Source organism: Ceratotherium simum, chromosome 34 (genome assembly GCF_057802395.1).
Source record: "Ceratotherium simum simum isolate JZ-2026a chromosome 34, ASM5780239v1, whole genome shotgun sequence".
Taxonomy (NCBI): Eukaryota; Metazoa; Chordata; class Mammalia; order Perissodactyla; family Rhinocerotidae; genus Ceratotherium; species Ceratotherium simum.
This window is the reverse complement of record NC_141933.1, coordinates 19,464,004-19,527,558: the sequence shown is the minus strand read 5'-3', so window position 1 is coordinate 19,527,558 and position 63,555 is coordinate 19,464,004. Positions and strand designations below refer to the sequence as shown.

General features: G+C 35.6%; 2 protein-coding genes and 3 pseudogenes across 3 annotated transcripts; 2 read left to right on the top strand and 3 right to left on the bottom strand.

Moving 5' to 3' along the window:
- Positions 1 to 3,088: 3,088 nt before the first annotated feature.
- LOC147912635 (olfactory receptor 8J3-like) lies at positions 3,089 to 30,586 on the top strand (annotated as a pseudogene). The gene is made up of 3 exons (XR_015549790.1): positions 3,089 to 3,188; positions 5,911 to 6,000; positions 29,098 to 30,586. The product of XR_015549790.1 is annotated as an olfactory receptor 8J3-like (transcript).
- Positions 7,962 to 11,823, bottom strand: LOC101393527 (olfactory receptor 5T7-like). The gene is made up of 2 exons (XM_087423196.1): positions 10,916 to 11,823; positions 7,962 to 8,037 (listed from the first exon to the last, which is right to left on the bottom strand). Exons 1-2 carry the CDS (start codon positions 11,821 to 11,823, stop codon positions 7,962 to 7,964), a joined length of 984 nt encoding a protein of 327 aa, XP_087279322.1.
- A 9,043-nt stretch (positions 30,587 to 39,629) lies between the features above and the next one.
- On the bottom strand, positions 39,630 to 40,600 carry LOC101393786 (olfactory receptor 8K1-like; annotated as a pseudogene).
- Positions 40,601 to 44,886: 4,286 nt separating this feature from the next.
- Positions 44,887 to 46,062, bottom strand: LOC147912634 (olfactory receptor 8K5-like). The gene has a single exon (XM_087423294.1). The coding sequence runs from the start codon at positions 45,862 to 45,864 to the stop codon at positions 44,923 to 44,925; it is 942 nt and encodes a 313-aa protein (XP_087279420.1). The 5' UTR covers positions 45,865 to 46,062; the 3' UTR covers positions 44,887 to 44,922.
- A 10,615-nt stretch (positions 46,063 to 56,677) lies between these two features.
- On the top strand, positions 56,678 to 57,656 carry LOC101394041 (olfactory receptor 5J3-like; annotated as a pseudogene).
- Positions 57,657 to 63,555: the final 5,899 nt, after the last annotated feature.

Sequence of the window (63,555 nt, the reverse complement as noted above, 5' to 3'; positions counted from 1 at the left end):
CTATTTCATTTATTTCTGCTCTGATTTTTATTATTTCCCTTCTACTACTGATTTGGGGCTTCGCTTGTTCTTCTTTTTCCAGTTCCTTTAGGTGCATTGTTAGATTGTTTATTTGAGATTTTTCTTGGTTGTTGAGACAGGCCTGTATTGCTATAAACTTCCCTCTTAGAACCGTTTTTGCTGTATCCTATAAATTATGGCATGTTGTATTTTGATTTTCATTTGTCTCCAGGTATTTTTTCATTTCTTTGTTGACCCAGTCGTTGTTCAGTAGCATTTTGTTTAATCTCCACATATTTGTGGCTTTTCTGATTTTCTTCCTATAGTTGATTTCTAGTTTCATACCGTTGTGGTCAGAAAAGATGCTTGGTATTATTTCAATCTTCTTAAATTTATGGAGACTTGTTTTGTGACCTAATATGTGATCAATCCTGGAGAATCTTCCACGTGCCTTTGAAAAGAACGCGTATTCTTTGGTTTTTGGATGGAATGCTCTGTATATATCGACTAGGTCCATCTGTTCTAATGTGTCATTTAAGGCCAATGTTTCCTTATTGATCTTCTGTTTGGATGATCTATCCTTTTGTGTATGTGGAGTGTTAAATTCCCCTATAATTATTGTGTTACTGTCTATTTCTGTTTTTATGTCTGTTAATAATTGCTTTATCTATTTAGGTGCACCTACATTGGGTGCATAGATATTTACAAGTGTTATATCCTCTTGTTGGATTGTTCCCTTGATCATTATGTAATTACCTTGTCTCTTTTACAGTTTTTGTTTTAAGGTCTATTTTGTCTGACATGAGTATTACTACCCCAGCTTTCTTTTCATTGCCATTTGTGTGGAGTATCTTTTTCCATCCCTTCACTCTTAGTTGTGAGTGTCTTTAGGTCTAAAGTGTGTCTCTTGTAGGCAGAATATATATGAGTCTTGTTTTTTTATCCAGTCAGCCACCCTATGCCTTTTAATTGGAGCATTTAGTCCACTGACATTTAAAGTAGCTATTGATAAGTATGTACTTACTGCCATTTTTTCACTTTTTCTTTCTCAGTGTTTTAGTAGTCCTTCTCTGTTCCTTTCTCCTTCTATACAGAATTGATAGTCTCTTTAGTTTAACCTCTGTCTGAAAGCTCTACTCTTTAAGTCCCCTCCTCCCTCATTTTATGTTTTTGATATCATATCTAACCTCTTTTTTGTGCATTTGTGTCCATTACCCTCTTATCATGGAAATAGATAATTTTTCCTGTTGCAATCTTCTTTTTTCCCCTTAAATCAGTCCCTTTAACATTTCTTGTAGCACTGGTTTCTTGGTGACAAACTCCTTTAATTTTTGCTTGTCTGGAAAAGTTTTGATCTCTCCTTCCATTTTGAATGATAACCTTGCCGGATAGAGTATTCTTGACTTTAATTTTATTCCTTTTAGCAGTTTAAATATATCGTGCGACTCTCTTCTAGCCTGTAAGGTTTCCGCTGAGAAGTCAGCTGATAGCCTTATGGGGTTTCCTTTTTATATAACTTGTTCTTCTCTTGTGGCTTTTAGGATTCTCTCTTTATCTTTAGTTCTGGACATTTTGATTATGATGTGTCTTGGTGTGGGCCTCTTTGGGTTTATCTTGTTTGGTGCTCTCTGTGCTTCCTGTAACTGCATGTCTGTTTCATTCCTTAGGTTAGGGAAGTTTTCATCTATTATTTCTTCAAATAGATTCTCTGCCCCTTTGTCTCTCTCTTGTCTTTCTGGGACACATACAACAGGGATGTTAGTGCACTTGATGTTGTCCCTGATGTCCCTTAGATTGTCCTCACTCTTTTTAATTCTTTTCTCTTTTACCTGTTCAGCTTGGGTAATTTCTTCTAGTCTTTCATCCAGCTCACAGATCCATTCTTCTGTATCCTCTACTCTGCTTTTGAGTCCCTTTAGTGAATTTTTCATTTCCAGTTTTGTATTCTTCATTTCTGATTGGTTCTTTTTTATATCTTCCATTTCTTTGTTGACATTCTCACTGAGTTCATCTATTCTTCTCCCCAGATCAGTGAGCATCCCTAACACTCTTAGTTTGAACTCTCTGTCAGGTAGGTTGCTCATTTCTGTTTCACCTAGTTCCTTTCCTGGGGTTTTGTCCTGTTCCCTTACTTGGAATGTATTACTTTGCCTCCTCATTTTGCCTCTTTCACTGTGCTTGTGTTTACGTATTAGGTAGGTCAACTATGTCACCTGTTCTTGGACTTGTGACCTTATATAAGTGAAGCCTTAGGAGGCTTGCAGTGTGCTTCCCTCAGTTCTCAACATTCCAGGGGTGACCCCTATGTGGGCTACGTGTGTCCTTCTGTTGTGGCCTGTTTGCTGTCCCTGTAGGTGCCTAGGGAGGCCTAGTTATGCTCTTGGCCAGCTGTTGTAATGCTCAGCTGCTTGTAGTTGTTGTGGGCCCTTAATTCTCTTTATCAGGCCTGGAAAGCCCCAGGACAGTTGGCTGCAAGTTATAATAGCACATTTGTGTTGCAGTATTTCTTTTAAGTGAGTAGGCCCCCAGCGTGGTAGGTTGTTAGGCTCAGGAGCTTACAATTGCTATAAGCCTCCAGCCTTTAGGACTCTTGTCAGCTCTCTGAGGATTGCAGCTGCGTGGGGCTGGCCTCAGGCACGGGAGCACCCAATTGTTACAGGCTTTGGAAAGTGGGGCAAACCCCCTATGTGGGTCTTTGAGAAGCACAAGTCTTCTGCAGCTAACAAGCCCCACCGCCTACAGGTCCACACACACAGTCAACACAGTCCTGACCTGTGTGCGCGCCCCGACCTCCTGATGTGGACCCAGTCTCTCCACGGCAGGAGCCCCACACACTCCACCACCGCCCCACACTCTCCATCTGCTCCTAATGCACACCCTGCCCCGCTCAAGTTGGCTCAGTTGCCAGGCTGCAGAGAATCCAGTCACCAATCTATGCAGGCCCACAGTTGCCTGAGAGCTTGTTGCTGGGTGGGGCCAGTCTCTAGGGTGGGCTGCCTGCCCTGGCTAAACTGGATTAAATCAGTGCTCTAGTGGGTGGGGCAGACCCTGGGCTAGCAGACCCCAGGGAGAACTCCAATGGTGTCTGTGTCAGCACGCCCACACCAGGCCTCAACAATGGCTGCCGCCAATGTCCCAGTCCCTCAAGAGGTCTCACCTCTCACTGCAGAGCACTCAGAGCGTATCAGGTGAGTCTCTTTTCACCAAAGCACGGTGCATTTTTCTTTCTGGTGATTTTTGGTTGCTTTCTAAATGGGTGAGTTTGTGTGTGGGCCCTTTAAGAGCCAGTTTTAATTTCTTTGTGAACCAGCTTTTCTGGGGGTACTCCCCAATGTTATAGTAGCAGGCAAAGTCAGATATTCTGCCACTCGTCTCGATTGTGCTGGGTCCACAGAATGCCCGCAGCGGGGGTGCTCCCGGCTCAGGGCCCCGCTCCTCCAGGGAGGCTGCATACCTGTGGGCTGCTCCCAGGCGGCCGTGAGGTGCTGTGGTTGTGAAGGCGACATTTTTCCTCTCCAGAAGGGAATTTCTGCCTCTTCCACCTCAATTAGGATTGTTATTTGTTGCACGGGTTCCTCTTATCCAGTTTTCAGTTCTGTCTAAAGGCTAATTTTTCCATGAGTAGGTGTAAATTGGCTGTGTCTGCGGGAGGAGGTGAGTTCAGAGTCTGCTTACACCGCCATCTTGACTTCTCTTTCTATAGTATATTTAGAAAAGGCAAATTAAAAAGAATAAGCAAGATACCTTTGAAAAGACCTGAGGTACCAGGTATTAAAACTTATAAAGCTGGAGTTATTGAGACAATGTGGCATTGGCACAAGGATGGGCAAATACATCATGGAACAGAATAGAGAACTTTAGAAAAAGACCCACGACTGTACAGAACTGCAGTGTATGACAGAGGTGGCATGTTAGGACAGTACGGCAAAAATGTCTATTCAATAAATGTAGCTGGAGAAAATGATTATCCCTGTAGAAGATGATGAAATTAAATGTTTAGCTCATCCGTGTAAAAATCAATCCTAGACAGGTCAAGAACTTAATGCTAAAAGAAAGTACTTAAGCTCTTACAGCCTTGAAAACTAAAACCTCTGGATATCTCTAAAGAAGCAGAAATTTCAAGAAAATCAGAAGAGAAATTCAAGATTAATTAGGCAGATTAAATCTACCTCACAAAATTACTCTATCCAAAAATCTATTCACGATATTAAAATATTAACCAAAAAAAAATTAAAAATAAGTATTCATTAGCAGCAACCAAAGAAAGAAAACGGCAAGGGGTGGCACTTTAAGCTACAAAAAGCTATACACAAAATAATAAATATTTCACAGTAGTTTGTACAGTTTGGCCAACCTCTTCATCTCAATGTCACAGTGTTCTAATTTTACACATCCCTGGAGATCTTCTGAAACACAACTGAGTTGATAATGTATGTGCTCCTCCCACCACCACCCCTACCCAAGCACTGAAAGGAAAGAAACAGGGAAACTGAGCAACAAGCCTTTTATCTGATGGAAGCTCAAACTCCAGAACCGCTCTAGGACTTGGGGAATTTATCTGAACCTTAAGGATGTCCTCCTATGCAAGGGCAAATACCCAATCTCAACTAAGTATTCTGTAAGGTTGTGCAAATGGCCTCAAAGGAGATAAATGGGTTGGGAAAATTGAGAACATTGCCCTCCCATTCAAAGGAGGGAGAGAAAGAAAGAGGGAGAACAAAAGAAGGAAGAATCTTGAATGGCTCTAAAAATGGGTCAGGCTCATTAGTCTTTGGGTGAGTTAGCATCAGCAGACATATGTACACTATTATTTTAAAATTATAAAAGAGGACAAACACTCATACTTCTCCCATCCAACACTGCTAGTAAGGCCATAAGTGCTTATATATGTTTCCACTCCTTATTGTGTAAAACACACTGCATTATCTCCATAAGGGGACACTAACTCTGCAATAAAGTGGCATTAGTGAAGGATATGAAATCAATATAAATCTTTTCTAATTACAACTTTGAAATGTGACAAAATGTGCTGCTTGGCCAATCCTACTAAGTGAATACCAAAATTTTGTAACTTAAGATGTGCAGAATTATACTCACTAGATGTGGTAGGCGATGCCAATCCCCAAACGATTATTATGTGGCTTGTCACGATCACTGAAAACTTTTAAAAAGTGTACTTGATTATAATTACATCCTGTTATGCTAGATTCCCAAACATGTGGGCAAAATTCTGTGTGCTGAGTGACATGGTTTGTGTTGTACCTGTGCCATATAACTGGGACCTGTGCTGAGGGATGGGAAGGTCTCCTACCCTCCTCTTCCCATCCTTCAAAAATAATTTTTGTTATTCACTTGTGACATGTGCAATTTATAACACGAAGGACAACAGATCAAGAAGAAAAGTTCCCCTAATACATTTAGGTATATTATGAGAGAGGGAAGGGAATACACAAGCCTTGGGTGATGAAGTGTTTAAGGTGGCAAGTTTGCCAATACTGAAAACAGAACACATGTAGCCAATTAATAATTCTTCCAAGGATTGATCTTCCTTGATTCTTTAATCGTGCTGATTTTAAACTTGGTTTTGCTCCTACTATAAATATGTAAGGAAATACTTCAAAATCTGTAGCCTCACTATCCAAATGAAAACAAATTTAACACAAAGATAGTAGGGACAAAGGCGTCTTAGTATTGTTGTGCCAGGGACACATTAGCCTAGGTCAAAAAGTTTATTGTATATTATTTTGGCTTTGCCATCATCTTACTATTGCTAATGTCACTGTATCAGACACATCGGTCTCCCCCTACCTTGTCATTTTGGTCCACCCCTGATTTGGCCTATAGCCATGGTAGACTTTTTCTGGCATGCTGGCAGCTTCCCACCTCAAGTGTTTTACTTCTTTTCCCTAGGGCAAAGTGTCTTGAAGGCTTGCTCAGACCATATGCAAGGCAGTTTGGAAGTGCCTGAGATTTAATGTGTCAAGGAGGAGTACTCAACTGGTAAGGGACAGGTTGATAAACACCCAAGCTTTCCTAGCCTTCTTTTGGACAATTCCTAGAAGAGCTCTGAAGGATACTTCAAAGCATCTTGAGTAATGGAACTGTAGCTGCTTACAGCGGTCATCTATACTTTACTGCATACTTTATTATTTTTCTCCCTTCTCGGTCTCACATTTCCTATTCCCTCATTTTTGATTTCTGAAATCCTCTACCAAATAAGCGTCATATGCCAAATAGACATCTACCAAATAAACATCAGGTCTTTGCCTCAGAGTCTGCTCTTGGGGGAATTTACACTCTGACAATCTCAGTCTCTTGTATGGTGTTAGCAAAATGAGGCCACACATCTGTAGCACAAATGACACTTTATGGATGCATGATAATAAGAGATAATCATAATATATCATATTACTGGATAATCAGAAACCCTATCAGAAACTATCACTCTCTGAGGCATAGATGCTCATGAGGCATCAATAACCCTGACCTGATGAACAACATTTTTACTTAGACAACATTCTTGGTGGAGCTTTCAAAAAATACTTAGTCCCCCTTCAGAATGTTTATTGTCTAGAATCCCAGTGTAAGTATAGAAATAATAATGAATAGAAACAAGGTCCCTTACTACCCTCAAGCAACATAATGATAGTGGTAAAAACATATCATAACTACAGGAAGTATAGTTATGAAAAGAGATTATTAATATGTAGTATATAATGTATTGAGTCTGGCACTGGTGACTATACTTATATCTACAATTTAAATTGAAGACAAGTGTCAATAAAAGTCATTTAGTAATCTGCTCACCTAAAATGAGGATGAGTCTGGTTCCCTCAAGTGATTAACAGCTGAACTGCAGCAGAAGAATTTATGAGCGTCTCTTCCCTTTGGACACTACTTTGGGGGCTTGACTGTCCCTTGAGAGCCTGAATGTAATTTCTTGCTTATTCCCAAAGCCTGTGAGAACAAGAAACAGCTCTTTCACCTCTTAGGTTAAGTTTATTCCTAGGTATTTTATTCTTTTTGTTGCAATTGTAAATGGGATGGTATTCTTTATTTCTCTTTCTGCTACTTCGTTGTTAGTGTATAGAAATGCAACTCATTTTTGTATGTTGATTTTGTATCCTGCAACTTTACCATATTTTTTTATTACTTCTAAAAGTTTTCTGGTGGATTCTTTAGGGTTTTCTATATATAAAATCATGTCATCTGTAAATAGGGAGAGTTTCACTTCTTCCTTTCCAATTTGGATCCCTTTTATTTCTTTCTCTTGCCTGATTGCTCTGGCTAGGACTTCCAGTACTATGTTAAATAGCAGTGGTGACAATGGGCATCCTTGTCTGGTCCCTGTTCTTAGAGGGATAGCTTTCAGTTTTTCACCATTGAGGATGATATTAGCTATGGGTTTCTCATATACGGTCTTTATTACGTTGAGGTACTTTCTTTCTATACCCATTTTATTCAGAGTTTTTATCATAAATGGATGCTGTATCTTGTCAAATGCTTTCTCTGCATCTATTGAGATGATCATGTGATTTTTATTCTTCATTTTATTAATGTGGTGTATCACGTTGATTGATTTGCGAATGTTGAACCATCCCTGAATACCTGGAATAAATCCCACTTGATCATGGTGTATAATCTTTTTAACGTATTGTTCTATGCGATTTGCTAGTATTTTGTTGAGGATTTTTGCATCCATGTTCATCAGTGATATTGGCCTGTAATTTTCTTTTTTTGTATTATCCTTGTCTGGTTTTGGTATCAGGGTAATGTTGGCTTCATAGAATGAGTTAGGGAGCTTCCCCACCTCCTCAATTTTTTGGAAGAGTTTGAGAAGGATAGGTATTAAGTCTTCTTTGAATGTTTGGTAGAATTCACCAGGGAAGCCGTCTGGTCCCGGACTTTTATTTTTGGGGAGGTTTGTGATTACTGTTTCGATCTCCTTACTGGTGATTGGTCTATTCAAATTCTCTACTTCTTCTTGATCCAGTTTTGGAAGGTTGTATGATTCTAAAAATGTATCCATTTCTTCCAGATTGTCAAATTGGTTGGCATATAGCTTTTCATAGTATTCTCTTATAATTTTTTGTATTTCTGAGGTGTCTGTTGTAATTTCTCCTCTTTCATTTCTGATTTTACTTATTTGTGCCTTCTCTCTTTTTTTCTTGGTGAGTCTAGCTAAAGGTTGGTCAATATTGTTTATCTTTTCTAAGAACCAGCTCTTGGTTTTATTAATTTTTTCTTAATTTTTAAATAGTTTATGAAATAATTTTGAGAGTATGTTCCACTAGTCTGTAACTGTAGAATTTGTCTGAAAGTTATTTAAACGTGGATTGTGTTAGGGACAAACTGTATCTCGATATGAGTTCTCAGTGTCTGCCAGCAATATAGAGACAGACAGTTGACACCAGGAATCCTTCTATCTGAGGATCTATCACCCTGGGCAAAATAAATACTTGCTTTTATTGATGTTAAGTCATTGATTAGGTCTTGGGGACAGTAAATCTTATATTTTAAAGAACCTTAGGAAGCTTCTTATCTGGCCTAAAACATCCATCAATTCTTCCAGTTTGAAGGCAGGAAACATTCCTTTCTGTACTAAGATGAAATATACTCCCTGTACTGACACCTCATTATTCTATATAAATGCTGAAGCAGTCTAATTTATCCATAGGGATGCTGGACACAATTGTTTAACTCATGTCAGCATCATTTCTTCTTTACCAGAAGTAAACCCTGTCTACGATTTCTCATTCATGTTTAAGTTGTAGTCAGTTAACTATATATTTATGCACTCATTAATAAAGCATTATAATTTTGCAGATATTTTAATCAATTTATATTATATACTGAATATTTTATTCTGTAAAGTTTTTTTTTAATTCAGATGCCTGGTTTTGGTCTCACCCATGTTAACTTGTTTAGCTATACATTGTTCCCTGATTTTGCTGGGGATGTGAACTTATTAGACATTTAAAAATTGTTTCCCAATGGTTGTAACTTTTACATTCCCACCAGAAGATTAGGAGTATTTCCTTTACTCCATCTATTCATCATCACTTGGTTGTCCCAGACTTTTCAATTTTTGTCAGTGTTATGAGTATTAAAGAGTGTTTTATATCATTTTACATTCACATTTTCCAGATCGTTATTAAAGCAGAGTGCATGCATTGGCCTAAACAGGTTTCTTCTTTTGCGAATATTCTGTGTGTATTCTTTGTCCATAGTTCTATATAATTTTACCATATTATTTATTGTTTCAAAAGATGTGTAATTATATCAATTTTCTCTAGTCTAAGGCTATTTCTTCTACTACATTAGGAATTATTTTTTTCATTCAAAGCCTTAAAATTTTAGAGCATAAAATTTATCTATCTTTGTGATTTTAAGTTGTGTTTAAGGATCTCTTCAATGCTGAATCATACACACAGACACACACACAGACACACACACACACACACAGGTTCAGTCCTCGTTTGCATGGTTTGGTATGCAAGGATAGTGAATCAGTGACCAGGGTTTCATTTTGAGATTTGAAGGAAGGAATCATTTGAACAGTAGTGGGAAGAACCTTTTAAATTGGAGAAAATAAAGGCAGAGAAATTGTGGTAGGAATATATGATGGTAAGAAATGTTCTGAATAAGAACTCTTGAGTTATTATTTAAATTTAATAATCCCAAATTAGGGAAATATCCTTAGGTTGGATCTAATTTTGAGGAGATTGTCTCATTGGAATTAAATAATGATACCCCTTGAGGAAGAGAATGAGTTTTCACTAATAAGCAATAAAAATTAATAAATAAAAATGAAGGAGGGAAGGGTGAACACTACAACTTAAAATTTTCTTTGAGGGAGACATCTTTGCAATGAACATGAGGTCTGATGGATGCGAGGCTTAAACATGCACATAGGAGAGAGTCTCCTCTCTGTCTTGGTTCTTGGCTGGGGCACCGATGACTGTGGGATCCGCAAGGGCATCAGAGATGGGTAGGGATCAAAGGAAAAGAGAGCTAAAAGCTGAGTCAGGGCTGGATCTTAAGGAACCCCATAAAGATGGGCCAGGGCTTAGTTGTGGGAAGACCTCAATCTGCCTGACAATTACGGCTTTTTCTCTGAATTGTGCTTTACTTTTGTTATACTTGAGTTTAAGTATGATATTCATAAATGCTAATGCCTACACTTTGTTTTCCACGAGAAACTAAAGATGGGTTTATTGCCTATGCTCTGGATGAAATAACAAAATGAGGAGAAATGCACCCTCACAAATCAGCATGGTAGTGACGCCAGGAATTTGAACACATTCTCTGTGATCCGCAAACCACTGTCTGTGATTAGATGGGTGTCAAAGTATAAATCTAAGGATGGAGGCAGAGTGCTTTGAAGTGGAGTCAGAGAGCAATGACTCCATGGAAAGTGGTCTTAGATTATGTGAGCTGTGATTTTCCTATTGATTAGGTGGTATTTGATCAAGCTGGTCAGATATAATTATAATGCTATTTATAATTGCAACTACGGGAGCATATATATTTGAATTATCTGGAGATGAAAGAAAGTAACACACAACACTCTAAAGTAAAGATTACATACATATATGCCTGGGTGTGCGTATTTGTGTTATCTACATCAGTATAGCTTCTCATACATATATGTGTGTATACATATATCAGTAGAAACATATTAAGAAGCAAATGGATGACACAGTTTTTTCTGCATATAAAAACGGCATAGGTAGACTGTTAACTCTGATCTTTGTTTTAAAATATCCAGGGAAACAGAAAGACATGAATAAATTAAAACAAAAGATGTTCATCACATCCTCTTGATATTGAGACACAGAATATCACTCTCAATTTTTTTAAGTTCAATTTTTACTGTGAACATTTACTTTCTTGATAAACTATTATTTTCCTAAACAACTTTTGCATTGCCTCTTTTACATCTTTGTTCCTCAAACTATAGATGATGGGATTCAGCATGGGAATCACAATGGTGTAAAATATTGACACTATCATGTCATGATCAAAAGTGTAGCTGGAACTTGGTCTCACATACATGAAGATAAGTGTGCCATGAAAAATTGACACTCCAGTTAGGTGAGAGCCACAGGTAGAAAAGACTTTTTGTCTCCCTTCAGCAGAATGCATCCTCAGAATCACCACCAGAATTAAGCCATAGGAGATGAGGACGATCAGGATAGTGACTATCTCAATAAAGCCCGCAAAGTAAAAGAGTAGAAGCTGGTTTGTGTGAGTGTCAGAACAAGAAATAGCTAGGAGCGGAGCAGTGTCACAAAAGACATGTTTAATTTCATTGGATGCACAGAAGGATAGACTAAAAGTAGCCACTGTGTGTAAAGTAGCATGCAAGATGCCACCAACATAGGAAGCAATGATGAGTGGCACATAGACTCTGGGCGACATGCTAAGTAAATACAGGAGAGGGTTGTAGATTGCCACATAGCGATCATAAGCCATTGCAGCCAAGAGAAAGCATTCTGTGGTCCCAAAAGTAATAGCAAGAAACATCTGTGTTGCACATCCAAGGAATGAAATGACTTTACTCTTTGACATAAAATCTACTAACATATTCGGAGTAACTACTGAGGAAAAGCAGGCATCCACAGATGATAACACACTCAGAAAGTAGTACATGGGGTTGTGGAGCCGAGAATCCCCGATAACCAGTACAATCAGTCCCAAATTTCCCATTAGAGTAAACAAGTAGATGGCTAGAAACAGGAAGAATAAGATGATCTGCAGTTCAAGATTGTCTGTGAAGCCTTTCAGTACAAATATAGTAACTTCAGTGCCATTCTTCATGTTGACACCTCATGGAACAAATTGAAAATATTCATAAAATTAAAATGTATTTCCTACAAAAAGAATAAACAATATTGTGACTCAAGAGATGGTGAGCTATGTCTTCATGTTTATTTTACAGCAATGTGTAATTTCCTGGTTGCAGATCAGGAAACAGTGACAAGACAGTGGGTCAAGTGTTCATGCCACTCATTGCAGAATCAAAAGGAAAATATGGGTGTTCACTTCCTGGCTGATTTCATGTAATTTTTAAAACCATCAGGTCAACTGGTTAATTTACCACTCTATTCTGTTAGCTGTTTTCATATTAAATCACATTAAAATACCAAGTGATTGGCTAAAATATAATTTCCTTCTGACATCCAAACGTTTGAGATAGTATATCAGTGTACAGAGCATTGGAATAGACTATAAGCAGTCTAGACCTCTCACTAATTGTGTAAAATGATTTGTGATAATCTCCTCACCTGTAGAATTTGAACATTAATATTTATTGTAGAATATTGGAGTAAATTATGAAAGACAAAATGTTCTAATTAAATTGAATTTTTACAAATACATTAAATATAAAATGGTCTGAATTAAGTTAGTTCTACAGAGCAGCAGCCTCTTGGATTGTAATATTTTATGAGCTAATCTCTAAACATTTTCTAACTCTGATAGGTCTTCTTGGGTGTATCTGAAAGAACTAATCAAGATTTTTTCAGGACGATGGGCCATGATTGAGTTAAGCAATTTTTTGACAACTTATATTTCATTCAAATTTATTTCTCAAATACTAAGAATTACATTATCCTTTTGTTGACTAAATAATTGGTCATATTAATTACTTTTGGATATCTAAATTCTATATGCTTTTCAACTCCCTTAAAAACTGTGGTTAAAAAGGGAAAAATTATTCTGAAAAATATGTGATTTTTTCAAGGCATTATACTTGTTTAGGTATTTTTTATTATGGATTCAATGAAATAAATATATAATTATTATTTGAGGCACAAAGTCATTCATAAAAAACAGTAATTAAAATATAACAACAAAAGTAAACAGTGCTTACATCAAGACATAAAACTTAATATTGAAGAGCAAAAGAGTAAACAGAAATAAAAGAAGAAATAGCATAAATATTTCCTGGATAATCTCATTGTTAAACAAATTAGGAGTCAAACTTATACTTGAATCCAAATTCTCAATTATTAGCCCATAATATAGCACAAGGTGAAGAATAGATTTTATTCAAGTTATTATTATTTTTTATATTTTTTTATATAACCACCACAGGAAATTTAAGTCAGTCTTGAGGGCACACAATCTGCTGCAAATAATATTGTACACATTATTTAAATTCATAATAGAAGTCAGGCTCCAGCTTCAACACGTTGACGTGGATCCCATCAGTAGGAGAAAGAGTCATTTGGATTAGAAATAATGACGGAAGGAGAAGAAAGCACAGACCAACAATCTTCTGGGAAAGACAAAGTCAGGATTCCCTAGAAGAATTGTCAACATAAGGAGAAATTATTTTCATAGAATTACTGGAAAGAAAAAAGGCAGGGAACACAGGAAATACTCACATGCGACATCAGAGAAGGCAGAATTTAGGTTGAATCCTATGCATTGGAAATAAATTTACAGCAAAAGAAATTAGGGCACTCAAACCACCTACTATAAGTAACTGAATAATTTGCATAACGGTAATACTATAAGATGCTTTTAAATATACCATTTAATTAAAAATGTGTTAATAATTTGATTGGAAACCTCCAAATATGTGTTTTTGCTTATTTTAAAGAGCCATGGGAAGAGTGACATGAATATTAACTGAACAGAGGTGAGACTAGTGTTTATACAGGGGCAAAAATGTTTATGGACATGAGGTAAAAGCAGACACAAAAGAAGTAAAATACTAAATTTGATGGGTATGATGAAATCTGTCTTTTTATAATGTGACTGGGAGTCACAAAAAAACGGTCAGCCCCAACTCAATTCTTGACATCAGTTCAATGATATGCCTTGTTCAAGACAAATAGCATAGGATTTAGCATCTGAAAGTATGTGTTTACCAGCCCAGTTCATGTTTAAAATCTATGTGTGATGTTAGAGTTTGTCTTCAAAGGTTAATCCTCTTTAAATAGTAATATATTTGAATGACCAAGCAGAAAAAATAATATACAGCCACATAGACTAAATAAATGTATAAAGCTATTTCCTTTAAATATGCCCATTTCCAGTTACAAATTTAAGATGACCATATAATTGAACTTTTGTCGTTTGATGTACATACTTTTAAAACATTAGCAGCTATTGGGTCACAAAGTTAATATTATAACTAACCATTGAAAAACATTTGTGACCAGAGCCTTGAGCCAGATATTTCATTCTTTAGCTACATGTAATATATCTGTTTTGAAATTATTAATACACACAAAAAACAATGAATTAAATAAGGATTAAATTCAATAAATCATATTTTAGGATTTTTTTCCTATATTCAGTCTTTATGTTTCTGGACTATGCTTTAGAGAAGAAAGAAGTTTTGTGAGCTGTGTGATCTGTTGATACCAAAAATACTCACAGGTCACCACAATTTCATTTGTTACATTACAGTGAGCTTAAATTGACTTGGGTAAATAAGATAGTGAAAGATGACATGTTCTACTTTTGCTAAATTTCTCTTGAAACAGGCATTTCTACTAGAAGCCAAATAAATCTTATACAGGGTATAACGAAGTCAATATTAGAGTATATTGAAAAGACTCAGAGGTATAAAGAGAAAATGACTATGATTCTTGAAGTATTTAATAGTATAGCATCAACTTTTTAAAATAATGTAAAGCCACTTCTAAAAATAAAATTTTAATAGAAGGTAGAAAATTCCAAATATCTTTGACTCAGCATTAAAACAGTGTTTGCAAAGGAGAAAAATAATTACAGCCATATATTGAGCACAGGCAGCAGGACTGGACTTTTATGCACATTACTTTATTTCACGTTTATAGCAACCCTCACAGCTAATATGGACCAGAGCCAAGATACAATCCCAGGTCCCCCTCACAAGGATGCACTTTCACCATCTTACACTGCCTCCTATAATACCACAACTTCATTCTGTAAATGACTTCCCCACTTGTCACCCCCAGTAAAATAAAAGATGATTCTTGATATATATTAAAATATTTTTTTAAACATTGAGACTAGAGAAACATTATGAAATAGTAGTAATCTGAAGTGGCGTCTACATTGCAAAATGAGCAAAATAAAAAGATAATTATAGTCATTATCATTATAGCAAAATTATAGCAAAATATAAGCCCCCAGATAGTTGAAGAATCAAATATTTCTTGCCCTCCATTGAGAAGTTTTTCTTATTGTTCTTGCTTTACTCTGATCTGCCCTCTTCCATCAGGAAATGAAAGCACACACTCAATCTGGAGCACTCTCACTTAACTCTACAGACATAAAGCCCATAGTTTCTATTTTCTCTGTTATATTTATTGACCTGCAATAAGCACCAACTAAAGGGTTTAGTACTGAGGATTTCATAACATATTTGACGTTGATATTTTAGGATCTGTCTCCTAAAATATTCTGCTAATGATCTGAAATTTTCTCTTACCTGTGAAACAGCAAAAGTAGGTTTAGATAAACTATGAATATGATTAATTTAAATTGTTTATATCTACTTACTCAACTGTTGATGAAACCCACAGGAGATGCCCCAAGGGGAATATGCCCCAATTATCTTCTGATTCAAAACTGCAATATGATAATTTACACAATAATAAAAAAGAAAATGGTTCTGGAATGATTCACTACATGTTGATACTTATTGAATAAATAGAGCCTTTTATTTATTCAATTTATTCATATTTTATGTCCTCTGATTTATAATGATGCTTCAGATTTGCATTTTCCTAATGATTCATGATGTTAAGTGGTTTTTTTCATATTGACATGTTGGCCATTTGTCTGTCTTCTTTGGAGAAATGTCTATCCAAGTGGTTTGGATTTTCTTCCGCTCCATAGGTTGCATTTTCACTTGTTTGATTTTGCCTTTGCTTACAGTGTCATACTCATGATCATTGCCAAACTCAATGTCATAAAGCTTTTCCCTTATGTTTTCTTCTAGGAGTTTTACAGTTTCAGGTGTTATGTTTAATTCTTTGAGTTGAATTTTGTACATAGCATAAGAAGAGAATTGAATTTTATTCTTTTGCATGTGAATATCCAGTTTTCCAAACACAATTTGTTGATGTGACTATCCCTTCTCCATTGTGTATTATGGACACCCTTGTTGAAGACTAATTGACCATAAATGTGTGGGTTTATTTCTGGGCTCTTCGTTTTGTTCTATTGATCTATATGTCTCTTTTTTTTTTTATTGCAATACCATACTCTTCAATTACTATAGCTTTGTAATATACTTTGAAATTAGGAAGTGCGTTGACTCCAGCTTTGTTCTTCTTGCTCAAGATTTGTTTGGACATTTGAAGTCTTTTGTGGTATCACATGAATTTTCTACTTCTGTAAATAAAATAAAATACCATTGGCTTTTTTATAAAGATTGCATTGATCATTTGGGTAATAAGGACACTTTAACAAATAGAAATTAACCAGTATCAGACATCACTTCTCACCTGTTACGATGGCTATTATTAAAAAAATAAGATCACAAGTGTTGGTGAGTATATGGAGGAGTTGGAACCCTTGTGCACTGTTGCTGGGAGTGTAAAATGTGGCATTAATGTTTGAAAACAGTATGGAGATTCCCCAAAAAATTTAATAACTATTTAATCCATCAATCCCATTTCTAGGTACCCTTCCAAAAGAACTGAAATAGGGATCTCAAAGAAAGACATATATTCAGTCCCATGATTATTGCAGCATTATTCACAATAATCAAGATATGGAAACCAACTAAATGTCCTTTGAAAGATGAATAGATAAAGAAAATATTATATATATATATATATATACACACACACACATATATATAATGGAATATTATTCAGCCTTAAAAAAGAAGAAAATCTTACCATATGTTGCAAGATGGATGAACCTGTAGAATATTATGCTAAATAAAATAAGCCAATCACAGAAGGACAATTACTGCAGAAGTCCACTTATATAAGGTATCGACCTTACATGTAAATTATATACCTCAATCAAGTGGTTTTACATATATATATATATATATATATATATATATATATATATATATCAACACTAGCTAAGAACTTTTCTTTTTAATTACCATCCATCACCATACACAAGTGTCTTATCATCCCTTTTGCCATACTCCCTCCACCCTTCCCTTTTGGTAACCACCAATCTAACATTTGTATTTATGTATTTGTTTGTTATTGTTGTTTTTATCTTCCACTTATGAGTGAAATCTTATGGTATTCGACTTTCTCCCTCTGACTTATTTTGCTTAGCATAATACCCTCAATGTACATCCATGTTGTTGCAAAAGGCAAGATTTCATCTCTTTTATGGCTGAGTAGTATTCCATTGTGTATACATTGTTCTTTTTCCATTCATCCATTGATGGGCAATTAGGTTGTTTCCAAGTCTTGGCTACTGTGAATAATGCTGCAGTGAACATAGGGGTGCAAATATCTTTTCACATTCATGTTTTTGTGTACTTTGGATAAATACCCAGAAGTGGAATAACTGGATCATATAGTAGTTCTATTCTTAATTTTTTTGAGGACTCTCTATATTGCTTTCCATACTGGCTGCACCAGTTTTCATTGCTATCAACAGGGTGTGAGTCTTCTCTTTTCTCCACATCCTCTCCACACTTGTTATTTCTTTTTTCCTTAATTATAGCCATTCTGCTTGGCATGAGGTGACATCTCATTGTAGTTTTGTTTTGTGTTTTCCTGATAGTTAGTGATGTTGAACATCTTTTCATGTTCCTGTTGGCCATCTGTATATCTTTTTTGGAAAAATATATTTTCAGATCCTCTGCCCATTTTTCAATTGGGCTGCTTTTTTGTTGTTGAGTTCTTTATATATTTTGGATATTAGCCCATTATCATACAAATGACTGGCAAATATTTTCTCTGAATTGTTAGCTTGTCTTGTCTTTTTGTTCGTGGTTTACTTTGCCTAGCAGAAGCTTTTTAGTTTGATGTAGTTCCATTTGTTTATTTTTTCTTTTGTTTCCCTTGCCTGGTGAGACATGGTATTCGAAAATATCCTGCTAAGACTGATGTTGAAGACCATGCAACTTGTGTTTTCTTTTAGGAATTTTATGGTTTCAGGTCTCACTTTCAAGTCAAATCCATTTTGAGTTAATTTTTGTGTATGGTGTAGGATAATTGCCTACTTCCATTCTTTGCACATGGCTGTCCAGTTTTCCCAACACCACTGACTGGAGAGACTTTCATTTCTCCATTGTATGTTATTGGATCCTGTGTTGAAAGTTAGCTCTACACATATGTGTGGGTTTATTTCTGGGTTCTCAACTCTGTTTTACTGATCTGCGTGTCTGTTTTTGTGCCAGTGCCATGCTGTTTTGATTACTATAGCTTTGTAGTATATTTTGAAATGAGGGATTGTGATGCCTCAAGCTATGTTCTTTTTTCTCAATATTGCTTTGTCTATGGTGGTCTTTTGTTGTTCCATATATATTTTAGGATTCTTTGTTCTGTATCCGTGAAAAATATTGTTTGGACTTGGATAAGGATTGCATTGAATATGTAGATTACTTTAGGAAGCATAAACATTTTGACTATGTTAATTCTTTCAATCCACGAGCATGGAATATCTTTCCATTTTCTTGTGTCTTCTTCGATTTCTAACAACATTTTTTTTTTTTGGTGTTCAGTGTACAAGTCTTTCACGTTCTTGCTTAAAGAAGTTTATTTAAGTGGAAAACAAAATGCCACAAATAAGAATAAGAAAATTATCAAAGAAAACAATCACTGGTAAAGGCAAATATACAGTAAAGAGAGTGAATAAAACCCCTAGAAAGCTGGTATGAAGGTCAAATGACAAAAGTACTAAAAACATTTAATTTCATGATAAATGGTTAAGGAATGCACACACATACACACAAAAAGGCTAAATATGATATCAAAAACATAATATGTGGGAGGAAAGGAGTAAAAGTATAGGCTTTTAGTAAAATGTGAAACTGAAGAGACCACCAACTTAATACAGATTGCTATTTACATAGGTTATTATATAAGAACCTCATGGTAACCACAAACCAGAAACCTATAATAAACACACACAAAAAATATAGCAATTGGAATTCAAACATAATACCAAAGAAATCCACCAAATCACAAGGGAATAGAGTAAGAGAAGAATTAAGGAACCCAGAAGAACTACTAAAACACCCAGAAAAAAAGTAACAAAATGGCAAGAAGTACCTACTTATCATCTGCTACTTTAGATGTCAACAGACTAAATGCTCCAATCAAGACATATAGAGTGGCTGAATGGATTAAAAATAAGACCCATATGTATGCTGCATCCAAGAGACACACTTCAGACCTAAAGACACTCACAAATTGGAAGTGAAGGGATGGAAAAAAATACTCCATGCAAATGGCAATGAAAAGAAAGCTGGTGCAGCAATACTTATATCAAAGTAGACTTAAAACAGAAACTGTACCAAGAGACAAAGAAAGGCATTACATAAGGATAAGGAAACATTCCAACAGGAGGATATAACACAAGTAAATAACTATGGACCCAACATAAGAGACCTAAATATATATAGCAATTAATGACAGACATAAAAGAAGAATTTGACAGCAACACAATAAGAGTAGGGGACTATAACATTCTACTTAACATAAATGGATAGTTCATCCAAACAGAAGATCAATAAGGAAACATTGGCCCTAAATGATACATGAGAACCGATGCACTTAGCAGATGTATACAGAACATTCCATTCAAAAACTACAGAATACACATTCTTTTCAAATGCTCATAGAGCATTCCTCAGGATAGATCACATATTAGGCCACAAAACAAGTCTCAATAAATTTAAGAAGTTTAAAATAATACCAAGAATCTTTTCTGACTACAACAGTATGAAACTAGAAATCAACTATAAGAAGAAAAAGGGAAAAGCCACAAATGTGTGAGAATAAACAAAATACTACTGAAAACTATTGTGTCAAAGAAGAAATGAAAAGGAAAATTAAAAAATACCTGGAAACAAATAAAAATGAAAATATGACATGCCAAAATTTATGGGATACAGGAACAGAGCTATTAAGAGGGAAATTTATAGCAATACTGGCCTACCTCAAGAAACAAGAAAAAATCTTAAATAAACAATCTAACAATACACCTAAAGGAACTAGAAAAAGAAGAACAAAGAAAACTCAAAATCAGTAGAAAGAAGGAAATCATAAAAATCACAGTGGAAATAAATGAAATAGAGACTAAAAAAAGCAATAGATGAATTATTGAATAGATGAAATTGATGAAACTGGCTCTTTGGAAAGATAAACAAAATTGACAAACCTCTAGCTAGACTCACCAATTATAAAAGAGAAAAGACTCAGATAAAATCAGAAATGAAAGACGAGAAATTACAATGGACACCACAAAAATACAAAGGTCTATAAGAGAATACTACAAAAAGCTATATGTCAACACATTGGATAACCAAGAAGAAATGGATAAATTCTTAGAATCATGCAACCTTCCAAAACTGAATCAAGAAGAAATAGAGAATTTGAATAGATCAATTACTAGTAAGAAGACCGAAACAGCAATCAAAAAATTCCAAAAAAAAAAAAAAAAAAAAAGTCCAGGACCAGATGGCCATTTAAAGAAGATTTAATACCTATCCATCTCAAACTCTTCCAAAAAATTGAAGAGGAGGAGCCAATTCCTAACTCATTCCAAGAGGCCAACGTTACCTTGATACCAAAATCAGACAAGGAAAGCACAATAAGAGAAAATTACAGGCCAATATCACTGATGAACGTAGACACAAAAATCCTCAACAAAATATTATCAAATCGAATACAATAATACATTAAAAAGATCATACATCATGATCAAGTGGGACTTATTCCAGGGATGCAGGGATGGTTCAACATATACAAATCAATCTACATGATATGCAACATTAACAAAATGAAGAATAAAAATCATAAGTTTATCTCAATAGATGCAGAGAAAACATTTGGCAAGATACAGCGTCCATTTATGACAAAAACTCTGAATAAAATAGGTATAGAAGGAAAGTATCTCAACATACTAATGGCCATATATGGCAAACCCACAGCTAATATCATTCTCACTGGTGAAAAACTGAAAGCTATCTCTCTAAGAACAGGAACCAGACAAGGATGCCCACTTTCACCACTCTTATTTAACATAGTTTTAGAAGCCCTAGCCAGAGATATCAGGCAAGAAAAAGAAATAAAAAGGATCCACATTGGAAAGGAAGAAGTGAAACTGTCACTATTTGCAGATGACATGATTTTATATAGAGAAAACCCTAAAGATACATCAAAAAACTTTTAAAAATAATAAATGAATATGGTAAAGTTGCAGGATACAAAATCAACATACAAAAACCAGTCGTGTTTCTATACACTAATAACAAAAGTAGCAGAAAGAGAAATTAAGAATACAATCCCATTTACAATTGCAACAAAAAGAATAAAATACCTAAGAATAAACTTAACCAATAGGTGAAAGATCTGTACGCTGAAAACTATAAAACGTTGCTGAAAGAAATTGACAAAGACAGGAAGAAATGGAAAAACACACAGATCAACGGAACAGAATTGAGTGGACAGAAATGAACCCACACATCTATGCACAGCTAATCCTCCACAAGGGAGCCAAGAACATACAATGGAGAAAGGAAAGTCTCTTCAACAGATAATGTTGGGAAAACTGGACAGCCACATGAAAAAGAATGAAAGTAGACCATTATCTTACACCATACACAAAAATTAACTTAAAATGGATTAAAGTCTTGAATGTAAGACCTGAAACCATAAAACTTCTAGAAGAAAACATAAGCAGTATACTCTTCAACATCAGTCTTAGCAACATACTTTCAAATACCGTGCCTGACTGGGCAAGTGAAATAATAGAAAAAATAAACAAAAAGAACTATATCGTACTAAAAATCTTCTGCACAGCAAAGGAAACCATCAACAAAATGAAAAGACAACCTAACAATTAGGAGAAGATATTTTCAAACCGTATATCTGCTAAGTGCTTAATATCCAAAATGTGGAAAGAACTCATACATCTCAACAACAGCAAAACTAGCAACCCAATTAAAGTGAGCAAAAGACCTGAACAGACATTTCTCCAAAGATATACAGATGGCCAACAGGCACATGAAAAGATGTTCAACATCATTAACTATCAGGGAAATGCAAATCAAAACTACAATGAGATATCACCTCACTCTCTTCAGAACAGCTGTAATTAAGAAGACAGGAAACAGCAAGTGTTGGAGAGGATGTGGAGAGAAGGGAACTCTCATACATTGCTTGTGAGAGTGCAAACTAGTGCAGCCACTATGGAAAACAGTATGGAGATTCTTCAAAAAATGAAGACTAGAACTACCATACAATCTAGTTATTCCACTGCTGGGTATTTATTCAAAGAATGTGAAAATATAAAGGCATGCAGATACATGCACCCCTATTGTCATTGCAGCGTTATTCACAATAGCCAAGACTTGGAAGCAACCTGGGTGCCCATCAAGGGACGAACGGATAAAGAAGATGTGGTATAAATACACAATGGAATACTACTCAGCCATAAGAAACAATGAAATCCAGCCATTTGTGACAACACTGATGGACCTTGAGGGTATTATGCTAAGCGGAATAAGTCAGAGGGAGAAAGTCAAATATCATATGCTCTCACTCATAAGCCCAAGATAAAAACAACAGCAAACAATCACATAGAGACAGAGATTGGTTTGCTGGTTACCAGAGGGGAAGGGGAGAGGGAGGAGAGTGAAAGGTATAATTAGGCATGTGTGTGTGGTGACAGATTATAATTAGTCTTTGGGTGGTGAACATGATATAACCTATACAGAAATCGTAATATAATGCTGTACACCTGAAATTTATATAATGTTTTAAACCAATGTTACCACAATAAAAAATAATAAAAATAAAAAATAAACCAGTGAACAATGAAAAAAAAAAAAAATTTTGTTGCAAAGAAGACTTAGGCCCCAAAAAAGAGAATTGTCCCAAGGCAATTTGCTTTTTGCACAGTTCTGTTAGTCATAGGTTTTCTTTAGCAACACATATACTAAAATTGGAATAATATAAAATTGTATTCATCATTACACTCATAAAATATATATATCTAAAATATTCAATATTTAAAAATGCATATGCGGGGGCCGGCCGGTGACACAAGTGGTTAACGGTGCGCACTCCGCTGCAGCCCCGGGGTTCGCCGGTTTGGTTCCCGGGCGCGCACAAACACACCGCTTGGCAAGCCATGCTGTGGCGGCGTCCCTTATAAAGTGGGAGAAGGTGGGCACGGATGTTAGCCCAGGGCCAGTCTTCCTCAGCAAAAAAAGAGGAGGATTGGCAGATGTTAGCACAGGGCTGATCTTCCTCACGAAAAATAAATAAATAAAAAAAAATAAAAATGCATTTGTGTGACAGGGAATTTATACGCATGTTCAAATATAGCAGAAGGGCTTCCTTTTAAATATTCTGTTTGGCTCCTCTCTCGTAGGTATATTCTACCTATCTCACCTGAAATATAATCATAAAAAAAAGAGTAAAAAAAATAATTTTATTACCCAGAGAATGGTTTTTTGAGAACACAACCTCCTTTTAACATCCACTTTACCCCATTCCTTGAGATAATGATTATGCTAATTGTACAGTAAAAGTGGAAAGTGAAAGGGAAAAAACAAGAGAGTAGCATGATAAATATACTATTTATAGATAGAGTTTGTCCTAATTTCACTGCTAGACCATTGGTTTCCAGCCCTTCAATATTACACTTTTGCAATAATTAATTTCTTAATGCAAATGAGTTAATTTAAGAGACACACTTTAATCACCGTGCCCCTTAGCTGTCATGGAGTTGAACTCACTTCGATAATGTAGGCCCAAATTACAACAAAGAATCCTGGGGTATCTGGTTGAACTTCTAAAGGAAGACCTTGTTGAGGAACCAACCCCAGGTGGCATCTTCCCCAAGGAAGTAAAAGTCAATTTGTGGATCCTTGACTCTCCTGTGCTTCAGAGTTTGGGTCTCAAATGTTTATAAAGCCCCATAAACTCTCACGCCACAGCCACGTAGAGATTCTTGCTAAGAACCTGAAGCAGATTCTCCAGTACAGGTGTGTATAAAATATTTATCTCATTTTTGTATAATGGCCCATAAAAGATCCAAAACTCTACCTTTAAATAAACCACTTCACTTTTACTTTAGAAGGCATTGGGTATTATATATAGGCAAATAATACAATGTTTCCACTAAGGTTTGTTTCCAAGATTTATAAGTGTTTTGGGGAACACAGGGTGTCAAATATGATCCAGTTTTTATGTTTCCAAATTAGAACTGCTATCATTGTGTCCTATGTAATTAAATAAATTACATCACTGCTGAAACAACGGGTTTTTGCTCACTGAGATTGTTCATATCCTAGTTTTCTTTCCACGATATTACCTAAAATGGGAAACAGTAACTCATAGAATATCTTGTGAAAGAAACCTGGATACATAACCACCCAAACTCCAAATGATGCTCCTTTTTAGAGAATATAACTCTAGATCACAAGTTTTCTCAGAAAAAAATTTTCTATTAACTCTGAAAACATACAGACAAGTGTATATAGAAGCGTGATAAGTAATCAACGCAATAATGAAACACGTTTAGATAAACCATCTATCTAATGGTAAAATAATCTGCCAACATTTTAGGTGAGAAGATCTCAAAAAGAAGGACTTCTCCTTGAGGAAAGTCAGTGCATAAGCATGAGTAAGGCTTTAAGAAATGCAGACCTGTAGATTCCTGATTTGATAGAACAGAATCTCTATAACGTTCTCTAGAAGGAAATAAAACCCAGAAGAAAATGCTCATTTCCTGCATTGTTCTTCGTTCCGCTGAACTAAAATAGGATGTTCAAAAATACATTTATTTTCTTTATATTCTGCCTTATCATTTTATAGTAAAAATAATTGTAAGTACATAGAAACTATTTCTACAAGCACTTTTTAATGCTACAATTATTCCTCATTAGACAGAAAACATTGGTGCTAATTAAAAAGCAACTCATTTATCACTTTACCCTCCCTTTACCCATTAGTATTCAAAAAGAGATTGTAAATGCCTAGAGAATGATCAGGAATGACATTCTTAAATATGCCAAAATCAAGTTTGTTAGCCTCCTTTGACACTATGTTCATTTCCAGTTTCTGATTGCATGGGGCCACTGCTGCAAATGGTGAGTAGACTCCTTTGAGATAATATGCCACCTCTCACAACAAAGTGGAGAAATCTCAGAGGAATTAATATGAGTAAGGACGTGGAGGGTCAAGGTGAAAATATATGTTCAATATGTGCCTGAAAGTGTAGTATGACTAGAAAGGGATTTGGACATGATATGTGGAAAGCATTGAAAATGAGGCTAAAGCGTATTTCAATGATCCTAAAACATAGCTCAGATTTCGTATCTTAATTACTCAAAATCTTTAATGACTGTCACTTGCCTATCAGCTAATGTGAGAGAATCATGACATGGAGACCAAGAAGGATACAATAGTCAATGACAGTGTTGATGAAAACTTGACCTGAGGAAGTAGAAGAGAAGGATGCTTAGGACAGGATAGTATTTATGGAAATTGGCAAATAATACCCTATGGAGTTTTGAAAGAGAAAATTAGAGGATGGATGCATGTTTGTTCTGAAAGTTTTTTTTGAAAGTTTTTGGTTTTGAAAGTTTATTATTGCAATTTAAAATAACGTATATAACCAGCAACACACTACATTCAGCTGAAATAGAGGAGCTGATATAATTTGGAAGCATTTCTTTTGGGTGATAGTTGATATGTTTGCCAAGGGAGACAAAGAAGAGACTGAAGGCTGCAGACGAAATGTTAAAAATTGTAAACACAGAGAAGGCAAGATGAGAAAGAGGCATGGGAGGGGACACAGAAGCAAAATCCTCTAGTGTAGTGTTTGGGGATAAAAGGAAAGCTACAATCTCAAAACAGAGGGTGGTCCCTCAGTGGAAAAAAATGCAGATTCATTGAGGAACATATTAGGTATTTTGTTAAAAATTTTTAAAAAGATTTTGAAATAGATGAAAAAAATATGGTACCATCATGTAAGTTGAGGTCTCTTAAGTTTGCAAGCCTAACCACCAATGTGCTCCAGATGTAAATATAAGCCTAAATGATTGTTTAAATGTCTCCTTAGCACAGATAGCTTTACTTGTTCAAAATATCACTTTGACCACTCCATCTTAAACCATATCCTCTGATATGCAAAAAATGTCACGGCCATTGACCTAAATGCAACAAAACGACTGACGTCTCTCTTGATCTACCCCCCACCTGTCATTCCTTCATATCTCTCTCATGTAATTTATCAATATGAATTATTTAAGATATCACGTTGTTTCTGCTCCTGACTGCTCAGTGTGTCTTCTCTCTATAACCAGCTTCTCCACTTTGGCCCAAGTCTGCATTATCTTACACTGGGAATCTTATAACTACTGCTTGACTCATTTTTTTTTTATTTCCACTCATAATTTCTACCCCTTTAATCCTATAATTCATTTTCTTCATAACAGCAAGAGTAATCTTTTTAAAATTTAAAGCTGATCATATTCACCTTCCTTAAAACTTATCAATGCCTTACAATTCACTTAAAATGAAATCCAAATATTTATTGTGACCTACATTATCTGATTCTGCTAATTCTCCACTTCCTCATTATTTTCCAGTCACACTAGCTTACATTAAGTTTCCCCTCAAAAAGAAAAATAAAAATCCAACTTATTTTCTACTTCACAGCAGCATTTTCAAGAAATACACTTCTTCCTGGAACCTTGGAATGTTCTTCCCGTGATTTGTTAAATAGTTGGTTCCATCTCATTTTTAAGGTTTCAGTTCAAGTCACCCTTCAGAAAGGTCTTCCCTTAACATGCCATGTGAAACAATTCTCCCAAGTTATCATGATTCATCTTTTTGTTAAATTTTCTTATCATATTTACTACAATTTACAATCATCTGTTTATATGTTCTGTTACCAGCTTTTTGTCACTTTTATTACTGAAAAAAACGTTCATGAGTAGAGGAACGAATAACCTATCTGAAGCTTGAGCATTGCCTGGCACAAGTAGTAAATCAACAAATACTTGGTAAATAAATAATTAGGAGGATGATTCAAAGAAGCTGAGGGAAAGAATGATGTTTGGAGTCAGAAACAAACTGATATCATACACTCAACAATGTTAGAAGTTATTTTGGTCTTATTTCTCCAATTCTTTTTGCATCGTTGCTTCATTCTTTTTCTCACTGCAGAGTAATTTTCTATTTTCCTTTCTGTTGTATCCTTTTTTTAAGAGAGATAATGTCAGTAACTTTGGGCTTTTACAATTCAGGCATTCGTGATACATAATCTTTTTTTTAAAAAAAGACATTATTGAGGTAAGATTGACATACAAAAAGCTATACATACTTAATGTATGCAACTCGATGTGTTTGGAAATAAGTATGCATTCCTGAATCCTTCACCACAGCCACTGCCATAAACATATCCTTCGTCTAAAAAAAATTTCCTCTTGCCTTTTTAATTTATTTTCATTATTATTATTTTGTGTGTATGTATACTTCAGTTTTTGCTAAAAGTTAGACCTTACATTAAATGATGATGTAGTCTTGACTCTCTGGAAGTGAACTCCAAATCCTCAAATAAGACACTAGGACAGGACTTTCTTTGGGCCAGGTGTCCTTCACGGGAAATATCAATTGTGACTGGAAAGGGACTCTAATTGGCTTAGATAAGAGCAGGTGACCATCCTTCAAACAAACATCCCCAGAAAAATACTAATCATATTATAATAGCATAATGATTCTATGGCAAATATAGGCAAGGTAATTATCATAGAAACTCTATAAAATGAGGATGTTTAATATTGTGACAATAATGAAAAATATCAAAATGTGAAAAAATATCAAGAAAAGATCAACTAAAAATTAAGGCAGGATACATTTTATAAATTTTTAAAATAATATAAAATTATATAAATAAAAAATACTGATCAAAAATAAAAACACAGTGGATAGAATGTTAAGAATTGGGTCAAATTTGGGGGCAAGAAGTAAAAGAATTATGAGAGGGAAGCAAAAGGAAGTTGAATCCAGTAAAGCATAGTGTGATAGAAATGCAAAAATGATAACTGATTCCCTTTTCAGCTTCTCAAAGCTGAAAAAGGAATCAGTAAGCTGAAAAATATATATGAAGAGATATATTTGTGGAATATTTATTTATTTCCAATAAAACCGAAAACCCGAAAAAAACAGTTAACAGATACGCATGGTAGAATTTGCAAGTTCAATGTACATCGATTAGAAGTTATAGAAAAACTGAATGAAGAAAAAGGAGCAGGATTGTGGCTAAATCATCTATTCTTGAGATAAAGCAAGAAATCTTAGATTAAGAAATCAGTAAACAGGGCCGGCCCCGTGGCTTAGCGGTTAAGTGCGCGCGCTCCACTGCTGGCGGCCCGGGTTCAGATCCCGGGCGCCCACTGACGCACCAATTCTCCGGCCATGCTGAGGCCGTGTCCCACATACAGCAACTAGAAGAATGTGCAGTTATGACATACAACTATCTACTAGGGCTTTGGGGGGAAGAAAATAAATTAAAAAAAAAAAAAGAAAGAAAGAAATCAGTAAACAATGTTGAATTGTTTGGGTCATACAATTCGTCAAGTCTTGCTCACACTCGAGGCAAGAGACATAAGAAATGAATCATGACTTCTATTCTTTGTGAACTTATAAGATATTCATAATTTAATAAAATTGTGATGAAGTAAATCTTCAAAATATGCGTGATGCTGAATCATCTAATTTTCTTTACTTGCTTTTTCTCTCTCCCAAATGATTGCAAAATTTATTTATTAGACCTAGAACCTTGAGTTTAATCACTGAGTTAGATTACTACATGATTGCAGAAATTCTCACCCAAGGAATTGCCCTTGCCATCTAATGGCAGCCCTGGAAAATAATTCTTGACAGTTTCTAACCAATTCTCCTTTCCTTCCCCAAACAGATGAATTTTCAAGCTCTTGCATGGCTCCTGGAAATTTCACCCGGGTCACTGAATTTATTCTCACAGGCGTCTCAGAGTGTCCAGACCTCCAGATCCCACTCTTCTTTGTGTTCCTGCTCATCTATGGACTGACCGTGGCGGGGAACCTGAGCATCATCACTCTCACCAGTGTTGACTCTCAACTTCAGACCCCCATGTACTTTTTCCTCCGACATTTGGCTGTCATCAATCTTGGCAATTCTACTGTCATTGCCCCTAAAATGCTCATCAATTTTTTAGTAAAGAAGAAAACCACCTTCTACTATGAATGTGCCACCCAACTGGGAGTATTCTTGGTTTTCATTGTAGCTGAGGTTTTCATGTTAGCTGTGATGGCCTATGACCGCTATGTGGCCATCTGTAACCCTCTGCTCTACATGGTGGTGGTGTCTCGGCGGATCTGCCGTCTGCTGGTGTCCCTCACATACCTCTATAGCTTTTCAGTAGCTGTCGTGGCTTCATCTTCTGTATTCTCTGTATCTTATTGCTCTTCCAATGTCATCAATCATTTTTTCTGTGATATTGCCCCTCTGTTAGCATTGTCCTGCTCTGATACCTATTTTCCAGAAACAGTGGTTTTTATCCTTGCAGCTACAGATTTGATTTTTTCCATTGTCATAGTTGCAGCATCTTATTTCAACATTGTTTTGTCCATTCTAAGGATACGTTCATCAGAAGGAAGGAATAAAGCCTTTTCCACGTGTGCTTCACATATGATGGCAGTCACAGTTTTCTATGGGACAATGCTATTCATGTATGTGCAGCCTCAAACTAACCATCAATGGATACTGATAAAATGGCTTCTGTGTTTTATACAGTGGTGATTCCAATGTTGAATCCCATGATCTACAGCCTGAGGAATAAGGACGTGAAGGCTGCCTTAAAGAGATTTCGGACAAACTCATGCCGTTATTTTAAATCCATGTGAACTCTATAGGTAAATGAATAGAAGGTTAAGATAGGCTGCCGTTATGTCAGAGAAAGCAAAGAGTAGGTGGCTGACTGACTTGCTTTACAAGTACATAATCCTGGGAATTAAAAGGGACTAGGATTCAGGAAGCAGTGAATTGAAAATTAAACTGAATTTCTAGCCGTTATGTGGTTAATAAAGAAACAAAGTATTATTCACTAATTTTGCCAAGGAATATGCCAGTAGCTAAATTGAAAGAAATATTTCCAAGAGTCAGGAAGGATATAAGTTAAAAAAAATTAAATAAGTTACAATGGAGCAACAAAATATGAACAAGAGAAGTCAATCCATCTTTCTTATTCTTTGGCCTCCTCTTCTGCTCCTGTCAATGCACCTTGAAAACCTGTATTTACAGTTGGCTAAAAACGTTCTTAAAGCTAAGTTAGCAAAATTAAACTGACATATTTGAAGGAAAACTCCCTCTTTCTTAATATCATTTGAATAAAAAATGTACACTACAGATGAATTGATGTTCTGAAAGCTAACCAAATATAATTGAATGTATTTTTATTTCAATTGATATAGTTTATATAATTTGTACTCTTTGAAAGACACAGAGAACCATCATTGAGTATGCTTTCCCGCTGGGCACTATTTGATTGATATACTTTGTGGATTCTGTGAAAGTTTTCCTTTCTTGTTATTCTAAGTATCAGTCTTCTTTAGTGTGTGTAATAAATGTACCATATTGTTGTATTATTAGGCATTCACTGGACCATATTTGTGAAAATTCTCACATCATTAGAGGAAAAGCTTAATTGATTTATAAAATTTTTATTCTGTTTCCTGATAGATTTTGATCAGGATGTGTACACCAAAATCTATTGTACAAGTTTGAATATATAGAGGTGACCATATTATATCTCAGACTTAGCAAATCAAAATTGGGTTAACCAATGTGATTATAGATTAATGGAGTACTATTTATATAGTACATGTAACAATGTCGGGCATTTCTGAAACAGAACAGTACTCCTTTGAAATTAATTTACTAGAGGCCAGCCCCGTGGCGTAGTGGTTAAATGCATGCTCTCCACTGCTGGCGCTCCGCTGCTGGCGGCCTGGGTTCGGATCCCAGGCGTGCACTGATGCGTTGCTTGTCAGGCCATGCTGTGGCCTCATCCCATATAAAGTAGAGGAAGATGGGCATGATATTAGCCCAGGGCCAGTCTTCCGCAGGGCTGATCTGTGTATTTATTATAGGTTTCTGGTTTGTGATTACCATGAGGTTCATATATATTAAGCTACATATATAGCAATCTATATTAAGTTGATAGTCTCTTTAGTTTGACCTCTTGCTAAAAGCTCTACTCTTTTACTCCCTTCCTCCTGTTTTTTATGTTTTTGATATCATATCTAACCCCCTTTTAATGCATATGTATCTGCTACCCTCTTATCATGGAAATAGATATTTTTTTTTCCTATTTGTGGTCTCCACTTTCCCCCATAAATAAGTCCCTTTGTCATTTCTTGTAGAACTGGTTTCTTGGTGAGAAACTTCTTTAATTTTTGCTTGTCTGGGAAACTCTTTATCTTGCCTTCCATTCTGAATGATAACCTTGCTGGGTAGACTGTTCTTGGCTGTAGGTTTTCTCCTTTTAGCACTTGAGATATATCGTGCCACTATCTTCTAGCCTGTAAGGTTTCTGCTGAGAAGTCAGCTGATAGCCTTATGGTGTTTCCTTTGTATGTAACTTGCCTTTCTCTTGTGGCTTTTAGGATTCTCTATTTTTAATTCTGGACATTTTAATTATGATGTGTCTTGGTGTGGGCCTCTTTGGGTTTATCTTTTTTGGTGCTCTCTGTGCTTCCTGTACCTGGATGTCTGTTTCCTTCCTTAGGTTAGGAAAATTTTCAGCTACTATTTCTTCAAATATATTCTCTGCTCCTTGGTCTCTCTCTTATCCTTCTAGGACACCTACGACATGGATGTTAGTGTGCTTGATGTTGTCCCAGAGGTCCCTTAGACTGTCATCACTCTTTTTATTTCTTTTTTTTTCTTTTAGCTGTTCAGCTTGGGTGATTTCCTCTATTCTTTCATCCAGCTCACTGATCCATTCTTCTGTATCATCTACTCTGGTTTTGAGTCCATCTAGTGAATTTTTCATTTCCAGTATTGTACTCTTCATTTCTGATTGGTTCTTTTTTATATTTTCCAATTCTTTGTTGATGTTCTCAGTGTGCTCATCCATTCTTCTCCCAAGGTCAATGAGTATCCTTATGATTTTTTGTTTGAACTGTTCATCTGGTAGATTGCTCATTTCTGTTTCATTTAGTTATTTTCTAGAGTTTTCTCCTGTTCCTTTACTTAGAATGTATTCCTTTGCCTCCTCATTTTGCCTCTTTCTCTGTGCTTATATCTATGTATTATGTAGGTCACCTACATTTCCTGATCTTGGAGAGGTGGCCTTACATAAAAGATGCCTTATGAGGCTCTGCAGTGTTCTTACCTCTCATCACCAGTTCCAAATATTCTAGGAGTGACCTCTGTGTGGGCTACATGTGTCCTTCTGTTCTGGCAGGGTTGCTCTTGCTGCAGGTGCCCAGGGAGGCTAGGCTGTCCCCCTGGCTGGCTAGTTGTATTGCTCAGTGACATGTGGCTGCTATGGACCCTTCAGTCGCTTTATTGGATGTTGGGTGCTCCAGCATTAGCTGCATGGTCGAATAGCACAATCCTGTTGCAGTTTTTCTGTTAAGTGAGTAGGCCCCCAGCGTGGCTGGTTGTTAGGCTCCGGGGTTTACATTTGCTGTAGGCCTCTGGCCTACAACGATCTTTTCACTTCTCTCAGAATTGCAGTTGAGTGGGGCTGGCCCCAGGCATGGGAGCACTCAGTTTCTTCAGGCTTCAGAAGATGGGCTGATGCCCTATGTGGCTGTTTTAGAAGCACAAATCTTCTGCAGCTGACAAGCCCCACCACACACACAGGGTCACACACACCATCAACACAGTCCTGCCCCATGTATGCACCCTGACCCCCTGAAGTGGACCCAGTCACCCCACTGCAGAGGACCTACACACTCCACCCACTCCTTGCACCTGCCGTGCCCCTCAGAGGTGGGCCCACTTGCTTGGCTGTAGAGGATCCAGGCTCCCAGCCTATTCAGGCCTACCAGGTGCCAGAGGGCTTGCTTTTGGGTTAGGCCACTCCCTAGGGTGGGCTGCCTGCCCTGGATGAGCTGGATTAAATCTGTGCTCTAGTGGGTGGTGCAGACTCTGGGTTAGCAGGCCAATGGTGTCTACCAGTGTCTGTGTCAGCACACTGGTGCTAGGTCACAATAATGTCTGTCACTAGTGTCTCAGTGCCTGGAGAGGCCTCATCTCTCACCAAGATGCACTGAAATCTTATCAGGTGAGTCTCCTTTTACCAAAGGACCGTGTACTTCTTTCTAGTGATTTTAGTTTGCTTTCCAAAATGGGTGAATTTGTGCATGGGCCGTTTAACAGGTGGCTTTGTTTTCCTTATGTCTGATAGCTTTTCTGAGGGTATTCTCCATTGTTGTTAGTAACCAGAAAAGCCAGATGTTATGATACTCATCTCGGTTGTGGTGGGACCAAAAGATGCTTATAGTGGTAATGCTCTGCCACTCAGGTCTCCCACTCCTCTAGTGGAGGCTGCGTACATTTGGATAGCTCCCAGGCGGCTGTGAAGCACTGTGGCTTGTGAAGGTGGATTTTTTTCTCTCCAGAAAGGAATTTCTGCCTCTCCCACCTCAGTTAGGACTGTCTCTTGTTGCGGGTTTTCTTTAACCCAGTTTTCAGTTCTCTCTCAGGGGTAATTGCTCCAAGAGTGGCTGTAAATTTTTTGTGTCTGTGGGAGGAAGTGAGTTCAGAGTCCACCTACATGGTCCTCTTGACACCAGCCACTCAGCAATACTCATTTTTTTGGCATAAGATATTCCTCTACAGGCTTTAAATTTAAAGCTGGAAGTTGAGATATACGGCAAAATGATGTTTATATAAACACATGCACATGGAAGTGTAATGCATATTTTGTAAGAACACGGGAAAATAAACAGATTCACCTTAAATATATTGGGATGGTTACTGGTTGTGTTAGTGGAAGTGGTAAAGAAATAAAGAGCAAAGATGTATTAGTTTGCTAGTTCTGCCATAACGAGATACCACAGTCAGAGTGGCTTCAATAATAGAAATATATTTTCTCAGTTGGAGCCTAGAAGGCCAAGATCAAAGAGTTGGCAGGTTTGGTTTCTTCTGAGGCCTCTCCTTTCAAGGGAGCCACGTGCAGAGGGCCACCTTCTTGCTTTGTCTTCACATGGTCATTGCTGGGTCTTTGTACATGTCTAGTGTCTCTCTCTGTGTCTTAATCTCCTCTTTGTATAAGAACATCAATCAGATTGGATTAGGTCCCGCCTAATGACCCCATTTTAATTAACTACCTTTTTTTGTGTGTGTGTATGAGGAAGATCAGCCCTGAGCTAACATCCATGCCAATCTTCCTCTTTTGTTTGCTGATGAAGACTGGCCCTGAGCTAACATCTGTTGCCAATCCTCCTCCTATTTTTTTCTCCCTTTTTCTCCCCAAAGCCTCAGTAGATAGTTGTATGTTATAGTTGCACATCCTGCTAGTTGTTGTATGTGGGATGCCGCCTCAGCATGGCCTGGCAAGCAGTGCGTTGATGGGTACCCAGGATCCGAACCCAGGCTGCCAGTAGTGGAGCACATGCACTTAACTGCTAAGCCGTGGGCCTGGCCCCGATTAACTACCTTTTTAAAGGCCCTATCTCCATTCTGAAATACTGCAGATTAGAGCTTCAACACATGAATTTTTGGTGGGATATAATTCAGTCCATAACAAATTGGAACAAAAAATAAATTAAGAAATGAGTGGGCCTTTGCCTGACCCAATAATGATAAAGTGTCATGAACTGAGCAATGTATTTATTCTAAACATCTTGCCTTAGGTCCAAAAGCAGTTAAAAACATGCATATCTTTATTGGATGGAAAACTTGCCCTTGGAAATCTGTTCTGCAGATGTAATACAAGTTATTAAAATATACAAAAATTTTATAACAGTCTTATTATTATGGTGAAATACTGGAAACTAAATATATAGTTTGGAAATTTATCAAGTAAATTATAGACATATATTTTAGTATAATTTGATATGTCTTATAAAACACTGTCCACATGGATTATACAGAAATTCAAAAGCTTCTGAGAAACAAATTAAAAATAGCATTAAAAAGGTGATATTGCATTGGTTTCTTTTCAAACAGCAAATTATTAAGTTATATTTTAGGTACAATAATATGCCAAGCATGCATGGATGGCACTTGAAAAATGAGGTCACCTGTGTTACTACTGCTTTGAATAAGACAGTATTTCCAATACCTCAAAATGGTCTTCAATGTATCTTTGTAGTAAATTGCCCCACACTGTAACACAGGCCCTGTTTACTAGGATTTCTGTCATCATAGATTTATTTTACTTGTTTTAGATTTCATATAAATGAAATAATATAATATGTTTATGTCTGGTTTCTTTTGCTCACCTTAATGCTATTGAAATTCATCCATGCTATTGCATGAATGGGCAGTTCATTCCATTTTACTGATGGCAGTTTTCCATTCTATTTGTATATCACAATTCATCTTTTTATCTGTTGATGGATAGTTGAAATATTTCCGTTTAGTACTATTATAAATAAAGCCATCAGTAACAACTAACATACACATATTTTTCTGGATATGTTTTCATTCATCATGACTTAGTATCTGTGAGGGGAATTCCTGGGTCATGTGGTAGTAATGTGTTTAATTTCTTTAAAACTGTTTTCCAAAGTGAAGTACATTTGTGCACTCCACTCAGCAATGCATGATAATTTCATGAGCTGAACATAGTAGCTGATACGATACTTTGTATTTGGTAATCTAGTATTTTTAATTGTATCCAGACTAGGAGGTGGGAAGTCATATCCCATTGTTATTGTAATTTCACTTCCCTGGTGGCTAAGAATGTTAGGCTTTTTTTATGTGTTTATTGACCATTCATGTTTTCTTCTGTGAAATGACTTTTCAGATCTTTTTCCCACTTTCATTAGGTTGTTTGTCTTTTTGTTATTGATTTGTGGACAATATTCGTATATATCTTGGATCCCATTGAATTACTTTGGCTTCTTAGCTGATAATCAATTGAACATACATATGTGAATGTGTTTTAGATTCTCTTCTTTTCCATTGTTCTATTTACTGTCTTTATAAAATAATGGTCTATCTTGATTACTATAGATTTATAGTTAGTCTTTAAATCAGTATTATAAGTTCCCCAATTTGGCTCTTTTTAAAGATGTCTTGACTATTCTGGATATTTTCTGTACTGTATAGAGTCAGGTGTAAAGCCAGACACAGGGAACTTTGGGTTGGCAAGGGGAAACCTCACCTCTCTATCCCTCTTGAATTCTTATGGCTGGACTAACAATAAAATTGACACAAGACCAGTTCAACAGGAGAAAAAACAATTTATTATAGTGCATGGGAGATCATAAAAAATGATGCTCATAGAGTAAACAAAGCAGGTAGTTTATATACTTTTTTCACCCAAAGTAGCAATAAATTTGTGATGATTTGACAGGACAAATAAACTGAGATTTGAGTACTTAATTAGTAAGGAATTTCAGCAGAGTTTGAGTTTAGGGTAGTAAATTAGTAAAGAAATAATAGTGCTTGTTTGTATAGGCTCGTTGGCCCTGATTCTCCCACTTTGGTGATAAAAATGTAGAGACAGCACCTTTTCACGTTGGGGATTTATTTCCTGCTTTCAGGAGGAAGAGAGAGAGAATAGTTAAAATGCCTCTCTTTTTTTTTGCATTAACTGCTTCTCAAGTAACTCTAATTCAAAATAATCAATAGGCCTTTGTGGGATATTTTAGAGTGGCCTGCCCTGGGCCGCCACAACTGTATACCATAAGCTTAGGTCCATACCTGTCTGCTCTGAGAATAATCACATTTGGTAATGGTTATTAAATGAATTGAATATTAAAATTTGATCTGTAACTTAAAATTGTGTCTTATTAAAAGTTTTACCTTGGCCTCAACACTACAGTGTTAAATATAGAGATGAGCCACTTGGAATCTTAGGATAAGATGTTAAGAGAGATAATTCCTTTTTGAGCCATCTCTCTCCATCATCTTAAAGCCAGAAGTCTTCCTGTTCTCTGTAGGAAATTTGAAATCTTTGAGATAACCCCGTCAAGAAAGAGAGTATGTCTTGCCACCTTCATAAGGAAGTCATGAGATAGGAATTGAAGAAATCACTGCAGAATCCATGTAGGAAATGCACCTTGAGGCAGCATTATTTCTAAACTATTTATCATTATAGTGATGATGAGAAAATGTGCTTTGTGGCAATAAGGGACAACCGCCCTATGCAGGGAGGTGGGGAATACTATAAGCTTTCTGTAGAAAAGAAAGAAATGTTTTAGAACCCTTCATGTTGTATCTATGATATGAAATAGGTGATGCTACCCACCTGTTATCACCATTTTGCAATTTTGTCATCACACAATGAAAACAATATTTCAGTAAATCTTAGTATCCTTTCTTTGAAAATAAAAAAAAGAGAAAATACTACTTGGCAAAAAATCACAACGCATAGAACTTTTTTTCAATGTTTTCTTTTTATTTAAATTTATTACTGATATTTGTAAAACATTGATCCAACAACGCATCATTAGCATATGGAAGAAATCTTATACATCTATTTTAGAAATGAAAAGCAGTGGTATATCATGTTATAAGCACAAGGCTACTTAACACAGCATTTTTTTATAGTGGCAAAATAAATAAAAAGCTGCCAACAATCAAATGTTCATCAGTCAAAGAATGGCCAAGTACCAAGTTTTTGATCTATACTCTACTGTATGTTGAAAAAGACATTTATGCTGATATTAAAATAATATTTAATGTTTATCGGCTAAGAAAGATGTTGACGATGGATTCTCACATAAGAAAATAAGTTGCAGGGAAGATGATGCATTATGATTTTTTTTAAAGCCTTTTCTATATGCATGTTCTTGGAAAATGCTGTTAATATTATTTTACTTTTGGTTTCTGAATAGTAATAGAAATGATAGAATCTGGGAAAAATATACTAATGTGGTAAACAAATTGATGTGACTGGAGAATGTAATTTTGTATTTCTTCTACTGTGTTCAATTTACATTTTATTTTATTTTTTGATTTAAAAAGTTTTTCCAGCTTTGCTGAGGTTACGGGCAATAAAAAAATTGTATATATTTAAGGTGTACAACATGATGTCTTGATATACGTATATATTGTGAAATGATTACCAAAATCAAGCTAATTAACATATCCATCACTTCATATAGCTAAAATTTTTTCTTTTTGTGGTAAGAACACCTAAGATCAACTCTCTTTAATAAAGTAAACTCCAATACTTTAAAAAATGGAAAAAATAAATAAAATACATGTGTCAGGGATAAAGAGATTCTGGTTCATATTCTGATTTAATTCTCCACAATTTTCAATTTGAATACTAAGGTAGATTGAAACAAGCATGATTGGGGTAGTGTATATATTTTTAAGAAACAAAAAAATGCCTATTCAAATCAGGAGCATACTAAGACATAAGGAATCCGTGCGTTTGCTGAATGAGTATACAACCTGAATGAAGCATTGTGTTAGCCCAGAATCCATGCAAAATATTGTCACTGTGTATAAAAGCTCATGAAGGAGTCAAATAGACATGAAAGAAAATGCAATTAACCCTTGAGTGTATCATTTATCTTTAATGTTTATCACTGCTATAGATTTTTCAAAATATTGATATCATTCCGGTAGGTGACCAGATAACTCGTTTATTTTGACTTTGCCAATCCAAAGTCAGCTTGTTTATCGAGAGCCTATCATAAACTGAAATTAGCTATAGCGAGGAGATCTGTCAAGGGGGACCCACAATTAGCCAATATTTTTCTCATGGTTCCTAATCAAAAATTTTCCCAAATGCCCACTCTATCCTTGAGATATAAAATATTAATTCAATCTGATTGAAAATCTCATTTTGAGGTGGCACAATTTATTTTCTATTTAGCCTAGATTCTTGGATCAGTATTTTCATGTTATGTTATAATCACATATTTACTTATTTTGTCTCCTATCAAGTCTACGTAGCCTTTATATATTTTATAGTATACATTACTAATTTTCTGGTTAATTTTGCCCTATTGTGAGTATTTAAGACTTTTTTATCTCAGCAAGTATAAGTTCTACCAAAAATTTAGTATGATTTACCTTACTTCTAAATAAAATAAGTACCAATATGACCTTAAAAATCACTTGGGACTTATATTAACTGGCTACAATATTTATTTATTCTACTCAAGCAGAGATGAGTACATTGAGATATAAGAGGAAGTATTTTGTCTAGAAGGACAAAAGAGGAAGAGGAAAAAAATCTAGTAAAATATTCCTACATTTTGATGCCATAATTGGTCTGAAAAAGGATTAAACAAAGATTTTTGGACCCACCTTTGCAACTGGACATTAAGATTACATTAAAAGGGAATTTTGCATCGATTAGTTAAATTTGCCTTCAGAGCATCTTTTACCTCCTTGTTCCTTAGGCTGTAAATCAATGGGTTCAGCACAGGGATCATTAAGTGTAAAACACAGAGGCCATCTTATCAATATCAAAAGTATGGCTGGATTTGGGTTGCAGGTAAATAAACAATAATGTTCCACAGAACACAACCACCACTGTCAGATGGGAGCTACAAGTGGAGAAGGCTTTGTGTCTACTCTCAGTTGGGTTCATTCTGAGAATGGCCGCAAGAATAAATACATTAGATACAAGAACAATCAAAAGAGAAGAGAGCAAGAAACAGCCCAAAAAGACCAAAATGATCAATTCTAATTCAAGTGTGTCAGAACAGAGCAGGGATAACAGAGTGAGGTTGTCACAGTAAAAATAGTTGATGATGTTAGAGCCACAGAAGGACAAGTTAAATAACTTAATTGTGAGAAATAGTGACAAAAATGTGCCGTACAGATAGGGAGTAAGTGCCAGCCCCCAACACGCTTTCTCTGCCATGATGACCACGTAGAGAAGAGGTTTGCAGATGGCTACATAGCGATCATAGGCCATCGCTGATAGAATAAACAATTCAGTGATGATGAAAATCTCAAAGAATGCCAGCTGGGTGGCACACCAATTGTAGGAAATTGTATTTTTGTGTACCACAAAGTTTGCCATCATTTTTGGGCCAATGACAGTGGAGTAACCAAGATCAGTAATTGACAAATGTCTATGGAAGAAGTACATGGGGGTATGTAGCTTGGAGTCCAAACAGGTCAAGATAACCATGGCCAGATTACCCATCACTGTCACCAAGTATATGATGTGGAAGACTCCAAGGAGAGGTGCCTGCAGCACAGGGCTGTCGGTGATCCCCTGACTGAATAAATTCAGTCACTTTTGTCACTGCAGTATGATTCTGTTTCTCCATATAGTTCATCTTAGTAAACTATGCAAGGTTCAAATCAATAATTATTATATCTAAGTGCTATCATCTCAGAGAATTTAAAACATACATACAATGATATATGAAATAGAGAGACATTTTGTCTCAAATTATAAGTAGAGACTCCTCTTCCCATCAGGCCAAAGCTACACATACCTGGACTCACATTGTAGTGTAAGTGCCTGAAAAATACCTTTTTGAATATAATATAAGTGCCTGTTATTAAGCTTCTGATTGCCATGGCACCCTTTTCAAAGATATGCATCTCTAAGAAACATATTGCCAGCTACACAATTAGATAAAGAGGCAGGCTGCTCCACTCATGAACTTCCCCTTTTAGAAATCCCCAGGTGACCTAGATAACTGACTGCTTGAATGGCCCTGCTCTTCCCTTCTCATGCATTAATTCCTGCTCTTATGTTTTAAATTCACTAATAAAAAGTAAACCCAGTGCAAAACCCTAGGTCCCCACGCTTAATCCTAATAAAGGCAGAACCCTAGGTTTGCACTCTCTCTCTCTCTACCTGCAACCCCACTGTGTGGCCCCAGTCATGCTGTGCACCCACCATGATCTGGGTAATAAATCTTGTTTGTTCACAGTTCCCTGATTGTTGTTGCTGAGGCATGTCTTATCATCATAAGAACCACGAGGGTCACCACATTGTCTAGTACACATTGTCTAGCCACGATATTGTATCTGGTTGGGGGTAATGCCTCTGGGGGCTCACCACAACTAGTACAGGGCTAGTTGAGTACCCCCAGGCATTCCTAGCTGATAGCATCACTTCCCATAGGCAGAAACTGATACAAAACACACATTCATTGAAACTTTGATAAAGTAGGCTTTAAAAGGGGCAAGATAGGTGGCCAGCCCTGTGGTATAGTAGTAAGTTCAGTGTGCTCCACCTCAATGGCCTGGATTTGGATCCGGGCATGGACCCACACCACTCATCAGCCATGCTGTGGCAGTGACCCACATACAAAATAGAGAAAGACTGGCACAGATGATAGCTCAAGGCCAATCTTCCCCAAGCAAAAAATTGGAAGATTGGCAACACATGTTGGCTCAGAGTGAATCTTCCTGAGCAGAAAAAACACACAAACAAAATAAATAAAAGGGGCAAAATATTTTGAAGTGGTTGTTTTGATACAGCTACTATGATCTGTTCCATTTGATCCAAAAAAATTTTAAGTGTGTCAAAAACCTATTATATTTCAGCTTTTTAAAATTTTCAAGTAATTTGTAAAACAAACATCTACACCTAAACTACAAACATTAAATAATTGGCTATCATCAAATGTGTTTAAAAGCAGCAAGACATAAATAAAAAGACTTTCTAAACTGTTGGAGTGACCAATCAGGTGGTGATTAGGAAACCTCCAACCATTAAATAGATGTTTCTATACTTCTCATTGTAAGTTCGGCTTGTTTACCCAACATAAAATCTAATGCTATAATATATTAACTTTAGAATTTTGTTATTAATATCTTGTTAACATTTGCCACAACTGTCATTTCTGCCTATTGAATCACTTCTAATGATCTTCCAATCATACATCCCTCTTCCGCATAAAAAGGACTTGGTCATTCTGATGATTTATGAACTCTCAGTGGAGATTCATGTAGAGGCGCAGCAGGAAGAACACAAATGACTGTCAAGCACCAATAAAGAACTCATTATATACCAGGCACTTTTCTGAGCACTTTACATGTATTAACTTATATGATCCACACAATAACTCTAGGAAGTAGATAATATTACCATCTCCTTTTGAGAGTAGAGTAAACTGAGGCACAAGGTGTTAAATAACTTAACCAAAGTCACTCAGATCGTAAGTAGTGGAGTCAAGATTCAAACAAAATCATTCTGTCTTCAAAATATGTTCTCATAAACATAAGACAGAAGTATGAGGCCTCTCCATTAAGGTCACCCTGAGTAGACAAGAAACGACAAGAAACGGAAAGTGGGACAGGAGATTCACCAGGTAAATAAGGATGGACAATGACCCTTGTTAGAATAGATGACTGAAGCTGTAAATGTATTTGAAAACTAAGATCTAAATGCACAGCACAGAGTATCAGGGACTCTCTCACAGGTCTGTCCCACACGTTAATCCTATTGATGACAGAACAGTATATCGCAAAGGAAGAACCTGTTCTTCAGAGCATAATATCCTTCCAGATCTTTGGTGATGATCCAGTTTAAGCCATATGCCCTGAGAAATTTTCAAAAACTGATCCTTCCTACTCACCTTAATAGAGAATCTGCTTTGTCTTGCTGATGTTTTAGTCTTTATCAGTTGTTGCAGAATGGATTTAAGTTTTTCTATATTCCCTTGAGACTCATTTTGTGGAAACTTGAATCTGATTCAAGGATAAACAATCTGCACATAATTACCGGAGGGAGAGTACTTGGGTTAAATGTTAATTATGCTCAGACTGTCCCATTAGGAAAAAACAAAAGTATTTCATGCCTGAGTCTAACTGAATAAATAAATTATGTGATATCACTAAACACTGGAAATCATAAATATGTCTTCGTGGGCATCTCATTTGCACAATATCATTCACATATTAGGTATATTATACACACATACACACACACACAACATGTGAGTAAATGAAAGAATGACTTCCTAGAAAAAGATTATGCAGTATTTGATAATACAACATCCATTGACCAAGGATATTTTTGCTGGATATACAACTATAGGTTGACATACGACAATGCCTTATGACTTGTATTGTTTCTGCCAACAAATCAATGGTAAATCTTTTCTTCATCTGTTCATAAACTATTTTTTATCCCTTTTTTATAATGATTTCTCTTTGTCATTGGTTTTCAAAAAGTTGACTGGGATGTGTGTGCTTTGGCATAATTTCCTTTCTCCTTATTTTGCTTAGAATTATTTTAGATTCTTCTGTTTTTAGATTTATAGTTTGTTTCTTTTTAATAAATTTGGAAAAAATTCTGGTCAGCATTTCTTCCAATGTTTTTTTCTGCCCCATACAGTCTCTTCTTTCTACTTGGACCTACATTTAAATGTACAGTGTGTAGCTTGTCATTGTTCTACAGATCACTGAGACTATTTTCACAGTTTTTGTTCAGTATTTTGTTTTCTTTCTGACTTCATTTTGAGTAGTCTTTACTGTGATATGTTTAAGTGTAGTTATTTCCTTTCCAGTGTATAATCTGCTGTTACTTTCATTCAAAAAATATTTGTTCATATCTAACATTGTATTTTAATCTCTACAGGTCCCATCTGGTTATTTTTTAATCTTTCAATTGTCTCCTTAGAATGTCAGTGTTTTGTTAAATCATTCAGTATATTGAACATATTTATAGTCTGTTTTAAAGTCTTTAGCTGATAATTCTATCATCACTGTCGTTTAAGGATCTACTTTAATCATCTCCTGGGTGGCAGCACATGTTCTTGCTTGCTTTTAGGCATGTTTAGCATTTGTGGTTGGATGTTTAATATCATAAATTTTATGTTAATAAATGCTAGTTTCTGTCTTCCTAAAAGAATGTTAAATGTTTTAAACAAAGATCAATTTTCTCTTTCTGAGACTTGTTTTCAAACTATATGAGTAGGGGTCTGTGGTAGCTTTTACCTCTAAGATCTCTCCTGGATGCTCAAGTGTTGAACAAGGACTCTCTACTCTGGCTTTTTGGAACTCTAATGTCTTCCTGCTCTGTATGCTCTCTAGAATTGTTCAGCTTACAATTCCATGATCAGTCTTTTAATAGTCTTGTGGACCTTCACTGTAGACACGCCCAAGTTAGGGTTCAGACACCAACTCAAGGAGATCTTGTAATGTAATTACTTTCAATGTAAATGGATTAAATTCTCCAAAGGCAGAGATGGGCAGAATGCATTTAAAAAATCATGATCCAACTATATGCTGTCTGCAAGAGACTCACTTTGTTTACATTGTTGTTTTAGGTTCAGAAAATACAGTGAAAACAAGATTGTAAAGATATGTGATTTAAAAAAAAGCTGACAGAAGCAAACATGTAGTTTACCGATGTAGAGCTTAATAAGTGTTTCCTTTGGGAGAAATGTGAGATTCTATGGGATCACTAAAGGACACACTGAATCAAAAATAAAGAATGTTGGGGAGGGAGTGACAGTTAATTGAGATCTAAAATATGAGAATTAACTTTGCTGAATATAAAGGGAACAATATATTTGTACATTATAATTAGTTTTTGTTCTGGAACCAAAAACAATGTAATTATATCTATAAGAAACATTATCAAATGACATTTGCCTTTATCATAGTTTATTAGAACAACATTCCATATTAAATATTAGATACAAAGTTTACACTGATTCTTAAAGACTCTGTGGAAGGCATTTATTACCTCTTTGTTCCTTAAGCTGTAGATCAACGGGTTCAGCATGGGGATCACTAAAGTGTAAAACACAGAGGCCATTTTATCAATATCAAAGGAATGAGTGGATTTGGGCTGCATGTACGTAAACAGTAGAGACCCATAGAATACAACTACCACTGTCAGATGAGAGCCACATGTAGAGAAAGCTTTTTTCCTGCCCTTTGCAGAATGCATTCGAAATATGGCTATCAGAATGAGTATGTAGGACACTAGGACTACCAGGAGGGAAGAGATCAAATTCAATGCTGAAAATAGTATGATCAACAATTCTATTTCTCTTGCATTTGAGCAGAGCATACGTAACAAGGGAACACTATCACAGTAAAAATGACTGATGACGTTAGAGCCACAGAAGGTCATTGTAAAAATCCTGGCAGTGAACATTAGAACCTGCAAAGTGCTGTAGAGGTATGGAATGCCTACCAGCACATGACAAAGTCTCTGGGACATGATCACACTGTAGAGCAAAGGGTTACAGATCGCCAGATAACGGTCATAGGCCATGGCCGACAAGATGAAAAGTTCATTGATTACGAACATAAGGAAGAAAACCAACTGTGTGGCACATGCACAATAGGAAATGGTATTTTGATCTACAACAAAATTTACCAGCATCTTGGGACAAATGACAGTAGCATTACCAAGGTCAATGAAAGCCAAGTGTTTGATAAAAAAATACATAGGTGTGTGTAGGCTGGAGTCCACCTGGGTCAAGATGATCATACCCAGATTGCCCACCACTGTGACTGTGTAGATGATGAGGAAGATCCAAAACAGGGGAACCTGCAGCTCAGGCCACCTTGTGACTCCCATCAGAATGAATTCTGTCAACAATGTTAGATTCTGTTGGCCCATTTAGTCCAGTTAAATCTTCAGGGAAGAAACAGAGAGGTTGTTATTAGCTTTCATGTAGTGCCATCTAAACAAATTATATTTTGTAGACAGACTGGGGATTTTGCCTCACAATGGAGTAGAAAATTAATTCCCATCCCTTCTTTTAAAACTGAAATAAATGATAGAATATTCTACTTTCCAAGAGGATGGATCCAATTGAAACACATGTACCATTACGACAGATTAAACTCTAAGTAAACTCAGCAATGTTTGGAACATCTGCATTGATTTAAAAAGCCATATAGGTATTAATATAGAAATATTAGGCTTTATGTTTTCTACGCAATGGCATCACAAGTATTCTTTACTACACTTCCATTTTTGTCTGAGAATTCTTGTGGAATTTTGACATTCTTAAAGAGACAGGAAGAGATAATGTAAAGCTAATGAAGTTTAAGATTTAGGGCCCTTCATTTGTACTTTCAAGGCCCTGGGTGGGGCCTTAGCAACAACCTCACAATGAGATATATCTTTGTAAAAGTTGCAAATATAAAATATTTTAACCTTGATCCATTAAGCCCACTTTCTCTTTCCATTTCAACTTTTGCTCCATCACACTTCAACTAATGTCAGGATGCACTGGTGTGTCTGCACTCATTTGTAGGGTCCAGCTAAGGGAAGATTGAGTTATTTGATATTTAGCGGGTATGTTTATACGATTCAAAATCATTGACATTTATCATTGAATAATGCTTTGTATTTTAGTGTAGGAATGGCTTCTAAGAACACTCCTGTCACCCAATATGCTGAGATGTGTCTGGAATTTCATTAGTAAAACTATTATATTTATAAATTTTATGATGTTTGTGAGTATTAGTTTCTTTAAAACTGAATCTTTAAAATTCTTTTTCTATTCTAAATAAATATTCACATTTATGCCTCAACTTATATGTACAATTTCATTTCTTTGTTTGAAAAGAAAATCCTCAAATTAGTATAAGCTTCAAGATGCATAAGATCTGGATCCACTCCTGCTAAAATATATGGTTTGTATCAATATTCAGCAATTTTGAATATTTAATTTTATATTCTTTAATTCCTTTAAATGCTTATTTATATGCATAAATTAATTCCTCCACTGTGGATATGATAGGTATATAAAGCATTTAAAATACTTATTTGAGCATTCATTACATCTTACATTATTTTCAACTTATTTCTCAAATTGTACAATGAAGTACATATAGAGTATAACACTAGGATTTTCAAATTTTTCAGTGATAAATCCTGCCCTCTCCATTTCATACAATTTACATGGTGAGTCAGTAAAACAAAGTGGAACTGCTCTGATTAAAGATACTGAAGCTGCTTTAGCTTAATCCACTTGTATTTTATTTCTCTCACATTCAGTTTCTCCTCAACAAAAATATGGAACTCTGTGAGCATGATTTCTAATTGGAGGAGTAATTGGATCTCAAAACACTGTCCATTAAAATACAAGATAAAATTACTATAATGCAAGGTAATGCTCAGCTTTAGTCTGCACTGCTGTCAAGTAGGAACTTCTGGAAGCCTACCACAAGGTCCAGACCTACAGTCTGCAGCAGCTGAATCTGGTCCCACCCTGTGGCAGTTGGCAGAATTCTAGGATCTGCTAATTTTGGGTGTTGATTTAGCCAGTCCATCCAGGAAACAGGGGTGGCGAGGAAGGCTCTACTGGAGATTGGTGAGCCACTGCTACCCCTCTTTCCTAGTTGAAGTCGTCTGCTGATTCTCCATTGAGTCCCACTCTGCTCTCAGGTCCCTTCCTCTTTCACAAATAAGAACCAAGTGTTGCAAGGCCTGCTCTCACGGGTTTTCCTGTAAAATACGAGATACACTGGATTAAGCAAAGGAATTCAGAATTCCGGTACCAATCCCACCACTTTGAAGTCTTCAATGCTTTGCTAAGAATTATTCTAGTGTTTATTGACTTTTATTTCCATTTTCACTGTCAGTTATTATCTCCCTTCTCCCGTTCAAGATGTCTGGATTCTTTCCCCATGCTCAATCGCCTTTTTTTATTTCAATTTTTATCATATTGTGGTAAGAATGCTTAACATGAATCTACCCTGTTAAAAGATTTTTAAGTGTACAATACAGCATTGTTAACTATAGGCACAATGTTGTACAGCAGATCTCTAGATCTTATTCATCTTACATAACTGAAACTTTATACTTGTTAATTAACAACTCCCCATAAGATTCAGCAATCCCGCTTCTGGGTATTTATTGAAAAGACTTGCTATCAGGATCTTAAAAATATAGTAATACCCTGCACTTTATTCTTATTTGGAAAAGGATATCTCTCATCAGTTTTGAACACCTTGATATAACATTTTAAATAGTTCCATTTAGGGCTAACCGTTAGAGGAGACAAGATATAAGAAGCATGCAACAGGGTGAGTGACTTTTCAATCTTAAGACACGGTGATATCAGTTAGGAATTGTTTGAGGTTCAGGGCTTTCTCCATAACTCTTAAAAATCATTCTATTTATTGGTCAGTCTACTCAATCAGTCTGTAAAGTTCATTCCGAAAAAACCAAACTGAGTAGTAAGAGACCAGTAGGGAAAATAAGCAAACAACTAAAAAATCTGTAAGTACAGGCATGGGAGTTTACCCTTATATAAGGATATGTATGTCCTTATATTAAAATTATTTGCAGTTTATAAAATATTACGTGCATAATACATATCTTAAAGTATTCTTTTCCCAATATTGCATAGGGTATATTTTTATAAAAGAATATTTATCAAATGTTACATAGGACATATACTAAAAAATATTTGTTGTTTAGCTGAAATTCAAATGTATCTGGGCATTCTGTATTTTATCTGCAAGTCTTAATCATAATAGTTTCTAATAGATGAAATTGGTGATGATTTTTTCAGACATTTCTACCTTCCTCTTCACTTGCAATATCCAAATGCCACTGTTGACTCTCATAAATCAAATGAATCTATGACGTCTAGTGAATTCATAGGATTTAATGCCTTAAAAATCCCGTACTACTCCAGGGAACCCAGTTAACAAAGGAGATAGCGAATTTTTGTAGTGTAAATTATCAACTGTCAGTGACCATAAGAGTGTCCATGGTCAGAAACCAGGAATCATGGGAAATTACCAACACCCTGGTGCTAACCTAAATCAACAACAATTCCTAGTCACTCACCTTTAATGAAGAATTGGATTTTCTTCTTCCAAACTACTCTTACTTTTTCTTTGGGTAGGGAGAATTTATGCTTCTCCTCTCTCTTTGCGATGCTCCCTGAGGAAGCAGCATGTAATTTATTCAGATGATTATGCTCAAATCATCTGAAAGATTTTTTAAAATTGCCTTTTGGTGCCTGCTAATTATGCAAAACACCGTACATGTTCCCTAGTGAGAAGATGTGAGGGACAATTCAAGGAAAGAAACAAAACAACATAAACGATCTGTGCAGTTCCGTGGAGACCTACGTGATGTAAAGGTACTCACATTTACACAGAGTCAGTGATTAAAGTAACAAAGGAAAATACTTTGACATCAGCTTTATCCCAGTGAAACTGGAGCAGTTGCAAAACTGTAAATGACATTATTATCATCATATAGAACTTTTCATTTGGATTTATTGTTCCAATAAAAATACGTAGTAAATACTGGGTTTAAAACATATCATTTAACTTTTGTGAGATAGATATTACTGTTCCCATATTCAGAGGACACCAATCTCAGATAAATGATGTAATTTGCCCAAAGTCACATGATCGATAACTAGAAGATTTGATATTAATGTCTCATCTTTAAGTGAGTGATATATATGCTTTGTCCTTTCATATGGTGAACCCATAACAATTACTGTGTTACTATATGTATTACTATAATGAGTGTCTCAAATGTAGTGTCTCCTGAGCTGGGATCCCATCACTCTTTTTTTTTTTTTTTTTTTTTTTAAAGATTTTATTTATTTATTTTTTCCCCCAAAGCCCCAGTAGATAGTTGCATGTCATAGCTGCACATCCTTCTAGTTGCTGTATGTGGGACGCGGTCTCAGCATGGCCGGAGAAGCAGCACGTCGGTGCGAGCCCGGGATCCGAACCCGGGTCGCCAGCACTGGAGCGCGCTCACTTAACCACCAAGCCACGGGGCCGGCCCCCATCACTCTTAAATACTGTTCAGTACAACTTCATTGGGAGCAAAATCTAAGATAAGATAGATAGCACATTCCATCTCTCATAAATTTTACCTATGTCTTCTTTTTCTATAACTTTATGCATAAGAATTGAGGAAAATTTACATGCAGTTAAACATGGATCTAAATTGTAGAAGTTAATAAGTTTTGAAAAATGCATTTCATTTGTTCCTAATACCTAAATCAAGATATAGAATATTTTCAACACCAAAGATTCCCTTTTGCTCTATAATCCACACACTTCAGGGGATTCCATTCCCACCATAAGGAAATTTTCCTCCTACTGTATCCCTCAAACAATATCCTCCTCCTACTCCCAACAACCAGCACTCTGGCTTCTACTCCTAGACATAGTTACCCTGTTTCTGAATTTCTTAAGTGGCCTCACACAACACTTACTCTCAATCTGGCTTCTTTTACTCAACCTAGTGATTTTGAAATTCATCATGTATTTATATTGCTGAATGATATTCCGCTGCACAAATATACTGCAATTTTTTAACTATTCTCCTATTGATGAAACATTTAGTATGAACACTCCTATTAAGTATATTTGTGGACATATGCATTAATTTCTCTTTGTTATTATTCTAGGAGTGGAATTACTAGATCACAGGGTAAATGTATGCTTCACTTTATAAGAAACTGTCAGCTTTCCAAACTTGTATCATTTTCCATTACCAATAGCTGGGTATGAGAGTTTCATTTTTTCCACATCCTTGCCAGTATTTGATGTGGAAATTTTTAAAATTTTTAAATTAATTTTATTGTTATTTAATTTTTTTAAATTTAGAAATGGAAATTGGTGTAAAATTTTATCTCATCATGATTTTACTTTTTATTTACCTCATGACTAATGATAATGAACACTTTTCTATCTACTTGCTGGTCACTCATACATCTTTTCTGTCAAGTGTGTGAACTTTTGCCCATTTTCATTTGAGTTGTTATTTTTTAATTAATTTGTTAAAAAATTTTATATGTGTTCTAGGTAAAACTGCTTTTCCAGATTTTCTTCTAGAAATTTTATTGTTTTGATTATAATGTTTAGTTGTTTGGCCCAAGATCTTTCAGTGATACAAAGCAGAGTTGTGCTATCACTAAGGAGGGCAGAAAACTTTCTCCTACCTGAGAGATCCACATATAAAAAGAAATTTAGATGCAGGGATGGAGTGGGTAGGAGAGGCCAGACAGCTGATAAGGTACACAGGACTCTCCTAAAACTGAAAAGAAAGTAGAACTAAGAACCAGTATCTATCACCACTTCAAATCTTGCTCTAATTTTCTTGTACGTTTACGTGTCAAGGAATTTTGGATTCTACCTTGGACATTGTGAATTATGCCGTGAAGATGCCTGAATTCTGTTAGATTCTTCTTAAGAGTGTTGATTTTGTATGTTCTCTTTTTATTTTAGTGGTAAATTAACATAGTTTGACTCAAACTGCAAACGTTGTCTCATGGTTTGCAATACAAATTTGGTTCATACTTTTAGCCTTGTCTGGGCTACTGGAATCTGCCCAAACCTACATGGTTCAGTGTCAGTGAACACTGATTGTGGGTCTAAGTTTCCTTGGTTGTCTCCTTTCTGGAATTCATCCCTAATTTTCCTATAGCTGTGGTTGTCCCAAACTCTGTCTTCTTGTTCTTTAGATCAGAAAGGTTATATTTAAGGTTATATATAAGATTAGTATTTGAGTGGTGCAGACTGGGGCCTTCCCTCAAAATAGAAGTTGAAAAATGGGAAAATCACCCATTCCTCTAGTGTCTAATGTCTTTCAGAATCTACCTAACTTCGGTTTCTCTCCTGCACTTTCAGTTTTTTTTCCCCTAAGATATTAGTTTTTAACTGTGAGGTGGTTTGTCTTAGTGAAACTTACTTCATCATTACCAGGAACAGATCAGGAAATCATATATTTATTTCGGTTTTTAAATTATGTTTTTACCTAATACAGAATTTTACTTCGATATTTTTTTAAAACATTTTAAATAGGTTACTTAATTTTCTTCTGGCTCGCATTAGTTTTGTCATAAAGTCTGTGTTCATTCTTATCTTTCTTTTTTCTGTATGTGATGTATTTTCCATAGGTCTTGCCTATTTCTAAATGTTTAATTTTTTTTTTTTTGTCTTTTGGTACTTAAATGTGGATAGTTTCTATTGTCTTGTGTTCAAATTCATTATTTTTTTTCCTGCACTGTCTTATCTGCTTTTTAACAAATTAACAATGAAATATCTGTTTCCAGCATTACATTCAGCCTAATAACTCAATTTGGTTCTCTGTTATAATTCCTATTTCTCTCTCTTTTTTTTTTTAAAGATTTTTCTTTTTTTTTTTTCTTTTTTTTCCCCAAAGCCCCAGTAGATAGTTGCTGTATGTGGGACGCAGCCTCAGCATGGCCAGAGAAGTGGTGCATCAGTGTGTGCCTGGGATCTGAACCCGGGCCGCCAGTAGCAGAGCGCGCACACTTAACCGCCAAGCCACAGGGCCAGTCCTCTATTTCTCTCTTTAATATCCATGCTTGCCTTTAAATTCCTCCAACTACTTATAACTGTTTTAAAGTTCGTATCTGCTAATTCCATTATCTCTATTATTCTTGTGTCTAGTAGTGATGATTTATTTTTCTCATGGTTAGGGATAACATTTTCTATGTTCTTCAATGTGAAAATAAATATTTCTTTGGATGCTGGACATAGAAGACATTCTGCAGTTGTCAGAATTTTTTAATTGTTTTTTAAACAGTGTTGAGTTTTGTTTGGCAGGCAGTTTATTTACTTGCAAATCTGCTTAATCTTTTTGAGAGCTAATGTTGAGTTCTGTTTAGAGGGGAGTCTAATAAATCCTGTCCTCTGAGGTAATTTCTTCTCTCTTCTGCTGTTTCCATTGAATGCTGTAAATATTCATTGAGTTTCCTCACTAATGTTTGACAGCAGTTGAACATATCCCAACCCTTTGTGGACTGGTAGTTTCATCATAGAAATCTCTGGTAGTTTCTCTTTCCCTGCTAGTTGTTCCTGATCTGGTCTTACGGAGTCTTACCTTTATATTTGCAGCTTAGGAATCATTCAACGTCTCAGACAGACTTCATGCCAGCATCTGAACCACTTTGTCTGCTTAAGTCTCTCCATTCCAGTACTCAGCTTCACATATTCCAGGCACCTCAGCCCTGCCTCATCTAATTTTGTGCCTTCAGCTCAATATGCCTATTGTGTTCTCCATGTGCCCCACCACCACCCTGAGTCAGGGACCAGCAAATGTGTCCCTTCTCTCACAGATCATAGTCCTGTACCACCAGTTGTCAAATACCTCAAAACATTTCTTACATGTGTGTTCTCCAATTTTCCAGTTGTTTTCAACAGGAGAATTATTAAAATCCAAGTTACAAAGATTGACAAAAGCCCTCAGGAAATGCATATTATAGATTTCCACTTATCAGTCTAATTTTTATCATCTGTCTCATTTTTACCCATGATGATGATCTATTTTTGGAACAGATTTCTAGATATTCTGATATAAGTGTCTTTGGAAGTATATTTATTCTTCAATCTTTCTGAAAATGATATTCAATCATGTTTGATAACCCCTTTATCTCTAGTGTGTTACATAGTGCCTAGAATATGTCATCCATTAGTTTGATGAGTGTAAGCATTGAATCTAAACCAGATTTCTACCAGGATTCTTCCCAACTCATTCTGCATGTTAAATTCAGAATAAAGGTAGACATCCTCACTATCAGAAATTTGCTGTACTCTGTGTGTATGTTGCTTGTAAAGAAGCCTTTAAAAGTAGCAGCATTTGTCAGGTTCCTTGTCTTGCATATCCACATAAAGACAAAGTTTGTAACATCTAAGCATTTATCACTTAGGTAATTCACTGTGCCATTGATCAAATTCTTTTGCATTATTGTTCCTATTATATTTTACTGAATTCAAGAATCCCCCCTATCTTCTGCTTGATGTTTTCTTAAATTGTTATAGCATTTTAGTTAATTATATCCTCTAGGGAGATATATGATGGATGGGAAAATGTAAAATCCCTTAAGAAATAGAGTGTTTCCTAAGGTTTAATTTGTTACTCTGTAATGTTTAAGCTGTGACGGAGCTCATTAGAGGCTGAGTTAAATGTATATATACAGCTGTCCCCTCTATCCAAGTTTGTCCTTTTAGATGAAAAAGAATAAATATGTTAAGACTTTATTTCTTAATTTGTTATTCTGCTTTCTGTGTATTAAAAGTTAAGATTTATCTTCAATTATTTTTCCTAGAGTTATCTTCAGCTACTTACTATTCAAATATTTAATAATGCTGCGTATTGTATAATCATTAACTGAAATTCTTTTTGAGTAAAGGTTAGGAAACCATGGAAAAGGATATGAAGTTTCTAAAGTTGAAATTTTAAAATATTTTCTTCTGGTAAGTTAAATTTATTTTGTTAAAGTTGATTTTTCCTTTTTGATTTTTCTCATATTTAATAGATCAGTTAGAAAGTTTGTTTTAAATCTAATAGAATCATATGAGTGATAAGAATATTAGAGGTCATTTGATCCAACTCCATATCCTATCATTCAAATTTGTTTACATCTCCTTAAATTTTGCAGAAAATGGACATCCCTGAATAAGTAATATAATTGAATTTCTAAATTCCATTTTGAAATCCTATTTCCTTAATTATGCTCGTAATGAAAACTATTTACAATAGATAATCTTTCTTGAGAAAATCTTATCCAATTGCTATTCTAAAAAGATGAGTCAGTGTTAGAAGAGAGCTCTAACCAGTGCAACTTTCTGCAGTGATGGAAATGTTTATAATCTGTGCTGTTAAATATAGTGGCTGTGAGTCACATATGGCTATTAAGCACTTGAATTGGAACTAGTTCAAAGAAATACAATTTTAATTTTATGTAGTTTCAATTTCTGTATAAATAAACATGTAGTTACTAGCTACTGTGTTGGACAGTTCAGATGTGATGAACTGATGTTACATTCTGTTTTGAAATGTTCTGGCTTAACATTATTTGTTGAAAGAACTCACGCATTTTAGCAAATATATGGTAGTTTCTCAGCAGCTGTGAGAAAATCGTGAAAATTATAGGCTAATAATTTATCAAAGAAAGTTGTAAACCATCCATTTGTATTTCCACTTAATTATCATTTTAAATAAAATGAACCAGAGATTTAAAATAGAGGAAAAGTAATTAGTTGTCTATAGTACCTTTTTTCATGATTTATATTCCTCTACACCCTCCCTAAAAAACCTCATGTATCAATTATTAATGAATATATTGCTTATCTACCTACTTATCTGCCTACTATCTTACTATCTATAATTTGAGTACTTATTATACACCAAAGCAACACTTAGCATTTTGCTTCCAATATCTCCTATTTTCTTTTCAATGAACATGAGATGTGGGTGTAATTATGCACAGGCTGAAAGAAGATAAAGAGATTTCCCAACACCAATAAGTCAAAAAGTCACAGCAACATATTTTAATCCCACTTTGGGCTACTGCTAACCACTTTCCTTTTGTGGTAAATTAAAACATTTTAATCCAAATAAATTGATAGAATTGAAATATATAGGCCAAATTTGATCATTGTTTTTATTTCTTTATTTCTAAAACTACACTCTCTTACCTAAATATAGAATATGGGAGAGAGTTTTATTATGGACATATCAATTCTTATAGAAATATAATGCAATAGAATAAAAAGCATAAGTAACCAAACTATCTAATGAAAACCATAATAGTCATACATAAGTATCATCATATGAAGGATATGAGAAAGTTTCTAGGGCAATAGGTGATTGTGATTATCCCCATTTTAGATTTTATCTTTTCTATATATGTGTGTATGTGAGTGTATAAATACATATACTTAATTTGTATATGCATGTACATAGCAAACAATTAAATAATATATAACATCTACACAGGAATTTATATGAAAACAAGTTAATAGCAAAAATAAATATGTAATTTATTTATTCAGGGCCTCAGATAACTTATAAACGCTTCTAATTGCTTCTTTTAAGCAAGACCTGGTTTTCACTGATCTGAGTCTCATCACTGGGTAATTCCACTGAGGGTCTCCTTCCATGCTGCTGGTAAGGAGGTGTCAGAAGAGGCCAGAGATTTATGCACTTTACAGAGTATCATGGTATCATCTTTGGAGGTCAGGCTCACTGCCTCATAATCCTTGCCAATTCTCTCCTTACATCAGAGTGCTTTTGTGGATTAACTGCATAGTTAATAGTGCACCTGATTTTAGATCTTCTTGTAATTAATTCTTTTGTATCCAAAATGAAGAGTTCAAAAAGTGCTTAAATTTAATTTTGCAGATTCTTTTTACTCGCCATCACTGTCCCTCATGTCAGTATCACCTTCCTGTAGAGGCAGGCACTTTAGACACACTAAAATTTTTGAGAGTCAAAATGCTATTTCACATATTTCCTTATGGGATAGAATCATAACTAGCACTGAAGAAAAATTGAGACAATCTAGTCAACTCCTACTATTATAAATGAGGAAACTTAGGTTCAGCAAAAAAATGTATTTCTCCAAGTACCCAAGGCTATAAATGTTTCTGTTTGCTTTTAATAAATATCAGATTCTCCTGTGTCCATTCTAATCTCCTCATCTTTTTCACCTCTGATTTCTAGATAAGGAATAAACAAATGACTGAAGAGAATTTTACTGCTGTTACTGAGTTTATTCTCTTGGGGCTGACAGACTGTGTTGGACTGAAAGTAGTGCTTTTTGTGCTGTTCCTGCTGATTTAGGCCATTACCTTGGTGGGGAATCTAGGCATGATCTTCTTAATCCAAGTCACTCGCAAGCTCCACACACCCATGTGCTTTTTCCTCAGCTGCCTTTCATTTGTAGACGCCTGCTGTTCATCTGCTATTGCACCGAAAATGCTGATCAGCTTCTTGGTTGTGAGGGGAACCATCTCACTCTCTGCCTGCGTAGTGCAGCTTTTGTTTTTTGGGGTGTTCATCACCACAGAAGGCTTCCTGCTGTCGGTGATGGCATATGACCGTTATGTGGCCATTGCCAAGACTTTGCTTTACACTGCAGCCATGTCTAAGAGGAAGTGCGTAGGGCTGGTCATTGGGTCATTCATAGGTGGAATGATTAACTCATTGACACACACAGTGAGCTTAGGGGGACTGTCCTTTTGTGGGTCCACTTCTTCTGTGATGCTCTGTCCCTCCTAAAGCTGTCATGTTCTCACACCTCCCTGAATGAGTTGTTGCTCTTAACCTTCTCTGGAGTCATTGCCATGGCCACCCTCTTGATTGTGGTCATTTCCTACATATTCATTGCTGTTGCTGTCCTGAAGATCTGCTCAGCAGCAGGCAGACAGAAAGCTTTCTCCATCTGTGCCTCTCACCTGACTGCTGTGACCATATTGTATGGTACCTTAAGCTTCAATTACATTAAACCAAGTTTTCAGTATTCTGTAGAACAGGAGAAGGTGGTTTCTGTGTTCTGTACACTAGTGATTCCCATGTTAAACCCATTGATTTACAGTCTGAGAAACAAGGAGATAAAGGCTGCTGTGAGAAGGGCCATAGAAATGAAACATTTTCCCTGTTAACTACAAGTCCCTGTTAATCCTACAACATTTGATCAATTGGCTCTTATTTCCAGGAATTCCATAAATGTTAAAGTTTCTAAGGCTTGTACAGATTTTTTCATTCTATACACTTATTTGTCATATGAGGAGGCAGCCAGAAAGGAAAGCTGTTTAATTCATACATCTGCATCCCAAAAACAATAGCCTGTCTCGTAGTTCTTCTCATATTCTCGGTTATGAATCTCTGAATCAATACAAAAGACAGTGTTACATTTATGTATTTCTGTTATTTGAAGAATATAATTGTGTAATAATATTTTATTTAAGGACATAGAAATAAGGTACTTTCTAAGAGAAAAATAATTGATTCTTAAGTTTCCAAGAACGTAGATATAATTATATAGCTGAAATTTGCCTTCATTGACTTATATTTTAACTAGTCTAAAGAATGGTTGTGGTATTGCAATTCGTAAGAAGAAATATACGTTTAGTCTTCTTCTAGTTACTGACACAGAGCTCCTACAACCCTTGGAATTTCCTAAGTGATGAGAGTCATAGAGGTGTCTTTTGTTATGTCAATGAGACGACTTTGGCAAAGCACTGAAGGATGTGGCTAGTTACCAGGGGAAGCAACCATGAATAGATGTTGGGGATTTTCAGTTCCTCAACCTGATTTCCAAAGAGGGGAGAGGGGCTGGAGGTTGAATGAATCATCAATGGCCAATGGTTTCATTAATCCTGCCTATGTAAGGAAGCCTCCCTAAAAACCCAAAAGGAATGGGTTCAGAGAGATTTGAGGTTGTTGAACTAGACTGCTTCCACATGCCTCTGTACTGGGCCCCAAATTCAATGAGGACAGAAGCTTCTTTGCTCCGTATCTGTTTCTATGTATCTCTTCATCTGACTGTTGATTTATATCATTTGACATCCTTTGTAATAAACCAGTAATCTAGTGAGTAACCTGGTTTTCTGAGTTCTGTGAGCCACTGCAGCAAATGTATGGAACCCAAGGAGGGAGGTCATGGAAACCCTTGATTTATTCTCACCAGGTCAGAAGCACAAGCACAACCTTTGGACTTGTGATTTGCATCTGAAGTGGGGGAGGTCAGTACCGTGGACTGAGCCCTCAACCTGTGGAATCTGATGTTGTCTCCAGGTAGATAGTGTCAGAATTGGGTTGAATTGTAGGACTCCTGGCTGTTGTCCGAGAATTTCTTGCCACTGACCTCAGCAGAACTGGGCTGACCCTCTGCTGCTGCCTGGATTGCAGCAGAAAGAGAACAGCCATGGAGGCTAAAAGGAAAAGAGTGAGAGACCTCTCAGGCTGCCAAGACCTATCTCATTAATGCCAGAAGCGCTCATTTCTGACCACTAGTATGTGATGTTCTGGCTGCAGATTACATAAAGCCCTTAATTGTGAAAAAAATGTGGGAACCCCCCCGACACACATCAGAATTTAGGCGCAGATCATTAGTGGTAGACCCCCATACAAATATAATGAGAACTTTCAACTTCAGCCTTTCCTAAAACATATTATGTCATTAGTTTATTTTTTTCTAGGCCTTAATCTCTGAAAAACTAGGGTGGCTGCACCTATGATTACTTTTGAGATTATAACAGAAGCCTCAAGCTTTAAACTTCAGATTTTAAAATTTTAGTTACATACTTAGGATGTCTTAAAGAGTAATTTTTGAGTACTTAAATTTCAAAACCAATTCCATCTCTCCTTTTAAGCATCTTCTTCCTCTTCATGCAAGATTTAAAACAAAAAATTGCCAGGAAGATATTTCACATTCCGGAAATTTATCCTTACAGAAATTCCATTGAATACACTTAAAATCAGACTATATAAACTAATATCTACTTATTGACTTAATTCTGTAAGTATTCACTCTATGATTCTATAATTTTTCTTCATTTAATAATGTCAACCTTTACCATTAACAAACAAAAGGAGGGAAGTATATTTGTATTAACACTAAATTTAATTAAATACATTTTTCTGTATTTTTGAGTTCCATTACTATCAAGATTATTAGAGGCAATCTGAGATTCTTAAAGCCCATGAGACAGTTGAAGAAATATTCAAAGAACTTTATGGTTGCTAGTTTACAATTGACAGGTCAAGCATATTCAACTTGCTAACAATCTCTCTATATAAACAAGAAAAACTAGTTTTAGGTATTCCTATAATATAAAATACAATTGTAAAATGATTATTTTTGCAAATATATTTTGGAATGTATATGAGATGGATATGGATAGATTTAAAATATATATGACTATCATTCATGAGGGATAAGAAGCTAACGCCATAAAATTATTTCCAACAATAATAATGACAATCATATTTATAATATTATTAATAAGGCATAATGGCAATATACATACCAGAATAAAACACTTCAGATTTTGGTACTAACAATAAAATATCATTATGCTCTGATAGCCTTGCATCATGGTGTTAGGTATAGCAACATATGTATAAAATTTGACCCTCAGATAACAAAACATCAATTTGCCCAATCTTTTTAGAAGTCTTATATTATATTCTATTTCAGTCACTATTTAACATTGCTATTTTTATTATGTTTTGAATAATTAGTTTCCATTTTGCCTTACTCTAAGTGTGTTACATACATACAGCAAGAAAAAAAGTAAAGGTAGTATGTGAGTTGTCCAACTTTGTTCTTATCTTTTTTCAAATTCTTTGGCCTATTCTAATTTCTTCACCCTTCCATCTACATTTTAGAATCAGCTTGTAGATTTCTCCCATTCAATAACTATATGTTTCACATCTTAACAATATTGCGTCTTCCAATCCATGAGCAAAATATTGTTCTAAGTTTACATACCTTTGATTTATTTCATCAGTGTTTTGCCATGTTCAACATGTCAAATTTCACAAGTTTTGTTGGATTTATAAATCTAAATCTTTTGATTTTATTGTAATAAATTATACATTTATTGAAACTTCCAATTGCTTATTGCTTGTATATAAAAATACAATGAAATTCTGTTTGTTGGCCTTGTATGTTGTGATTTTGCTATATTTAATTTTTAGTTCTAATAACTTTTGCAGATTCATTTTCTACATAAACAATCATGTCATCTACAAATGGGGACAATTTTATTTATTTGTTTCAAATCTATATGTCTTTTTATTTATTTCCCTCATCTTACTGCACAGGATGGTATCTCCATTATGGCCTATAATAGTTGTAATGAGAGAAAATAGCTTTGCCTTTTTCCAATTTTAGTGGGAAAACATTGTTCCATTCCTTTATTTACAGTAAAACTGTAGGTTTTATAGTAGATATCCTTTATCATTTTTTGAGGAAGTTCCTTTCTTTTTCCAGATAACAGAGTTTAATTTTATTTTATACTATAAATGGATACTGAATTTTAACACATGCTTCTTCTGCATCAATTGAGAAATTCATATATTTTTCTTTTGTCTTTACATTTCCTGTAGGACCGTAAGCCCAGTTCAACATTCAAATATTGATAACGTAATATTATATCAACAGAATAAATATATATATGATTAAATTTGCTAATATTTTTTTCAGGATTTTTATGTCTATGATCATGAGAGAGAGTGATTGGTAATATTCTTTTCTTGTGCTGTCTTTTTCTGGTTTGGGTGTCCGAATGATACTGACCTCAAAAAATTAGTTGGGAAGTGATATCGCCTCTCCTAATTACAAGAGGAAAAAGTATGGATTTTTTTTCACTTAATGTTAGTAGAATTTTTTCAATGATACCCTATTGACCACTAGTTTCCTTTGGAAGCTTTTCTATTATGAATTCCATCCTTTTAATGGGTGAATAGCCCTTCAGTTTCTCTATAACAAATTAGTCCGTTTTGTAGTTCGAGTCTTTCAAGGAATTTGCCCACTTCATCTCTGGGCTCAAATTCATGGGCAAAAGTGTGTTCATAACATTCCCACATTATACTTTTAATATTTGTAGGGGAGTGATATCAGCATTAAATTTACTTAATTTTAAGAAACTACACATGACAAACATAACAGCATGGATAACCCCACAGCAGAGGTCTAGTGACCCCTGATTTCAGCCCCATTATTGTGGTGTTAGTTGCACAACTCTGTGACTATACTACAATCACTGAATTGTACACTTATAATGGGTGAAATGTATGGTCTGTGAATTATATCTCAATAAAACTGCTATAAAAATAAAATTAGCAATAGGAAAAAAAGACAATTTACATGACTATTACTAGATCTGGAATCAAAAGTTTAATCTATGTACAATCCACCCTGCAAGTGTCAGAAACCATGTTTATTGAATAGATATTAAATTCTTCATGGCTGGGCAAAATATGTGAAAATTTAATAACTTTGTAAAAAATAAAACCTTGAAATAAATCTTTATATTGTTCTATTTCTAAATCGATTTTTTTGAAAATACTTCCATAATTTTTATAGAATTGATGTTGACTGTGATAGCCAAGGAATAACTCCATGAAGAGGTTAAGTTTTAAAAATGTCAACATATTCTATGACAATAAAAACTGAAATTTTACTTTGTCTACTCTATGGTTGACTGATTTCTACTACTCTGAGTTATAAACCAATATATTGAGCTATGAATTATATAAATGGACAGATGCATCTGATTATATATTTTCCTATATTTCATGTATTATGTCATGCATGTTTATTGGGGTTTAAAGAATATCATAGAAAATATTTTATTCCTTATCATCAAGGAGCTAATAAAAGTAAGAGTAACTGTAAATACAATGTAAACTTCTGCTCAAATATGACAGAGTAGGCAATGAGAGAAATACCACATGCCTTTTGGAAGGGCATGCCTCTCATAGTTCCAGGGCGTGCCATTCACATATAGTAGAAATTAGAACATAGCTCCTCCTGTTACATGACTTCTGAGACCTCTCTCCCCCTGGCATCCCCATTCTGCTCTCCAGTGGTTACTCTGTCTCCAGGGAATCCCAAGATATATGTGGTAGCAATTTGTCATTTCTTGTACACCTCTCCTTTCCCAGGGGTACCTCTCTCCAATTAATAAACCCTATGCAGATGCAATTTGGCACTTGGGAATATTATGATTATTGTGGGTCATTAAAAATTTAGTGACTCACAGATTATTTCTTATTCTAAAGATAATAGCATTGAACTTTTATACTCAAACTTTCTCTCATATTTTCTCTTTCTCTCATATTTTCAGGGTCTCTTTCAATGACCTACTGTGTAGGTTGATTAGTGAAGTTTCTTTTCATGAAGTTGATAGATATTCTTGAGTTGTATGTTATTGCTTTTATCTGTCTAATCACTGTGGTGGGTGGCCTTTTGGTTGTTCACGTGAATCAGGGCGATATTCACATATTGTACATCTTTTGGGAGGTGTTTTTCACATCTTAGTCCATATGCATGACACACCCTAAAATAACACAGTGCCTAACTTTCACAACTGCATGTGGCACTCTGCCTTTCCCCATTGTATCATATAGGAATGCTTTTCTCATGCATGTAGTGGGTCACTCAACAAATACTGGCTCAGGGAAGAAGACAATTAAAAATGGAAGTGATCACATGTTGCGTTTCATGGCTTTCATTGGTTTAGTAGCTCAGCAATAATGGAGTCAATATATTCTCTTGTCCTTAAATTAATTTCCCAAATGGCTGAAGCTCACGTAAAAAGTTTCTTCAAAGTCTGAGAAGTGGAAGGTGATGGAGAATGAATATTCCTCACACAGACCTCTCTTTTTTGGGAAAGAACATGTATCTCTTAGGTTTTCCCTGGTAGAATTCCTCCTACAAATCATTAGCAATAGACATTTGGCTTTTTTGGAATTCTGCTTCTCCTCAATCTTCATTGCTCAAAGGCAACCGAACTTCTTAGAACAGGAATAATTTCTTAAAATGAGAAC

Coding starts and splice junctions, on each gene's coding strand:
- LOC101393527 (XM_087423196.1), bottom strand. CDS start 11,823: ATGAAGAATGGCACTGAAGTTACTATATTTGTACTGAAAGGCTTCACA. Junction 8,038..10,915: donor GAGGCAATGCAAAAGTTGTT/TAGGAAAATAAT, acceptor AATTTGACAATC/TGGAAGAAATGGATACATTT.
- LOC147912634 (XM_087423294.1), bottom strand. CDS start 45,864: ATGGGCCAACAGAATCTAACATTGTTGACAGAATTCATTCTGATGGGA.